Here is a 72,089-nt window from a genome sequence, read left to right as displayed (position 1 = left end):
AGAATGATCTCTGTTCGTTTCCAAGGAAAACCATTCAGTATCACAGGAATCCAAGTCTATGCCCTGACCAGTAACGCTGAAGAAGCTCAAGTTGAACGGTTCTATGAAGACCTACAAGACCTTTTGGAACTAACACCCAAAAAAGATGTCCTTTTCATTATAGGGGACTGGAATGCAAAAGTAGGAAGTCAAGAAACACCTGAAGTGACAGGCAAATTTGGCCTTGGGATAAGGAATGAAGCAGGGCAAAGGCTAATAGAGTTTTGCCAACAGATTGCACTGGTCATAAGCAAACATCCTCTTCAGTAACACAAGAGAAGACTCTACACATGGACATCCCCAAATGGTCAATACCGAAATCAGATTGACTATATTCTTTGCAGCCAAAGATGGAGAAGCTCTATATAGTCAGCAAAAACAAGACTGGGAGCTGACTGTGGCTCAGATCATGAACTCCTTATTGCCAAATCCGTACTTAAATTGAAGAAGGGAGGGAAAACCACTAGACTATTCAGGTATGACCTAAATCAAATCCCTTATGATTATACAGTGGAAGTGAGAAATAGATTTAAGGGACTAGATCTGACAGACAGAGTGCCTGATGAACTATGGATGGAGGTTTGTGACACTGTACAGGAGACAGGGATAAAGACCATCCCTCTGGAAAAGAAATGCAAAAAAGCAAAATGGCTGTCTGGGGAGGCCTTACAAAAGAAGAGAAGTGAAAAGCAAAGGAGAAAAGGAAAGATATAAGAATCTGAATGCAGAGTTCCAAAGAATAGCAAGAAGAGATAAGAAAGGCTTCCTTAGCGATCAGTGCAAAGAAATAGAGGAAAACAACAGAATAGGATAGACTAGAGATCTCTTCAAGAAAATTAGAGATACCAAGGGAACATTTCATGCAAAGATGGGCTTGATAAAGGACAGAAATGGTATGGACCTAACAGAAGCAGAAGATATTAAGGAGGTGGCAAGAATACACAGAAGAACTGTACAAAAAAGAGCTTCATGACCAAGATAATCATGATGGTGTGATCACTCACCTAGGGCCAGACATCCTGGAATGTGAAGTCAAGTGGGCCTTAGAAAGCATCACTACAAACAAAGCTAGTGGAGGTGATGGAATTCCAGTTGAGCTATTTCAAATCCTGAAAGATGATGCTGTGAAAGTGCTGCACTCAATATGGAAAACTCAGCAGTGGCCACAGGACTGGAAAAGGTCAGTTTTCATTACAATCCCTAAGAAAGGCAATGCCAAAGAATGCTCAAACTACTGCATAACTGCACTCTTCTCACATGCTAATAAAATCACGATATTAATCATATCTAAATATTAACACTTTACAGTTGTTAGGAAAGTTAAATAAAATATTCTGCATAAACCACTTAGTTCCTGACATATTCTGTAATTAGGTAACAACTGGGAAAAGACTCCTTCATTTCACATCTTTAGAATTTAGAATCATGTGGTCCAATTTCTTCTTTTAAGGATCAAGAAAAGTTAAGAGGTAAACTAACCTCCCCACAGCACACATCTACTTGAGAGCAAGAGAGTTCCCTAATTCTTTATCCATTCTTTCTATCATATACGTTCCTTTTGAATGCAAGCAATTTCACTGTTTTTTTTTCATTCTTTCCCTCAGATTACAAAATACTGCAAGAAAAAAAAAAAAAAAATCAAGCAAATATATGCCCAGAGCAGTGGCCTGCCTGTCAACAGCAATCCAATTAGGGATTAGCTAGGAAACACTGCTATGTACAGATGAGGAAACTAGGCTTTAGAGTAGTTACTAACTGCTCAAGGTCACACAAAATAAACAGTAAAGTTAGGATTTGAACCTGCTTTTGCTGCTGCTGCTAAGTCGCTTCAGTCGTGTCCGACTCTGTGCGACGCCACAGACGGCAGCCCACCAGGCTCCCCCGTCCCTGGGATCCTCCAGGCAAGAACACTGGAGTGGGTTGCCATTGAACCTAAGTCTGTCCAAATCTAAAGGTCATGCTACATGCTAAGTCAATTCAGTCGTGTCCGACCCTGTGTGACCCCACAGATGGCAGCCCACCAGGCTCCCCTGGCCCCGGGATTCTCCAGGCAAGAACACTGGAGTGGGCCGCCATTTCCTTCTCCAATGCATGAAAGTGAAAAGTGAAAGTGAAATCGCTCAGTCGTGTCCGACTCTTAGCGACCCCATGGACCGCAGCTTACCAGGCTCCACTGTCCATGGGATTTTCCAGGCAAGAGTACTGGAGTGGGGTGCCAAGGTCATAGTTTTTATGATACCTTGTTGCCCTTAAACATGGTCTCTACTTAGCTTTCTAAATAATTTTAATGCTACCACTAGGGGTTAATGTGGGCTATGGCTGGAACTGAATGTCAAGGATCCAACATTCACCAACATTTTCCTCAGTGATTTAGCTGAAGACAAACAAGACATCATTAATTTTGGCAATATAAAAACGGAGGAAGAATATAAATCTTAAGAAATACGGACTAAAACTTCAAAAAATATTAGGATGTTTTAAAGAAATGAAAGAAACAGATGATGAAGATGCTGATGCGCTGAAGTAATACAAGCATTTGTGCCCAAAAAAACTAAGGGCATTAAAATTTGTGAAACATGCCTTAATACCAATTCGTAACGACCAAATAATGGAACAAAAAAGTTAGTATTTTGGACACAAATTTACATTGGCTAATGAAATGACATCATTACAAAATACCTTAAAACAATCTTACTTAAACTGCTGAACCAAGAGAGTAAATAATTTGCTCAAACCATTATCATGCTGAATTAAATTCACCCATTCCAGTCCATTTTAGTTCACTGATGCTGCTGCTGCTGCTAAGTCGCTTCAGTCGTGTCCGACTCTGTGCGACCCCACAGATGGCAGCCCACCAGGCTCCCCCGTCCCTGGGGTTCTCCAGGCAAGAACACTGGAGTGGGTTGCCATTTCCTTCTCCAATGCAGGAAAGTGAAAAGTGAAAGTGAAGTTGCTCAGTCGTGTCCGACCCTCAGCGACCCCATGGACTGCAGCCTTCCAGGCTCCTCCGTCCATGGGATTTTCGAGGCAACAGTGCTGGAGTGGGGTGCCATTGCCTTCTCCTTAGTTCATTGATGCCTAATGTCAATGTTCACTCTTCACATCTCCTGTTTGACCACTTCTAATTTACCTTGAATGGGCAAATTTAATTCAGATGACCATTGTATCTACTACTGTGGGCAAGAATCCCTTAGAAGAAATGGAGTAGCCATCACATTCAACATAAGAGTCTGAAATGCAGTACTTGGGTGCAACCTCAAAAATGACAGAATGATCTGTTTGTTTCCAAGGCAAACCAGTCAGTATCACAGTAATCCAAGTCTATGCCCCATCCATTAATGCTGAAAGAGCTAAATTGAATGGTTCTGTGAAGACCTACAAGACCTTCCAGAAATAACACCAAAAAAAGATGTCCTTTTCATCACAGGAGACTGGAATGCAAAAGTAGGAAGTCAAGAGAGATGCCTGGAGTAACAGGCAAGTTTGGCCTCAGAAAACAAAATGAAGCAGGGCAAAGGCTAACAGAGTTTTCCCAAGAGAACACACTGGTCAAAGCAAACACCCTCTTCCAACAACACAAGAGACGAATCTACACATGGACATCACCAGGTGGTAAATACTGAAATCACATTGATTATATTCTTTGCAGCCAAAGATGGAGCAGCTCTATACAATCAGCAAAAACAAGATTGGGAGCTGACTGTGACTCAGATCATGAACTCCTTATTGTCAAATTCATACTGAAATTGAAGAAAGTAGGGAAAACCACTGGACCATTCAGGTATGACCTAAATCAAATCCCTAACGATTATACAGTGGAAGTGAGAAATAGATTTAAGGGACTAGATCTGATAGAGTGCCTGATGAACTATGGATGGAGGTTCGTGACATTGTACAGGAGGCAGGGTGCAAGACCATCCCTAAGAAAAAGAAATGCAAAATGGCAAAATGGTTGTCGGAGGAGGCCTTACAAACAGCTGTGAAAAGAAGAGAAGATAAAGACAAAGGAGAAAAGGAAATATAGAATTATTTGAATGCAGAGTTCTAAAGAATAGCAAGGAAAAATAAGCAAGCCTTTCTCAGTGATCAGTGCAAAGAAAAAAATGAAAACAACAAAATGGGAAAGAGTAGACATCTCTTCAAGAAAAACAGAGATACCATGGGAACATTTTATGCAAAGATGGGCTCAATAAAGGACAGAAATGCTATGGACCTAACAGAAGAGAAGATATTAGGAAGAAGTGGCAAGAATATACAGAAGAACTACACCAAAATTATCTTCAGGACCCAGCTAACCATGATGGTGTGATCACTCACCTAGAGCCAGACATCCTGGAATGGGAAGTCAAGTGGGCCTCATGAAGCATCACTACAAACAAAGCTAGTGGAGGTGATGGAATTCTAGCTGAGCTATTTCAAATCCTAAAAGATGATGCTGTGCAAGTGCTGCACTCAATATGCCAGCACATTTGGAAAACTCAGCAGTGGCCACAGGACTGGAAAAGGTCAGTTTTCATTTCAGTCCCAATGAAAGGCAATGCCAAGAATGTTCAAACTACCGCACAGTTGCACTCATCTCACATGCTAGCGAAGTAATGCTGAAAATTCTCTAAGCCAGGTTTCAACAGTATGTGAACCATGAACTTCCAGATGTTCAAGTTGGATTTAGAAAAGGCAGATGAACCAGAGATCAAATTGCCAACATCTGCAGGATCACAGAAAAAGCAAGAGAATTCCAGAAAAATATCTACTTCTGCTTTATTGAAAACACCAAAGCCTTTGAATACGTAGATTACAACAAACTGCGGAAAATGCTTCAAGAGATGGGAATACTAGACCACTTGACTTGCCTCCTGCAAAATCTGTATGCAGGTCAAGAAGCAACAGTTAGAACCGGACATGGAACAACAGACTGGTTCCAAATTGGGAAAGGAGTACATCAAGGCTGTATATTGTTACCTTACTTATTTAACTTCTGTGGAGAGTACAACATGTAAAATTCCCCAGCTGGATAAAGCACAAGCCAGAATCAAGACTGCCAGGAGAAATAGAAATAACCTCAGACATGCAGATAATACCACCTTTCTGGCAGAAAGTGAAGTGGAATTAAAGAGCCTCTTGATGAAAGTGAAAGTGGAAAGTGAAAAATCTGGCTTAAATCTCAACATTCAAGAAACTAAGATCATGGCATCCGGTCCCATCACTTCATGGCAAATAGATGGGGAAACAATGGGAAGAGTGACAGACTTTATTTTCTTGGGCTCCAAAATCACTGCAGATGGTGACTGCAGCCATGAAATTAAAAGATGCTTGCTCCTTGGAAGAAAAGCCATGACCAATCTAGACAGCATACTAAAAAGCAGAGACATTACTTTGCCAGCAAAGGTCCATCTAGTGAAAGCTATGGTTTTTCCAGTAGTCATGTATAGATATGAGACTTGGACTATAAAGAAAGCTGAGTGCCAAAGAATTTATGCGTTTGAACTGTGGTGTTGGAGAAGACTCTTAAGAGTCCCTTGGACTGCAAGGAGATCAGACCATCAATTCTCAAGGAAATCAGTCCTGAATATTCATTGGAAGCACTGATGTTGAAGCTGAAACTCCAATACTTTGGCCACCTGATGCCAAGAACTGACTCATTGGAAAAGACCCTGATGCTGGGAAAGATTGAAGGCAGGGGGAGAAGGGGATGACAGAGGATGATATGGTTGGATGGCATCATGGACTCAATGGACATGAGATTGAGCAAGCTCCAGGAATTGGTGATGGACAGGGAAGCCTGGCGTGCTGCAGTCCACGGGGTCGCAAAGAGTCAGACACGACTGAGCAACTGAACTGAACTGATAAGCATGCTAATTGAAGAAGTATGTTTTTTTCTTTTGGTCACCATATTTTTGCAGAAGTTGACAACAAAATTGCATCCTGAAGTCAGTTTCATGGATTATGAATCCTATTACTGCATTTTCCAGGGACATATGGATGAGTCTATTGTCAGTGAACACAGGTAAGAGCCTTCTTAGATGAAGGCCAACGTAGAGGAAAAAGCATTTTAGATGATGACAGGAAAATGTTTCCTGTCACTGATAACTTAAATATCATATTCACTTATAATTTCAGATCAGAGTCAAACAAACTTAAGCCACAGGCTCATGCTTATTTCTATTCTTTCATTCTCACTCTTTACATTCTACTCATATTCTACTTTCTCATGGTTCTGATTCTTTTTCTTATTTATGTTTGACCATTGTTTTATATTATATGTTAGAATTTATTTTATTTTTTAGAATTTACTTTAAATCTTTGTGGGATAAGGTGAAGTAGAATGAATGAATGAATGAATGAACAGATTAGTTTAATATTTTACTAGGCCTTCAAAAATTTTCTGAGAGAACTTTTAGCTAGAAAACACAAAACATGTTTTCAAAGTTCAGTAGTGTCTTATGGAAAAGAGAACATAGATCTCCGTTCCTATAAAGGACAGAAATAAGATCTGTGTATAGAAATTACTAGAAGGTGAATTTCAACTCACCGTGATGAAAATTTCTTAGTGGTTAAAGAATTCTTAAAAAGAAAAGGATGTCTCACAGAACATCAAGTTTTCTACTGCTGTTACCATATTTGAACAGAGGTTGGACAACTACTGTTAGGGATAATCCTTCAGTGACTAGGAGGCTAGACCAAAAGGAATCTAAAGCCTTGTGTATCTTTGAGACTGTAATAAAATACATATTATAGCAAGAAAAACAATATACAGGTTCTTACAGCAACATATTATCATTGATGACAGCAGTATTGGTAACTGTAATAACAACACTAATGGCCATAATAACACAGTATAAGACTTTACAGTTGCTTTTATCTGGGAACATCAAAATACATCATATATAAGTATTACTTCTCATCCCAACTTTACAGATAAGAAAATTAGGATGTTTCAAAGTGAAATAACAGAGGTAATGAAATTGCTTAAGCTGACAATAAGTCAGCAAAATTAAGGAGGTTACTGGTTAAACCACTCAATGTGGTTAACTGGCTAATAGAAAGATTGGAATATAAGGCTAGTAAAGTTTTGCCTAAGGAAGAGCTGGCTAAGATGCTGTGGATACTGAATTTGACCTTCTGATGTTTAACAAAAGGTCATGCTGCAGAGCTTTAAGGAGTTTAGTGAACACTCAGTTCCTGAATTACCTATTTTATAAGAGGCTAGAGAACCCTTAGGAACTTTTCTCTTTCCCCTCTCCTCCAAAGCTGCCTTATTCTTTCAGACCAGATACTGTAAATGACAAGGCACATTGCCACAAGCACTTCTAAGCTTAGTTTTATAGCTTTGAACACAGAGAAAAAAAAAAAGGATCTTTCCTGTAAGCTCTATTAATAATTTGAAAACTCCTGAGAAAGAATACTGATTAGCTCAAATCACCCATACTCTAATCACCAGAGCCAGAAAATGATGAAATGCTCAACATGGAGTTATGCCCATTCTGGGGTTAAGTGGTATGGATCTATTATTACTGGTAAAAGCAGGAAAGGACAAAGCAATATATGTCCACAGTACATATTTTCTTAATTGAAAAAAAATGTATATTAACCAGGTACTTCTAAATACAGTTTTGAAATAGCTTTGTAAAGACATGCACATATTAAAACATTAGGTCTTCTAAACTTCTTAGTTTGATCAAATAATTTTATATCATTTTTGGTACTATTCATCCTTGTTTCTTTTTTTCCTTCCTGACTGATTCTCTTTACTTCACAGACATTAGTTAAATTGGCCACAGTATGATTCTACTTTTGGTTCTGATTGTGAGAAGCTACTTAGGAAGGAAGGGTATTTGTGGAGCATATCTGAATACTGACCTCAGACCAGCTGACTTCCAGAAGACACTCTGAGTGATGACAACTTCCTTGCAGGTGTCTTCAATCTGTTCTCTCAGTAACTGCATATTTTAATTTTACAGAAAAAAAGAAGAAAAAGCCTTATTGTTAAGTTTTCATTCCGTGACATATTGTAGATCCAGATTCAGGTGTCAAATAACTCTTTATTGATGCGTACTCTGTGCCACTGTATTAGCCTGTACAGAAAGAATAATGATGGAGAGAGGCTTTTCATTGGATCTGCTTTCTAGATAGTGAGAAAGACAAACAAATAAACTAAATAATCACAGGTTGTGAAAAGTGGTATGAGATGAATAAACAGAACACTGTGATAGAGACAGGTAGGAAGTTCTAAGTCAAAGATGACTTCTAGGAAGACAGTTAAAACTAGAGTATAGAGGATGAAAAGGAGTCAGCCACTTGGAGACTCAGGGGAAGGCACTGTAGGTCAGGGTTTCTCAGCTTTGGCACTAATGACATTTTGAACCATGTAATTCTTTGTTGTGCGTGACTGTCTTGTCTGTTGTGTGGTGTTTAGAATTGGCCTCACCCCAACTGGATACCAGTAGCAGCACTCCCTTCCTACCCTGTGACAATCAGCAACGTATTGGCCTTTGCCAAATGTCCCTTGAGAGACAATATCACCCCCCATTAAGAACCAGGTTTCTAGGTATAGGGAATAAAGAGTGCAAAATCCTTGATAGCATGAGATGCTGTTAGGGAGGGAAGAATAGCTCCTTCAGGTGTCTATTTGGATTTTATTTTATGTAGATAGTAAGTCTTTGAACAATTTTAAGTAGGGGGGTAACATGTCAACATTTAAAATAGGCTACTTTGGCTGCTGTGTGCAAAATATATATTTAAAACCATGAGGATAAAACCTGGTCTTAGGGCCAGGCACTACGGAGCACCATCATCTAGAAAGTGTAAGAGAAAAGCAGGTTGAAAATGTTGAAAAGGAACAACCAAACAGGTTGGAGGAAAGCCATGTACGAGGATGGTGTTACAAAAATTGGTATGTGAGTCAGAGGAAGTGGTTGATTATGACTAGATTTTTTGCTTGGCCTCATCATCACTGAAGGTTTCTCTGGAATTGTACTGATTTAGCTCATATTCTTGCCTCACTACAATTTCCCCTACAAATCCGTATATAATTCCAAACTAAACATCCTGTTCAAGAACTTAAAAGGCTTCCTATTATAGCCCTTCATTGGCTTTAATTCCTGTTTCTAAAACTTTGCTCTTGAATAGTCGTATCTCCTCCACAGTGCCTTCAAATATGCCTACCCGTGAACCTTCCAAGTTGAAGCTCATATCTGATCTCCCATAGCAGCTTTCCCCAACAATTCTGGTCCACACAGATGTCTCTATTCTCTAAAAAATTAACAAAACTTCTAGTTCTTCAGCCCATCCACTAAACACATTTGTTATATATCTATGCCAGGCACTGTGCTATGCCCTAGAAATTCACAGTGAAAAAACATAGTCCCTGTTCTCTACAAGTTTACTAAGAAGATAACACTTTTGAACATTTCCTTCATGTAATTAGGAAAAAAGGAGTTAGTCTCACATCCAATCCTGAGATAGCCATTTAGCTACAACTTCTCTACACTGTATTTCACTTTATCCTAGCCAGCCCATTCATGGTTTGCCATGTCTTTAGCTGTTGTTTCTTAGGAAAGATACTGTTACCTCTACTACTTCTTAGTGAATAGGGTGAACAGAACCACAAGGTGGTACATCTCCCAAAGTCTGGATTATAATCATTCCAGAATAATAAAAGGCATGTAAGTGTGGTGGTGCTGATGATGTAAACTTTGGCTCGGTCTCATTCAAACAACATAAGGTGGTCTTTGGCATTCCAAATCTTTCCTTTCATGATCTCAAGTCAGTGAGAAGTGCAGAGATTTTTCCTCATTAATTTAGGTCTGCCCAATAAAATAACTACTGAATTAAACATATACACGTATACTTCGAGAACAAGCAGTAATTCTCAGAGGCAGTACAGTTAAAACTTATGTTGTGACATTTCTAACTACAAAGTTTTTTGGGAGCAACTCCTGTCCTAAAATACAGTGCACTGTCGATTTTCCTTTTTTTCATCTGTTTGCTTCAGACTGCCCATTTGACTCTAACTTGTGACCTAGTATACCATGTAAAACTCAGTACTTAAATATGCCAAGAAGTACAGAAAGTTTGAAGTTAGAGAATTAAAAAACCTGTACAGTCATGGTTTTGTCAAATTCTTGAGCATGGTAAACTGAAGGGCATTCTTCTACAATCTAGAAAGGAGGCAGGGAGATAGTATGAGTCTTTATTATCCATAGTTCAAATTATTTTTCAAGAGTGCTCTGTCAGTTACATTTGCAAAGAAATAACTATAGTACAACATAATTGTTATAAATAAACCCAAAAAGGGTGAAGGGCAAATCTGTCTCAGGAATTTATGAAAGTTTCCATGGATGAAATAAGTATTCAACTGAGACCTACAAGATCTTGAGAGAACCTAGTAGAAACACAGATGAGCAAGGAATTCTATATAGCTAGCATGGAGTAAATGGGCAAGAGTAGTAGATGAGACTAAGCCTGGGGCCAGGTCCTGAAGGAGATGGGGAGCTCCTGAAAAAAGCTTGGTAATATTGTTATCATATTTTCATGTTAGAAAAATTATAACAGACATGGATGTTGGACTGGAGTGGGAAATAATTAGAGCCTATTGCAGTGGTCCAAGGGAGATGAGTTAGGAGAGATGATGATTAACCGATAGATTAAGACACCGAGAGTGGAGATTAAAAGGGGTGCGGGGGTTGAGAGATCCTTAAGGAGATGAATTAAACAAATTTGATATCAGGACAGAGGAAGTGAAGGAAATGTAATATAGGGGTACACATGGATTCTTGATTTGGGCAACTGGGTGCTATTATCTAAAATACGGAATGAAAGCAGTGTAAGTTCCAGATGGGTGGGAAGAGATAGGCACTAGGAGTAGGGAACAGAAAAGATGTCCAAGTCAATTTGGGACATAGGTACCTATATGACTGCCTGCAATGCAGAAACCATAAGAAATGAGAGACAAGGGTTCGATTCCTGGGTCGGGAAGATCCCCTGGAGAAGGGAATGATAATCCACTCCAGTATTCTTGCCTGAAGAATCCCATGGACAGAGGGGCCTGGTGTGCTACAGTTCATAGGATTGCAAAGAGTTGGACACTACTGAAGTGACTCAGCACATGACACCCAAAGATGCTGTTGCTTAAAAGGGTCTAAGCTGAAGGTATCCATTTGGGAGTCCTTGGTGCCTAGGATGCTGCTGCTGCTGCTGCTGCTGCTGCTGCTGCTAAGTCGCGGCAGTCATGTCCGACTCCGTGCAACCCCATAGACAGCAGCCCACCGGGTTCCTCTTTCCTTCTCCAGGTGCCCAGGATATCTAGTAGCTAAGTCCATCGTGGGGAAAAGACTGTTCAAGGAGACAAAAGAAATAACAACACAAGAAAATGGAGAGTTTGGGAACACAGAGGGCACAGTTAAGAATAAAAATATTTAAAGTGTCTCAGAGAGGTAGTCAGCAAAACCAGGAGAAAGTAGCACTAGGGAAAGCAAGGGGGGAATTAATGGTGCTATTTTTTAAATGTAGTTCTTTTTCTCATTCTCCAAGTTTAAATTTCCTGAGGGCAAGAACCGTATTTTCTTCAGTGCCCAATTCAGTGAAGGGAACAATAAATGCTCAAGAAATTCTCCTTGATTCAGTCACAGGTACTACTCGCCTATACCAATCTAAAATGTTTCCTCCTTCTGTTTTTTCAAACAGACAGAGTTACCTACCCGTTTAAGAGTTTAGTTAAATCAATTTTTAGAATCTGTATGTTGAACCTGCAACAGCTTTGAAGTGAGTTCCAAAACCTTATTACTCATTGAGAGGGATCTTTTATACTAAAGATGACAGTGGGTTTTCCTTTTACTACTATTCCTAAGAAACAAGTTATTACAAAACTAAGTTTCGCCCATTTCCCAAACATTAGCTTGCAACTTAAAACCTGTTGGAAGCACAGTAAGGAGGCAGCCACATTTTTCTCACAATTGACCATTAACCGGGTCAATGTTTATTAAGTCTTTCATTTTATTAAATAGTCATGAAACAACCAGTTGGCGAATATACACTCAAGTCAATGTAAATCATTTAACTGCAGATTGTAAAGATTCACAGAAAGCTAAAGAGAACTGCGAATTCGCCTAGGTTTTCGAGGCGAGGAGCGATACAGGTCGTTTTCTCTGAGGTAATAACAACCTAAAGCCCAGTCTGTGGTGGATTCGTGTCCCAGAGCTTAGAAAATAATGAATAAATAAATGACCAAGAGTATCGGAATAACCACTTCCACCTGAAGAACTATTCCTTTCGTCCCTCTACACCACAAAAACCAACCTGCAGCCTCCTTTCTCGAACAACAGTTAACCCCAGCGCTCCGCTCCCGCCTTAAGAAAAATGGTCAACTCCCTGCTCTCGCGGGATCTCGCGGCTCAAAGTAAGTCAACTGGATCGCCAGCCCTATCGAACCCGCGCGGGAACACAGATCTGCAGGTCCGGAAAGCCGGGAAATCGCGCGTGGGGGCGGAGCCAGCTCCTGGAGCCTGAGGGCGGGGTCAGCTTCGAGGAGGCGGGGCGAGAGTGAGGCGGGGATTTGGGCGGGGCTCCCAGGACCTGTTGATCGCAGGTGTCACTGGCCTGACTGGCCTTTGGGTGGTGAGGCGTGCGCGCATGCTCCATTCGCTGGGTCGCGGTCTGGGCGGCGGAGACCAGTCGCCTCTGCTCCAGTTCCCGGTGAGCCTCGGTTTCGGTGGCAGCTGCTGGTGTGTCAGCCTGGTGTCAGCTTGACGCGGAGCTGGGCCAGCAGGAGATTGCCCTGTGGCGGTAGAAGGCCCATATTTCTCTACCTGGACCGCACGCCCTTCTCGCTAAAAGGGCAGAGCTCAAGGTAAGTCTCCGAAACTAGTCCCTGGCTGGAGATCCAAAGACCTGCGACCTCCGCGGGCCTGACTGGAAGACCCTCGTTCCAGTCCCAGACTCGGTGTCTCTCCTCGCTGCCCCCCGACCTCCTCCCCCACGCGCTTCGGGGCAGACTCTGGAGGTCACGCAGCCCTCCCGCCGCGTCCAGATCTGGCGGAGGTTCCTTTGGCCAGGCTGGAGGCGACCGCGTTGGGAGGAGGTCCTGTACTTACTGGGTTGTGGTTGTTCCTGCTGTGTTTGAGGGCTGGCCAGAGGCGGAACCCGGGATCCTGCTGGGTCACTTAGTGCTTTGGAATTATGACTATTACGCTTACCTGGTGCCTGCCCCTCACTATCCAAGCCATTGCCTCTCGAGCAGCCGCTTTTAAAAGAGGTTTTGTTGCTCTGTTTGGAGAAGAGATGATTCGTGAGACTCTTCGGACTGGTGATTTCTGAGTGGTAGTAGTAATACTTAGTGATTTAGTAGTAGTAATTTATGAAGTTAATGTTTAGCTTCTAAATGGCGATTTAGTGGACATTTCTGGTCTGGTGTGTGCCCAGTCCTGTCCGACTCTTGCGACCCTTTGGACTGTAGCCCGCCAGGCTCGTCCGTCCTTGAGATTTTCCAGGCAAGAATACTGGAGTGGGTTGCCATTTCTTTCTCCAACGGGACATTTACCAAACAACTTTAAATATCTTTGGAGAACAGGAAGTGCTTGCACAGGTGTGGCAGAGAGCGTTTCTGAAGCCTGCAATTTCAGCGTGCTCTGAGGTTTTGTTCCTCCACTACAAGGTTTTCTCCATCAGTGCGAAGCCTCATTAATGCTTGCAAATGTACTGCAAGGCTTTTATTTGTTAGATAAGAGCTTGCCAAACGTTTCCTTATCTGGAAGAAAATATGTATTTTTTGCAGTGAGTTTTCAAGGCTGTTCCTGAGGGATGTTTAAATTTAGGAGGTTCTTTGTGATTAGGATCTGATTCACTTTTAGTAATGTTCTTTTAAGAAAAGCGTTCGTAATTCTCAGTATTTAAAAGAAGGAGAAATTCCTAACAAAATTTGGATTGAAATGAACTTTTGGCTAAGTTAATATTAAATACTTCTTGGAAAATAAATAAATAAATAAATACTTCTTGTTAGTTTAATGTTCTATTCTTTTCAGTTGCATGGTGATGGTCTAGGCAAAAAGAAATGAAAACAAATGAAACATATTGCAAAAGTAATATATGATTTATCTGCCGTTGTCATAATTTCAAATAGACAAACACACTGTAGGAAGGAGTTAGTTATGCTCTGAAAAAACAAGGTTTTTGTTTTTATTTTAAATTTTATTCGTTTTTAAAATGAACTCACTGTACAGTTTGTTTAGGTTTACAATTACTAGTGATAAAACATGAAAGTGATTTATTCTACTCAGCTCACTAGTTATGTGTTTTTTTCCTACAGTGTGAAAAGTAACCAAGAACAGATCTTTTATTTTCCCTATTAACTAAAAAAATGTTTTTATAAATGTAGGTAGATTTGTATAGCTCTTGTAACTTGACACTAATAGTAACTTATTAATATTTTCTTTAGAAGATACAAAAAAGTGTTTTTTTTCGAAGAAAGCTGTTTTAATGGTGGAAGGGCACCATTTCTCGTCTAGTTTATTCTTTTCCTTAAAAAATCAAAAAACGACTTTAGTAAATACTGTGATTCAAGATCTTTTCCATTATTTAGTGTCAAGTGTATATTTTAAACTGTGCAGTACCAGGATATTTTGGGAATAATGATTTAGAAGTTTTATTTTAGCCAGACAAAGAGTTCAAAAATGAAAATTCTGTTTTAAGGTAATGTACACATTCAGTAGTCAAATCACAAAGTATTTTCCTGCTGAAACTGTTATTTTGCATTATAGTATGTGCACAGTAGGAACAAGAAGTTCTACCAGAGATAAAAACTTTCAAAGGTTATTTAAACTTTAAATAACTATATAATATCCTAATCTTGGCAAGTTACTTTTTTAAATACTAGGAATACTACATGTATAGAATATTTAGGCAAAAGTATTTCTTTTTTGCTTTTCCAGGTTAATCCATGTCCTCTATCAGCAGTTCTTTTATTAACTGAGGATTGATAATTCAAACTGTGGTCTATGATTAGAACTGAATTTTAATGTAACTGGTTTTCTTGGGACTCTCATACACTTTTTTCGTCCTTTTTTAATTGTAATCCCATGAATTATATTTTATGTTTTTACAAACATCATCCTGAGGGGTCTGTAGGCTGCCATCAGAGGTGTTCTGTGACATACCCCAATGTGCTACAAGCCGTTGGATATGGTTGAAGAACTTTTATTTCACATGAGCCACTTCAGAAAAGTTGCTAGTTATTGTTTATGGCTGCATGGTTGTCGTGTTTTTTATGAATTAAAATTGTCATTAAGGAAGTTTTGAATTTTTCTGAAAAGTTGTATATAGGTTGAATTCTTCTAAATTAAATCTCTGTTGCTTACATTATTTCAGAATTGCTTTCACTTTATTTCTGATGCATTGCCTTCTAACATTGTAACTCATTTCTCTTTCTCTAGCTCAGTTCGTAAATGAATGTTTAAAATAATACTGTGGTGAATCCACTTGTAAAGTGAAGCATTCCCAAACTTTTTTTTATAATTAGTTTTCATATTTTGAGTTTTCTTAAAGTAGGATAGCTCTACAAATGAAACTGCTTATTTTCTGCTAAGAATGACTTAATAGATTTTAAAATTTGGAAGTTAATAATTCATTGTACAGTTTATCTGATGCCACTAATCTGGATTAAGTCTTTAGTCAAGATTGATACGTCAGTTTAAAGAAATGGAGGAATAACAAAATGGGGTGTAAAATATCAATACAGCTTTTACTTTATCTTCAAATGTGTTTTTTATATTGTTAAATATCATTTTATATCAAAGATTGTGTTTTTGCTGTCATTATAGTTAGCTTGCACTTTTACTGAGTGCTTGCCATGTTTTGGGCATTTATTAGTTCTTTTAGACATGGTTTATGATTCTTGCAATAATTCTATGAACTTTTTAATATAGATTATAATTATAGATAATGGCATTCATTTGCTTTTAATGATTAAGTAGTTGAGTAATATGCTGTGTTGGTGGAAATTTTTCAGAGGTAGAATAATTGGAAATCATGAGGTCAGTATCAGAACATGAATTCCATCCTTGTCAAGAACCCATCAGGGCATTCTTTGTTAACCAGGTACTTGGTACTTTATCTTCTTCTAAACTTCTCACCCTGCATAATAAAATCTTGGCCCTCTAATGATGGCCCTCTCTGTTTTTAGGTGAGCAGTCTGTTTGAACCCTAGAAGATGTTTCCTCTTAGAAGGTGCCGCTGTATAGGCCTGAAATAATCTTGCCTCCTTGTCAGTATACTACTGACACTAACCTAGCTGCCAAGTGGTGGGAAATTGTCCTATACCCTTAATGCCTAGGCCCTCTTTGTTGATTTCGTAGGGTTTGTTGATTGAGGTTTCGCTTTATTTCCTGAGTTTCATTCAGTAAGTATTTAATGATTGCCTACGATGTACTTTGTATTGTTCTAGTTGCTTGGAATTCAGTTTATATTCTAAGAGGATTGGGAGGAGAAACAATGATAAACAGTGATAAAAAACAATAAGTCAGTTGTATGCTATCATAGTTGGTGAAGAATGCCAAGGAGAAAAGAAAAAGTAGAACAGGGCAAGGGGAATTGGGGATATGGAGTGGGCTGCAATTTTAAGTATAAGCCTCATATAGAAGGTGATTTTTGAGCAAAGCAAACATGAAGTGAGCCAGGGAGAAGTCATGTGGGTATCAAGAGGAAGTGTATTCCAGGCAGAGAAATAGAGTGTCAAGGCTTTAGAGCAGGAGTTTTCGTGGTTTGTTCAGGAATAATGAGGAGGCCCATAAAGTTGAAAACGGAGAATGTAAAGGGAAAGTAGTTAGGGATGGAGTTAGAGGTGAGAAGATGGGCCGGTGTTACATAAGAAGAAATGTATATTTGGTCTCTGCCTGTTTCCTGGCACACAGCTCTGAAAATTCTTAGAATCTGCAAGGTGATAAATGTGTGTTGAGATGGTGGTGGTTGAGATAAATGTGTGTTGGTGACTGGGTGCTAGCCGCAGAGTGAGAACTGATTGCCACGAAACCAACCATGTGATTAGAGGATTGAAATTTTCAGCCCTCCACCCTCTCTCCTCACCATACACATACACACAAACCTCCAGAGAGGGGAGACGTGGAGGTTGAGCTACTCACCAGTGGCCAAATATTTAATCAAGCCTGGCTACACAATGAAGCCTCCATTAAAAAATCCTAACTGAAGCGGTTTGAAGAGCTTTTGGGTTGGTGAACTTGTAGAGGTGTTGGGAGGATGGTGTTCTTGAGAGGGTGTGGAAGCTCCTTGCCCCTTCCCACATTCTTTGCCCTGTGCAGCTCTTCCATCAGACTGTTTGTGAGTTGTATCCTTTTATAATGAACTTGAAATCCACTCAGGTAAGCTGTTTTCCAGAGTCATGCCAGCAAATTAATTGAATCCTTGGCAGAGGTTAGAGGGAACCCCTAACTGATTGGTGCTTGATCAGAAATACAGGTGACTACTTGGGACTTGTGGTTGGTGTCTGAAATGGGGAGTCAGTCTGGTGGAACTGAGCCGTTGCCTTGTGGAATGTGATACTAACTCCAGTAGTGTCAAATCGAGTTAAATTGTAGTGTCTTTTGAGAACTAGAGAACTGCTTATTGTGTAAAACCACACACTTCTGGGCTCAGAAGTGGTGTGAGTTTAGAAAAAAGCGTTTTTACTTTTAGCAGGTAGTGAAGGCAATGGCACCCCACTCCAGCACTCTTGCCTCGAAAATGCCATGGACGGAGGAGCCTGGTAGGCTGCAGTCTCTGGGGTCGCTAAGAGTCGGACACAAATGAGCGACTTCACTTTGACTTTTCACTTTCATGCACTGGAGAAGGAAATGGCAACCCACTCCAGTATTCTTGCCTGGAGAATCCTAGGGGTGAGGGAGCCTGGTGGGCTGCCGTCTATGGGGTCGCACAGAGTCGGACATGACTGAAGCGACTTAGCAGCAGCAGCAGCAGCGTAAGCTTTGCAGGCCATTGTGAAGACTTTGATTTTTAATCTGAGTGTAATAAGGACCCATTAAAAAGTTTTGAGCAGAGGGATGGCTTTATCATTTAATTTTAGAAGTTTTATATCTAATCTTGAGCATAGACTGTAACAGTTAATGGTAGAAGCAAGGAGACAATTAGGACATTATTTAGCAATCCAGGAAAGATCTGATGATGGCAAAGTCTAGAATAGTAGAAGTGGAAATGGTAAGAATTGGGCACATTCTTTCTGAGATATTCAAGAAAGAGGCGTCAAAGAGGATACGAAGATTATTTCTTCTGAGTGACTAGAATGATGAAGTTACCATCAGCTAAGATGGGGAAGAAGATAGAGGTAAAGCAGGAGTTCAGTTTGGGGCTTTGTCAAGGCAAAGGAATGTTGGATGATCCCTGCCTTGGCATACTTTTCTTCTGAAGATCATGTCTTAAAGCAGATTGCCATAAGCCATTGTCTTTCATGTTCATACTCTGTATTCTGGATACATATGCACTCTTGTTTTTCTCTAATTAGTTACCATTGGAAACTAGTGATTAGTAACAGCCAGAATAAATAAAGCACAGTTCTTTATTGGACATAAAGAAGTTGAGCAAAAAGATACAAACATTGAAAGGTACTTAAAATTTGGTTTTTTGGGTGGTGGTAGTATAGTTTGTCCTTATTACTTTAATTTTATTTTGTGTTTAATAAATTTTCTAGTATCTTCTTCTCTAGTTCCTCCATTTGTAGAGTGACAGTGGTTTTCTGTATCAAACGTCATCTATTCTTCGATTATCTTTCTTACTGTAATCCTTCAACTTTATAAAAAGGAGCCCTATAATGAATGAGGTTTTTTTTGTTGTTGTTGTTGTTGTTGTTTTGCTTTAACTTACTTATCTACCTACATATAGGAAGATCCCTTGGAGGAGGGGATGGCAACCCACTCTAGTCAGTATTCTTGCCTGGAGAATCTGCATGGACAGAGGAGTCTGGTGGGCTGCAGTCCATAGGGTTGCAGAGTTGGACATGACTAAAGTGACTTAGCATGCACACTTACCTATGTATAGGTATATATAAGTATATATAAGTATAGGTATATTTATAGATAGCTTGCTAAAGTTTTAAATAGTTTTACTAGTAAGGTAGACGGCTGTAATATATCACTGAAAAGTCTTCAGTGTGTCCCTTAGTTAGCTATATTGCTTATTAGTGAAAAGATTTTAAAATGAAATTTCACTTAAGAGTTTGATGGTTAGGCCAGGGTACTATTAAGAATGTATTTCAGTAGCTTTATTAACAGTGATTCTCTCCTTCTATGGGATTGTATGTATTTCTAAATTTTCTGTTTGCAATATTTATGTGTATTTTAGATATCTATATAAAAAACAAATACTATTTTATAATCAAGAAAAAAACAGTATACTTAAAAGAACAAAGAAGTCTCTAAGGCTTTATCAGCTATTGTGTTAGTTTCCTAGGGCTGCTGTCACAAAGGACCACAAACCAGACAGCCTAAAGCAATAGAATTGTTCTCTCATGGTTCTGGAGGCTAGAAGTCCAAAATCGAGGTTTTAGCAGGATTGGTTCCTTTCTAGGGCTCTGTGCAGAATCCTTCCTTGCCACTGTCTAGCTTCTGGTGGTAGCTGTCAATTCTTGATGTTCTTTTCCTTGTAGCTGTATCATTCTAACCTCTGCCTGTCATCTTCACATGATATTCTGTTTGTCTCTTCTTCTAATGACTTCTGCTAGTCTTTTTGATTAGGCCCCATCCTAACGATCTCATCATAATCTAATCTCATCTGTAAAAACCCTAGTTCCAAATGAGATCATGTTCACAGGTACTAGAGGCTAGGACTTCAAAATACTTGAGGGGCGGAGCACAGTTCAACCATAACAGCTATGAAGTGAAATCGCTCAGTGTCTGACTCTTTGAGACCCCATGAACTGTAGCCTACCAGGAACTCCGTCCATGGGATTTTCTAGGCAAGAGTACTGGAGTGAGTTGCCATTTCCTTCTCCAGAGGATCTTCCCAACCCAGGGATCGAAACCAGGTCTCCCCACATTGTAGGCAGATGCTTTACTGTCTGAGCCACAAGGGAAGCCCTGTAACAGCTAGAATGAGTACAATTTCAGCTATTACTACCATTTACCAAGACTGATCTAGTAGCCTAATCAAATCATTGGTGGTTAGAATTTACAATTACATTAAAAAAAAATACAAACTTAGAAAAAGATTTAACTCTGGAGGTAAAAGACCTGTTGTTCTTTAGTCACTAAGTTGTATCTGACTCTGTGACCCCATGGATTGTAGTCTGGTACTTCAGTTCAGTTCAGTTCAGTCGCTCAGTTGTGTCCAACTCTTTGTGACCCCATGGACTGTACCACGCCAGGCCTCCTGGTCCATCACCAACTCCCGGAGTTTACCCAAAGCCATGTCCATTGAGTCAGTGATGCCATCCAGCCATCTCATCCTCTGTTGTCCCCTTCTCCTCCCCTAAATCCCTCCCAGCATCAGGATCTTTTCCAATGAGTCAGCTCTTCGCATCAGGTGGCAAAAGTATTGGCGTTTCAGCTTCAACATCAGTCCTTCCAATGAACACTCATGACTAATCTCCTTTAGAATGGACTGGTTGGATCTCCTTGCAGTCCAAGGGACTCTCAGGAGTCTTCTCCAACACCACAGTTCAAAAGCATCAATTCTTTGGCGCTCAGCTTTCTTTATAGTCCAACTCTCACATCCATACATGACCACTAGAAAAACCATAGCCTTGACTAGATGGACCTTTGTTGGCAAATTAATGTCTCTGCTTTTTAATATTCTGTCTAGGTTGGATATAACTTTTCTTCCAAGGAGCAAGCGTCTTTTAATTTTATGGCTGCAATCACCATCTACAGTGATTTTGAAGCCCCCCAAAATAAAGTCTGCCACTGTTTTCACCGTTTCTCCATATATTTGCCATGAAGTGATTGGACCAGATGCCATGATCTTCGTTTTCTGAATGTTGAGCTTAAGCCAACTTTTTCACTCTCCACTTTCATTTTCATCAAGAGGCTTTTTAGTTCTTCGCTTTCTGCCATAATGGTGGTGTCATTTGCATATCTGAGGTTATTGATATTTCTCCCAGCAATCTTGATCTCAGCTTGTGCTTCTTCCAGCCCAGCATTTCTCATGATGTACTCTGCATAGAAGTTAAATAAGCAGGGTGACAATATACAGCCTTGACGTACTCCTTTTCCTATTTGGAACCAGTCTGTTGCTCCATGTCCAGTTCTAACTGTTGCTTCCTGATCTGCATACAGGTTTCTCAAGAGGCCGGTCAGGTGGTCTGGTATTCCCATCTCTTGAAGAATTTTCCACAGTTTATTGTGATCCACACAGTCAAAGGCTTTGGTATAGTCAATAAAGCAGAAGTAGATTTTTTTTCTGGAACTCTCTTGCTTTTTCCATGATCCAACGGATATTGGCAATTTGATATCTGGTTTCTCTGCCTTTTCTAAAACAGCTTGAACATCTGGAAGTTCATGGTTCACATACTACTGAAGCCTGGCTTGGAGAAATTTGAGGATTACTTCACTAGCATGTGAGATGAGTGTAATTGTGCAGTAGTCTGAACATTCTTCGGCATTGCATTTCTTTGTGATTGGAATGAAAACTGACTTTTTCCAGTCCTGTGGCCACAGCTGAATTTTCCGACTTTGCTGGCATAATGAGTGCAATACTTTCACAGCATCATCTTTCAGGATTTTAAATAGCTCAACTGGAATTCTATCACCTACACTAGCTTTGTTCGTAGTGATGCTTTCTAAGGCCCACTTGACTTCACATTCCAGGATATCTGGCTCTAGGTGAGTGATCACACCATCATGATTATCTGGGTCATGAACATATTTTTTATATAGTTCTTCTGTGTATTCTTGCCACCTAGTCTTAATAACTTCTGCTTCTGTTAGGTCCATACCATTTCTGTCCTTTATTGAGCCCATCTTTGCATGAAATGTTCCCTTGGTATCTCTAATTTTCTTGAAGAGATCTTTAGTCTTTCCCATTCTCTTGTTTTCCTCTATTTCTTTGCCTTGATCGCTGAGGAAGGCTCTCATCTCTCCTTGCTATTTTTTGGAACTCTGCATTCAAATGAGTATATCTTTCCTTTTCTCCTTTGCTTTTTGGGTCTCTTCTTTTCACAGCTATTTGTAAGGCCTCCCCAGACAACCATTTTGCTTTTTTGCATTTCTTTTTCTTAAAGATGGTTTTGATCCCTTTCTCCTGTACAATGTCACGAACCCCCGTCCATAGTTCATCAGGCACTCTATCAGATCTAATCCTTAAAGCTATTTCTCAGTTCCACTGTATAATCATAAGGGATTTGATTTAGGCCATACCTGAATGGTCTAGTGGTTTTCCCCACTTTCTTCAATTTAAGTTGGATTTGGCAATAAGAAGTTTATGATCTCAGCCACAGTCAGTTCCCCATCTTGTTTTTGTTGACTGTATAGAGTTTCTCCATCTTTGGCTGCAACAAATATAATCAGTCCAAGTGCTGACCATCTGGAGATGTCCATGTGTAGATTCCTCTCTTGTGTTGTTGGAAGAGGGTGTTTGCTATGACCAGTGCGTTCTCTTGGCAGAACTCTATTAGCCTTTACCCTGCTTCGTTCTGTACTCCAAGGCCAAATTTGCCTGCTACTCCAGGTATTTCTCAACTCCCTACTTTTGCAATCCAGTCTCCTATAATGAAAAGGACATCAGTTTTGGGTGTTAGTTCTAAAAAGTCTTGTAGGTCTTCATAGAACTGTTCAACTTCAGCTTTTTCAGCATTACTGGACTGGGCATAGAGTTGGATTACCATGATACTGAATGGTCTGTCTTGAAAATGAACAGAGATCATTCTGTCATTTTTGAGACTGCATCCAAGTACTGCATTTCAGGCTCTTCTGTTGACTGTGATGGCTACTGCATTTCTTTTAAGGAATTCTTGCCCACAGTAGTAGATACAATAGTCATCTGAGTTAAATTCACCTTTCTAGTCCATTTTAGTTTGCTGATTCCTAAAATGTCGACGTTCACTCTTGCCATCTCCTGTTTGATTACCAGACAATAAGGCACTGATTAAAGAAACTGAAGAGAACACAAACAGATGGAAAGATATACTGTGTTCATGGATTGGAATAATTAATATTATTAAAATGACCCTACTACTCAAGATGATCTACAGATTCAGTGCAATCTGTATCAAAATACGGGTGGCATTTTTCACAGGACTAGGCCAGATAATCCTACAATTAGTATGGAAAAAAGACCCTGAATAGCTAAAACATTTTTGAGAGAGAAGAGTAAAACTCGGTATATCATGTCCCCTTACTTCAAGCTATATTACCAAAAGAATATAATATGGCAGAAAAACAGATACATAGATCAATGGAACAGAATAGAGAGCTCATAAGTGAACCCACAGTTGATCTATAACAAAGGAAGCAAGAATATACCGCGGGAAAGACAGTCTTCAGTAAATGGTCCTGGGAGAAGTGGATAGCTCTGTGCAAAGGAATCACTGGACTAATGTGTCACACCATGCACAAGTATAAATTCAAACTGGATTAAAGATTGAAATATAAGAGCTAAGACCATAAATTCTGGAGGAATACATAGGCAACACCATCTTTGACATTAGTCTTAGTAATATTTGGGGGGCTATATCTCCACAGGTAAAGCAAATAAAAGTAAAAACATACAAATGGGACTACGTCAAACCAAAAATCTTTTGCACAGCAAAGGAAACTGTCAACAAAAGGAAAAGGCTACCTGCTGAATGGGAGAAGGTATTTGTTAATAATATATCTGATTAAGGGTTAATGCCCAAAATATACAAGGAACTCATACAACACAATATCAGAAGAAAAACAAGCTGATTAAAAAATGGGCAGAGGATCTGAATAGATATTTTTTTCAAAGAAGATAGATTGCCAACAGGCATGTGAAAAGATGCTCAGCGTCACTAATCATCAAGGAAATGCAAATCAGAAACAATGAAATATCACCTCATACCTGTCAGAATGGCTGTCATTTTAAAAAACGACAGGGACTTCCTTGGTAGTCTAGTGACTAAGATTCTGCACTCCCACTGCAGGGGGCCTAGTTTTGATCCTTGTCAAGGAATGAGATCCCATGTGCTTCCAATAAAGATCCTGTATGTCTCAATGGAGAGCCACAACTAAGACCCAGCACAGCCAAAACAAAGACAACAGGTAACAAATGTTGGCCAGGATGTGGAGAAAAGGGAACGACTGTGCACTACTGGTGAAGATATAAATTGACCAGCCACTGTGGAAAGTAATGTGGAAACTTCTCAAGAAATTAAAAATAGGACTGCCAAAAGAGAGAGAGAGAGAGAGAGAGAGAGAGCTGTCAGATGATCCAGTAATTGCAGTCCTGAGTATTTATCGAAAGAAAGCAAAAACACTATTTTGAACAGATGTATGCACTCCTGTGTTTATTGCAGCATTATTTACAACAGTCAAGCTTCGGAAGCAACCCAGGTGGCCATCAATAGACGAATGGATGAGGAAGAGGTGCTGCGTGTATTTATATTCATACAGTGGAATATTATTGACCCATAAAAAATGAAATTTGCCAATTGTGACAACTTAGACGGACCTTAGAGAGTATTATGTTAACTGAAATAAATCACGTATAAAAAAACAAATACTGTTTGATTTCATTTATATCTGGAATCTAAAAAACAAAACAAACAATTACACATAGCAAAATAAAGACAGAATTATGAATAGAGAGAGCAAACAAGTGGTTGCCAGAGGACCGAGGTTGAAGGGAAGAAGGGAGTATGTGAGGGAGCTTAAGAGGTATAAGCTTCCATTCGCAAAATAAACCAGTCATGGGTATGAAATGTACAGTGTGGGAAATATAGTCAATAACTGTGTAATGTTTTTGTAAGGTGACATTTTGTAACTTTTTTTTTTCTTGAAATGTGTATAAGTGGCAAATTACTATGTTGTATAACAGGAGCTAACATAATGTTATAGGTCAGTTATACTTCAAAAACAAGCAAACATACAAATAAACTCATGGAAAAAGGGCAGATTGTGGTTACCAGAAGTGGGGGCTTGGGGAAGTGGGTAAACTGACGGAGGTTGTCAAAAGGTACAGGTTATGCCTCCTAGTTATAAGATAAATAAGAACTAGGAATGTAATGTACAATGTGATGATTATAATTAACACTGCTATTTGTTATATGAAAGTTCTTAGAGTCAATCCTAAGAATTCTCATCACAAGGAACATATTTTTTCCTGCTTCTTTAATTCTGTATCTATATTTGATGATGAATGTTTCACTGAACTTATTGTGATAATCACTTCATCATGTATTAAGTCAAATCTTTATGCCATACACCTTAAACTTATACGGTGCATGTGTCAGTTATGTCTCAATAAAACTGGAAGGAGAAAAATCTGAATACCCTTTAGCTGTCACTCTCCAACCCTGTCTTCACTTGTTCTCCATAGCCCTCACGTCTCCAGTGTAAGCCACTTCTTATCTACTGTCTGTCTCCAGAGGTGTTTCTTTTGGACATTTTGGATGAATGGGATCTTACAGTGTGTGGTCTTCTGTGACTTTCACTTATCAGCATGTTTTTGGTGTTTATGTTGTAGCATGTTTAAGTACTTCATTTCTTTTTATGGCTAAATAATATATTCTGTTGTGTGTGTACACACATATTCATATACACACATACACCATCTTTTATTTATTCTTTAGTCAAACATATGGGTTGTTTTTCCACCTTTCAGCTGCTGTAAATATTGCTGTTAGCTCTTTTCTGCACAACCTCCCCAAATTTATTGAAAGAGAAAATACAGAATTACATTTGAATCCCTAGAATAAATCTTACTAATTTTCCAGTGGCACATTGTTCTTTTGACACACTGGTAGATTGTCAGGGTAGAGTGAAGATAGAACATGCAGGGGCCTTGAAGGTGTCTCCACTTGTTGTGTTGCTAGGTGATATCTGATTCTTCGTGACCTCATGAACTGCAGCATGCCAGGCTTCCCTGTCCTTTACTATCTCCTGGAGCTTGCTCAAACTCATGTCTATTGAGTCAGTGATGCCATCCAACCATCTCATCCTCTGTTACCCCCTTCTCCTCTTGTTCTCAATCTTTCCCAGCATCAGGGTGTTTTTGAGTGAGTTGGCTCTTGGCCTCATGGGGCCAAAGTATTGGAGCTTCAGCTACAGCATCAATCCTTCCAATGAGCACCCAGGACTGATTTCCTTTCGGATTAACTGTTTTGATCTCTTCGCAGTCCAGGGGACTCTCAAGAGTCTTCTCCAACACCACAGTTCAAAAGCATCAGTTCTTTGGCACTCAGCCCTCTTTATGGTCCAACTCTCACATCCATGCATGACTACTGGGAAAACCATCAAAATCAAAATGACTCAAATGAAGTTGCTCAGTTGTGTCCGACTCTTTGCAACCCGTGGACTGTAGCCTACCAGGCTCCTCTGTCCATGGGATTCTCCAGGCAAGAGTACTGGAGTGAGTTGCCATTTCCTTCTCCAGGGGATCTTCCCAACCCAGGGATCGAACCCAGGTCTCCCACATTGGAGGCAGACACTTTAACCTCTGAGTCACCAGGGAAATCCATAGGTTTGACTATATGGACCTTTGTTGGCAAAGTGATGTCTCTGCTTTTTAATATGCTGTCTAGTTTGTCATAGCTTTCCTTCCAAGGAGTAAGTGTCTTTTAATTTTGTGACTGCAGTCACCATCCACAGTGATTTTGGAGCCCTAGAAAATAAAATCTGTCACTGTTTCCATATCTATTTGCTATGAAGTGGTGGGACCCGAAGCCGTGATCTTAACATTTTTGAATGTTGAATTTCAAGCCAGCTTTTTCACTCTTCTCTTTCACCCTCATCAAGAGACTCTTTAGTTCCTCTTTACTTCCTATCATTACAGTGGAATCATCTGCATATCTGAGGTTGTTAATATTTCTCCTGGCAGTCTTGATTCCAGCTTGTGAGTCATCCAGCCCAACATTTTGTATGATGTACTTACTCTAAATAAAGGTTAAATAAGCAGGGTGACAATATACAGCCTTGACATAGTCCTTTTCCCATTTTGAACCAGTCCGTTGTTCCATGTCCAATTCTAACTTGCTTCTTGTGACTGTGGCTCAGATCATGAGGTCCTTATTGCAAAATTCAGGCTTAAATTGAAGAAAATAGGGAAAACCACTAGACCTTTCAGGTATGACCTAAATGAAATCCATTATGATTATACTGTGAAGGTGACGAAGAGATTCCAGGGATTAGATCTGGTAGGCAGAGTGCCTGAAGAACTATGGATGGGATTCATAACATTGTACAAGAGGTGGTGACCAAAACCATCCCCAAGATAAAGAAATACAGGATGGCAAAGTGTTTCTTTGAGGTGGCTTTACAAATAGCTAAGAAAAGTCAAAGAAGAAAGATATACCCAGCTGAATGCAGAGTTCCAGGGAATAGCAAGGAGAGATGAGAAAGCCTTCCTACGTGAACAATGCAAAGAAATAGCAAAAAACAATAGAATGAGAAAGACTAGAGATCTCTTCAAGAAAAGCGATATCAAGGGAACATTTTATGAAAGATGGGCACAATAAAGGACAAGAGTGGTATGGACCTAACGGAAGCAGAATATATTAAGAAGAGGTGTCAAGAATACACAGAAGAACTGTACAAAAAAGGTCTTAATGACCCAGATAGTCATGATGGTGTGATCACTCACACTCATGTAGAGCCAGACTTCATGGACTGTGAAGTCAAGTGGGCCTTAGGAAACATTACTATGAACAAAGCTGGTGGAAGTGATGGAATTCCAACTGAGCTATTTCAAATGCCAAAAGATAATGCTGTGAAAGTGCTGCAATCAATATGCCAACAAGTTTGGAAAACTCAGCAGTGGCCACAGGACTGCTGCTGCTGCTGCTAAATCGCTTCAGTCGTGTCCGACTCTGTGCGACCCCATAGACAGCAGCCCACCAGGCTCCCCCGTCCCTGGGATTCTCCAGGCAAGAACACTGGAGTGGGTTGCCATTTCCTTCTCCAATGGGTGAAAGTGAAGTCACTCAGTCGTGACTCTTCGCGACCCCATGGACTGCAGCCTGCCAGGCTCCTCCATCCATGGGATTTTCCAGGCAAGAGTACTGGAGTAGGGTGCCATCACCTTCTCTGAGAAAAGGTCAATTTTCATTCCAATCCCAAAGAAAGGCAATGCCAAAGAATGTTCAGAATACTGGATGGAGGAGCCTGGTAGGCTGCAGTCCATGGGGTCACCAAGAGTCGGACACGACTGAATGACTTCACTTTCACTTTTCACTTTCATGCATTGGAGAAGGAAATGGCAACCCACTCCGGTGTTCTTGCCTGGAGAATCCCAGGGACGGGGAAGCCTGGTGGGCTGCTGTCTATGGGGTCGCACAGAGTCGGACACGACTGAAGTGACTTAGCAGCAGCAGCACTCATTTCACATGCTGGCAAGGTAGTGCTCAAAATCCTTCAAGCTAGGTTTCAACAGTACATGAATCAAGAACTTCCAGATGTACAAGCTGGATTTAGAAAAGGCAAAGGAACCAGAGATCAAATTGCCAACATTTGTTGGATCATAGAAAAACCAAGGGACTTCCTGAAAAAACATCTACTTCTTCTTCATGTTGCACTTGTTACCACTGGCTGTACTCTGATGCTCACCTGATGTTTTAATCTCATTTACACTCCAAATGGCACTGGGGTGGTAACAGAACTTTCCTGTTTCTTTGCATTGTGTGGGGTGGGATTCTCCGCCTACAATGTAAAGGATGGAACATTCACAACTAGACACATCTTCCCAGTCTGTAACCTTTGGCCCTCTGTGTCTCTGGATGCTGTTTCTCTCCCAGTCTATGAGCCAGTTACTGTACTTAATGTTTGTCCCTGTTTCTACTTAGACTATTTGTTGCTTTTTTATAATCTCCACAGAGTTGCATTGGAGGAAGAAAACCAGGAGGACATATTAGTTTGACATTTTGCCCAAGAACAGCAGCTAAATATTTTTTAAATTATCTGTTTGTGTCTGTGTCCATCACAGAACTGAACTCATTATGGTAGGGATTGTTTCACAGATCTTTTAACCATTCAGGGTAAGACCTGATGGCTAGTTATACGATTGTTGACAGGATATCATTTCAAAGGTTTCTTCCATTAAAAATACAAATTTACGATTGATACAGTGCTCCCTTACTATTGTAAAATCATGACTGCGTTTATTAAAAATTTCTGTGAAAGTTTTCAGAATCATTTAGATCACTTTAGAAGAAGTTACAATCCACAGAGTTGAAAAGAAGAAAACCGCTAACATAATGTAGTGTTTTATAACTCTTGAAACTTTTAACCTATCTTAAGCAGGGCTATTATTATTGTTGTTTCCATTTTATAGATGAAGCTATGAATGAGATGACAAAAATTTATCTAAGACCGAACATCTAAGACATGATCAATAATATGTGGGGCGGGAAGCAAGAGTCTCGACCTGAATTCTGTGAAGACTACTGCTTTTCTTCTTTATTCCTCAGTGCTTTGCCAGCATATTGGGCATTTGATCAGTGGTATTGAACTGACTGGTAACATTCTGTCCTCATGCTTTTGTGCTGTGAAGTGAAACTCAGGGACGTTCACCCAGAGTTTAAATGGAAAGAAGTCCTTGCACAGGAATTTTGAGGCCCACCATGATCTCTCTTTCCCAGGGATCCTCTATTTTTATCTACTCTCCTCTTTGTTCATATTTCTTCTGCCACGCTGGGCTTCTTAAAATCTTCTGGTATGCCCGGCATGCTAGGAAAGTCTTTCCAAGATAGCATCTTCACCTCCTTCAAATCTTTGTGTAAAGGTAACCTCAATTATACTTTCTGTGACTATCCTGTTTAAAAGTTCAAACCCTGTCCCATTATATACACTTCTCATCCCCTTTGCTTACATTGTTTTTATGTTAGCACTCAGTGCACAGTTCTTCTAGTACCTTCTACAGTTCATTACTCACTGAATTATGGTCTGTCTTTCCTCATCAAAATGTCAGTTCTAGTGCTTGGCACAGAACCTGTCTCAGTCTAATGTTTGTTGAATGAGTGAATGCAGAAGAAAATTCAGTTGATTAAACTTTGTTAGTAATACTTGATTGTTTTTAATTAAGAAGTTGAACATTTTGAAATCCTTTTAGCCAGGAGCATGTGTTCATGAACAGTGTGGAAATTTAATTCCCTAAGATTTATCAGTTTAATGTTTCTCCTGAGTTTTAATGCATGTCAATTTACATAAAATCTATTGACATTCTTAGAGAAATATGATTCTGTGTAGGGTAGGTGACAATACAGAGGTTCTGTAGATGAATTTGTTTTAATAAACAGAAATACATAGTAGTATTGACAGTAAAGTTAGTACTATTCAAAGGACTACCTGAAATCTAAGTTAATTCTATTAGTCTTTTTGAAACCATCATGCAACCATTGAAATCTTGAAGTAGATAGTGATTAATATCACCTTGATATTTTTTGAAAATTTAAATGATGAAAAACCATGTTTTCATTTTCTTAATTTGAAAAGAACTTTATTCTGATCCTTTTATGAGTGCACATATACTATTTTACTTATGTATTCAATATTGGTGTTCATAAAGTAAAACAGGAATTTTCTTGATTAGCCTTTTATTTAAACATTTCTTTTCTTTTCTTGTAGATATGCTTTGAGGTCACATTGGTATGAAATATGGAGTCACCTTTAATAACTTCACCTGGAAAAGAGTCTTCTTTCTTGTTAACAAACATAAGGAAAACAAATGACCAAAGGAATCATACCAAATGCTAACTCTGCATCTTTTTGTATCATCTGTTTTTGAAACCATCAAGACAAATGACTTGTGCTTTAAAGAATATGATTTCCTCATCAAGGTTATTTTTAACAGTTTTTAAAAAATCTTTTAATCTTTTTCATCTTAAATTGTACTCTTAGAAAATTTAGCACCAAGATTTTTAAATCTTTAAGGCCTTGTTTAAAATAGCTTGCTTGTTTAGTTTTCAGAAACTTAATGCTTTTGTATCCTATTTTTACTTGACAAAGTCCTCAAAACTACAGCATCAGGAAAGATATGGACTTGGAAACTTACATTATTGTAATAGACTGGAGCAGATTTAAGTGGACCATTCAAGACCCTGTCCATTTTATCATCAGAAGTATCACATAAGTACACACATCTTAGCTTTAATGCAAGCAAAGTTGCTTGAAAATGGCATGGGTAAAGTTCTTACGGAAACCTGGTGGCAATCTTGGAAAAGCTTATCAGCCTGGGAGTATGCTGTCCCTGGCCCCTACCAAAGGCTTGTTGAATGAACCAGGACAAAACAGCTGCTTTCTTAACAGTGCTGTACAGGTGAGATGGTCGTTTCTTGTCAAATTTTAAAAAGTGCCTTTCAAGAAATTCTTTAATGCCTCTTTAACTTGTAAATGAAGAATAAAGTAATTATTGACTGGAATGACTTTTTAATATCACTTTTAATAGTAGCAAATATTTTGACTGGGCATTTTGGTTTTTATAATAAATGGAATTTTTTTCAACAGAATGCTACATTATTAGGATATAAAAACATCTGTGGCTTAAATGTTCATTTAGTGAAGTAAGAATGCTTGTAAAATACATAAAATTTCTTTTTTTTAAAATTAGCTACTATATCCTGCCCCACCCTTGTTTTGGTTAAGAAATTCAGATGAATCCTCATGGTGGTGGTTTAGTCTGCTAATAGCATTAAAAAAAAAAAAAAACAAGCTGCTTGGATTAAAATGAGAATGAATGAGTTTTTAATCTTCATTTCTCAAACTCCCTTCACCTCCCACTGTGGCCTTAAATCACCTTTTTAGAATTGTAATTTGGACACCACTGTTTCAGTTAAATGTACAGTTACTTTCTTTTGCTTCAGTCTTTGTTGCAACAGTTCTTTTAATTAGCAAATATGTATTAATCCAGTTTTCTGCCTTAGATAAATATCCTTTCTTATATATGATAATTTTTATTCAACGTTGTCAGATTTCATAGGTGCCTTTATTCTTCTGACTATTGACTCTACAGTATGAAAGGTAAAGAAGAATCAGAATGTTGAAATGTTATTCTACTGACCCTAGAACGTACCTTAAAAGATTGTATTGAAAATAAATAGCTTCTCATATTTGTCTTTCTGTTGATTTATTTCCCTGTCCAGGGGCTTCCCTGGTGGCTCAGTCAGTAAAGAATCCGCCTGTGATGCAGGGGACTGCCTACAGTGCAGGACACATGGGTTCAGTCCCCGAGTGGGGAGGATCCCCTGGGGAAGGCAATGGCAACCCACTCCAGTGTTCTTGCCTGGCAGATCCCATCGACAGAGGAGCCTGGTGGGCCACAGTCCGTGGGGTCGCAAGACTTGGTCACGACTTAGCAACTAAACCACCATCAGCACCTGAAACTTGAGAGCAGAAAGTGACGTGCTGCTTGAATAACTCATTTGATAAATGAGTGCATCGCAAATGTGTCAGGTGCCCAGACATCTGACCCAGACTTGTGTTCTCAGTTGCTCAATACTTCTTAAACCTTGGAATAAATTGTGCAATATGTTTTGTAAGAAATTACTAAAAGTGGACATTATTAAAATATTTTAGACATGACTCAGAAAAATGAGTTTATATGCCATTTCCCCTTAGTTTTTATTCTTATGTTATTTTGAAGTGAGAAATATTATAAAAGGTTTATATTTATATGACTAAATACATATACATATCTGTATTAATCTTTTCAAAATGCGTTAATTTTGTTAGATACCATGTTAAAGTGCAACATGCAAATAATGCAAGAGAAAAATGCTTATATTATAAAATTATTGCTAAAAACTAGTTCAACAACTAGCTTAGACTCTAACTTTTTAAAACAGGTGGTACAATATAGTCAACATTTGCAGATGAACTAGAATAAAGGTTAACTGTAGTGAAGATAATTTTTGGTATGGTTTTGTGAAATCATTTTTAAACTTTTATATTAAGTGATATACAGAGAAGTCACATAAAATATTTTTTCTATAGTTTGGATCCAGTATGACTTAAACATTTTGCTAATCCTATAAAACATTCTGGTTACATTTGAAAGACTTAGTTTGTTAGCCTTCTAAGCAGATTATAGAGATACTCTCTTTTGGCTGAATATTTTAAGCTTTCATTTGATGAGGAAGTGGTACAATTAAGTAGATCTGACATACTGGTATGGTTTTAAGATCTCTAAGTTAAAAGCAAAGTTGAAATATTTAAAAGCTAATATTTATTGTGTTCTTACTGTGTGTTTGTACAATATAATCTAATCTTACAATGACCCTAAAAGGTAGATACTACTGTTATCCTCCTTATGGTGATAAGAATGCTGAGCTTGAGAAAATATTTTGCTCAAGTCAGTCCGAGAACTGTTAAAAGTAAAGCCAGAATTGGAATCCAAGAGATCTCCCTTCAGAGGCTGCATCATTAACCACAGTGCTGTGTACTTTCCACTGCTGGGCTGTCGTGGTCCGTCATCTCGACAAACGAATGAATTTCAGTGTCGTGCATTTTATGGTATGATAGAATATGGTGTGCAAGAAAGTTACTAAACATTTTCAAGTGCTTTGTAAAACACTGTGTTATTTGTGATACATAAATGCATCCTGTTAATTATGCTTTAAAAAAAAGCAACTATCAAAGAGAAATTCTGAAATTCTGGCTTTTAGTTATTGAGTAATTAAAAATATTGGAAACTTCTAAAATTACTTGCTTTTAGTTGGTGAGAAAATTTTCTTTTTAGTTGGAAGAAATGCAAGATGGTGAATAGATTTTATTACTTTTATTATTTGAAGAAATAACTGAAAGGTATAGAGAAACTTGAAGATCTTAATTGTTGTAATATTACAGTAACAAATAGCAGCTTGAATTCAGTGCTTGCCAATTGTGTACTAGACACTACTCTGGACACCTCACATATTGCAAACATATTTCATTCTCACAAGAAGTCTATGAGTTATCCTCATTGTATAGATTTCAGATTTTTCTAGAATGATTTTAAGTATTGGACTGATTTATTTAAACAACTGCAGTCCTTTTAAGTTCTGTGTTTGTTTTTTAGTAGTAAATGATGATTAGATAATTGCAGCAAATATATTTATTTTTTAACTGCTGCTTCATATTCTGCTGTATCCCCATTACTATACGTACCTTCCCTTTCTCATTCTTTATACAGTGACCACACAGGCCTCTGCCCCTTTGCCTTGTCACTACATACTGACCCTTATTTGGTACACCCTGACTTTTAACTGCAATCATACATCCTTCCTAAATTTCAGTTCATTCCAAGTATTATAATCACTTCCTCTTTCAAGTCTCGTCCAAGTCCTCCATTCAGTATCTGCGTGTTTCCTATTCATATAAATTCCTTAACAGAGGAGTTATTTTTCTCTTGTTCTATGCCTCTGATAGTTTTTACTTGTGAATCAACAGAAACGGTTTCTGAATCTATCTTTTATATATGAACTACATATACATAGCAGTTTTATACTTATTATTTTTAGTGGTTGTATATATCTGATTATGTACAAGAGATTGAAAGATGTTATTAGCCTCCTGCAGTTTAAAAAATATATTTAAATCTGTCTTTAATTCACAGTGAGAAAAATATTACTACACTTCATTCTCCACATCTCAACTGTTTTTTAGGTTTTATGGCAATTAGATATATTCCGAAGAAGCTTGCGGCTTCTGACTGGACATATTTGTCAGGGAGATGCCTGCATATTTTGTGCATTGAAGGTAACTTTTAATAGTTCTGAAAAAGTACTGTTGTTCCTCAAAAATTTTATTTGATAGTTTGCTTTGTTTGACATATTTGGTTAGTTTATTTGTAATTAAAGTTATTGCCAAGTGACTTAGAGTTTTGAAGATGAATTCTTAAAGTATGACTTATTCAGGTTTATATTTCCATTTTCCTGTAAGAACAGTTTAATAAACAGTGTAGCATTGTTAGAAACATATTTTTCATTATTTTGAAATAATCCTTTATTTTAACAAATGTTTTTTGAGTTACTACTGAATTCTGGGTACTGCTATAGTTACTAAGAATACAGCAGTGAATTGAACTAATAAAAAACCCTGTTATGTAGCTTATATTCTTGTGGGGGAGAAGAAAATAAGTAAACAAAATATAAAGTATGTTAGGTAATAATAATTGCAAAGGAGGAAATGTAAATCAGGGAAGAGAATGGTGAATGTTGAGTAGCAAGGAAAGCCTCACTGAGAAAGTGACATTTAAAGGGAAAAGGGATGGAGTGGTCTGGAGCATTCCAGGCAGGCAGGGACACAGCCAGTGCAAAGACCCTGAGGTGGATACTCAAGGACAGCTGACCCCTGGCAGAGGCTTCATGAGCAAGGAGGGCAGTGATGGGAGATGAGCTCAGAGGTCAGATGAGTTCCCATGACTTCAGACATGTCTGCAGATTCTTTTGGACTGTTGTATCAAAGGGTGGAGTTTGATTTCTTGAAATGCATTGCCCTTGATGATTCATTTCCATCAAATAGGATGTGGCAGAAAAGGGATTAGGTTAGATTAGAAACAATAATAAAGCTTTCACCTGGCTCTTTCTGTCGGGATACTCATTCTTGGACATGAGTCACAGTGCTGGTTACAGCTACAGCAAAGATTCTGGCCAACAGGCATCGCCAACCACCAGCATCAACTTCTAGACGACTGTCAGATGACCAACAATCCCAGCGTTCAGACTATTACAGATGACTGCAAGTGCAGCAGAGTTGAGCTGTCCTCACCCAAACTGCAGATCTGTGACCAAAATAAATGTTATTTTTAGTAACTAAGATTTGGGGTGGTTTTGTTAATGGAGCAATAAATAACTGGAACAAGAATCTGGATTGTGAAGGGTCCTTTGAGCCTTTGTGAGGACCTTGATTTTTTTTTCTCTTGAGTGATTTAGGAAGTTGTGGGTATTGTTTTGAGTAGAGGTGTGATATAACCTGTGCTAACTAAGTATAATATTTGGACTAGATCTCTCTGGCTTCTTGGATGAGAGTAAATAGAATAGGGATGAAAGTGGAAATGGGGAGCCCAGTATATATTAGCAACTCATTAATGTCATTGAAATCTTTGCCCAAGAGTTTAAGATTGGATTATTGTTTTCAGAAGTAAATATTTCAGCCCTTACATTCTTGAATATTCTTAGTACACACAGATATACATAATAGAGGAAAATGAAAGGTCATTTTCACACTTTGATTTACGTTCCTAAAAAGACTGTTTGAATAAGTCACCAAAGGAGGCAGCTGTATATTCCCTTTTTTGTATTGCAAAATAAGGTAGATAAAGAATGAGTTTAAATCAAATTACAGTTTTGCATTTTATTTCCTCAGCAGTAAATTTTTTAATTATTTTTAATTGAAGGATAATTGCTTTACAGTATTGTTGGTTTCTGCCATACATCAACATGAATCAGCCATAGGTGTACACATGTCCCCTCCTTCTTAAACCTCCGTCCGACTTCCCACCCCAGCCCACCGCTCTGGGTTGTCAGAGAGGCCTGATCTGAGTTCCAAGTCATACAGCAGATACCCACTAGCTGTGTATTTTACATATGGTTGGCGTATGTTTCCATGCTGCTCTCTCCATTCGTCACACTCTCTCCTCCACCCGCCCGCGCCCACTGACAGCAGTGGAGCCGCAGACATAAAGAACAGTCTTCTACAATAAATTTTCAATGTTTTATCCAACTGTAGCCTTACATATCACCTACCTCTTCCTCCTGCTTGCCTCCTCCACCTCAAAACGTGCTTGTGTGCATGCCTACGTGCACGTGTGCACACACACACACAGTGCCGTCCTCCTTGAAGTTTCTCAGAGCTACCTTTGATCTCTGGGTGTTTTCACTATTATTCCTTTTGTCTAGAATGATTTTCTTGCAGCTGTCCCCGAGGCTGACACCGTCACTCTCTTTATGCCTCTCCATCACATGTCTTTTCCGTCAGTGAGACGTTCCCTGACGACCCTAGGTAGTAGGCCGCCTCCCTCCCTCCCTTCTCCCCCCAGCGTCCCTGTCCCTGTTGTACCACCCTGTGTTTCTCTCTTGTTTTATATTTCTTTGTTTTTCCTCTGTTGTACTGACTACCTCTTGACATATCATTACGTACCCGCGCTCTCCTCATTACTACAACTAGAATATGCATCCACAAGGCAGGGTCTTTGTTTTCTGGTGTAGAACAATGCCACATATACCAGGAAATCAAAAAACAGATATTGAATGAACATCAGTCTTGTGTAGGATTAATACCTTAAACATTACCTGGAAAAGTTGACTACCAGTAAGAAATGACTTGTGAGATTATGTTTCATTTTTGAGCATCTGTAATTGTAGCTAAAAATTTTTTTTTAATACCTTAAACATTACCTGGAAAAGTTGACTACCTGAATAAGAAATGACTTGTGAAAATATGTTTCACTTTTTAGCATCTGTAATTGTTGCTAAAAAGTTTAGTTCTGGTTATCTGATACCATTTAGCCTCTTTCTTATTTTAGTAGTTTCTTACTTGTAAATTAAATTTTCTTATTTCGGTGCAACAGATTCTTGTTTTCTAGCCTACTATATGTTGATCTTAAAAGCAATTTTTCTTTGGAGATGATATACCCCTTGAACTAGTTAATGCAGAACATAATATGACCCATCCTTATTTGTTGGTTTACCACTGCAAACCTTATTTTTCTCCTCACTCCCCTCACCTAAGATGATTGTTGTAAAACTAGAACTTATTAAAAGTTTTCCATGCTTGAATGCAATAAATAGAAGACCAGATTAACACCTATGTCATATATTCTTGAATAATATTCCCACTGCTAGTGAAGTTCCTGCTGTTTTGATTATATGTTTATTTTTGTGTAACATAATTTTAATTCCTACAGTATACTTTAACATTTAAAGCAGAATATCTCAAAACTCTTTCTAAACAGCATAGACTACATTCAGCTAGGGAACAATTTAAAATGGGCCACATCTCAATCAAAATCTCTGAGAACGGGACTTGAGAACTTTATAAGTTGAATTGTTATGCACTAACCCTTGATTAAGAGGCTGGGGCAACCATTTCTACATAATTTTTTGCATGGAGTTTTAGAACAAAAGACTGTATTAGCTTCTGAGTATAGAGTTTAGAATTTCAAATTTATTGTAATGAAATTACTCAAGTGTTTTTTAGTTGTTGGTGTTAAACTTACTGGTTCATATATTTGCTGATTCCCAGACAATATTTGCACAGTTTCAACACAGTCGAGAGAAAGCCCTCCCCTCGGATAACATAAGGCACGCCCTTGCAGAGAGCTTCAGAGATGAGCAGCGGTTTCAGCTGGGCCTGATGGACGACGCCGCAGAGTGCTTTGTGAGTGTGTCTGATGACCCCTAGGTCAGGGTAGTGGTTTGCATCCCTTAAGTGATGTGCCTTCTGAGACAAATGAATCATATATTTATAGAACTGCCTAGGAGATCCTTGTCTTCCCTACCTTTCGAAGTTCTCAAAGCTCCACGTGTGTTTTGTGTATGTTTGCTTTTGCTTCCTTGCGCTGCTCTAATTTTTGAGAGCTAGGATACTAAAATACTTTAATATTTATTTATTTATGCAAAAAGGCTTATTGCGTATAAATCATATCACTTAGGTCATTGTTCTGTTCCCGCAGGGATTACACACACAACAGGCTCTCCCAGTAGCATTTCTCATTTCATGCAGTGATTCTCTCTGGAAAAGAGGATCTTGACGTGCAGCTGTCAGGGGCAGCAGTTGTCTTACCCAGCTTACTCCAGGTTGAGAATCACTGACTGAGGTTGATGTTTTGAGACTCTGTTACCACCATACTGATAAATAGAGCGTTCCTTTGCCGAAGGACATACATTGTGTACTTTCTGAAATATGCATGTTGATAATTAATTGTTTCAGTAACATAGATATCACCTGTATTTAAGATGTGCGTGTGCTCAATCGGTCAGTCATGTCTGACTCTGCGATACTGTGGACTGTAGCTCGCCAGGCTCCTTTCACCAGGAGATTCTCCAGGCAAGAATACTGGAGTGGGTTGCCATTTGCTCCAGGGAATCTTCCCGATCCAGGGATCGAATCCACGTCTCCTGCATCTCCCTCACTGGCAGACAGATTCTTTACCATTGAGTCACCGGGGATCCCTGACTGCTAGTGTCCTTTTTACCTCTATCCTTCAAGTTTGTTTTTAACAGCCATCATATTAATATAATTTTTTCAGATAAATGCTTACACAACAAATATTTCTGTGATTCAAATCTGACTCTCTTCTGACATTAAAGGCTTTTTACATTTATACTCCAGCTTATCTCTTTGTTTTCTTTCTGAATTTTCCCTTAGTGAGATAGTTTCATTCTGTTCCTCAAACATGTCTTTTAAATTCCTGTTTTATAGACTTTGCTCAAGTTCTTGAAATATTCAAAACTTTCCTAATCTGTTATTTGTTACAGTCCAGCCTGTCAGGCCTGCTAAATAATGTATCATCAAAGCACCCCAGTACATTCTCCAAATTTCCAAATAATTTATTATTCTCTGGAATTCATTTGGCATTTATGTTTTTAAATGAACATCTTGAATGTTTTCTCAGACAGGCGGAAAGCCATGTTGACTAAAGTGGGACAAAAACAGCATACACAGTCATGAAATATGCTTTTCATACTTCTCATGGTTATAATTGTCCATTGTTTAAAATATAGATAGATATATTTTGCACAATACTGAACTTTATAGTTTTACTTTCACTTAAATGAAATATACTAATCCATGATATGATAATTCACAGGATATCTAGAAATGAAGACTTAATTAAATGAATTGTTATAAATGTCCTGAGGCAAAAGAAGGGACAGTAACTAATTAAAAGAATCCATTGGTTAAGCTTTGGTGAAAAGAATAATTTGTTAAAGAAATTAATGATCTGTTTTACAAATCCAACCTTTTATTAGAAGTTTGTTGAAGAGTAGGTTCCTTGCATTAGAGTGTTAGTTCAGGTATTGTAAGCTTTTATCATTGATGTTTTAATTTCAGTTGTATAGACTATCCAAATGATCCAAGCAGAGTGTTTCTTTTTAATTAATTGCTTTTTCTCAACGGGAAAACATTGAGAACATAGGAAGTCTGGTTTTCTGATATTAAATTCTAGATGTCAGCCACCATGAATTGATTTTTTAAAAATCTTTATTAAACTTACGTTACATTATAATGTTTCTTTTATGAATTTTTTTTTTAAGCTGACACTACAGAAGGAGAATAATTGAGCAGTATTGGAAGGCTTGGATAAAGAGGAAAGTTGAAAAGCTAACAACATATATGGCACTCAATTTAACATTTTGGAAAATCTTTAGATTTTTAAATTTGTAAAGCTTAAAAGAGTTGTATTTTGAAGTGTCCTATGCAAGATTTGCAACTCATTTGTCTTTTAATTTTTCAATTAGGAAAATATACTGGAGAGGATTCATTTTCACATAGTGCCAAGCAGAGACGCAGACATGTGTACCTCTAAATCTTGTATCACTCACCAAAAGTTTGCTATGACTCTGTATGAGCAGGTGAGATGGCTTAACTGTTTTAGTAGAGGATATGTTTATGTTTTATCATTGATAAATTAGACACGTGTTTTTCTCTGCAGTGTGTGTGTCGTAGCTGTGGAGCATCATCAGATCCTCTACCCTTTACAGAATTTGTACGGTACATTTCTACAACAGCCCTGTGGTAAGAGCTTATTAAAGCATATTTACCAAAGATGTTAGTAGTAATGTGTGTGATCACACTGAGCCTCTACTTTATGAAACCGTAGCATATATGAATATCTACTCTGTGAGATGCACAAATGTGCTACCATCACGGGTGCTAAGTGATGTCTATCTCAGTTTTGGTTGTTTCTGATTTGCCAAATATAGATGTCACTCAGTAATGACAAATGTACAAAATATTAGTCAAAATGCTTATTTATTTATATTTATAGCAAGGTTTTGGAACTATGGAAGAGAGCTAAGTTGAATGGTAAACGGAACTGTACATGATTTCTTCATTTCTGCTAAGGTGTTGCCTTTGCAGTGACCGTGTTCCTGCGTGGTGATGGAAGCTAGGGTAAGCAGGCAAGAAAGACAAAAATGAAAGCGATCCTCTGTTAGCCTTATTGGATCTAAAGCTTCACCATTCACCTGAGATAAACGTTTGTAGGCTTGTCTGTCCCCTCGCTCTCTTCCTGGTCTTGAAATAGCTTAGGGACCCAAAGGTGATACCTAGGCTTTACGTAATAAGAACTGCTTCAACACTGCAACCAGTATTTGAGAGTATAAATATTTGATATATGAAAGCATTGAATAAGATCATAAATGTTTGCAGATACTTTAATACAAAAGACAAAACATGAAACAGTCACTATCAATCAGAATACATCAGTATAACAGTTAGCTGCTGCTGCTGCTGCTAAGGCGCTTCAGTCGTGTCCGACTCTGTGCGACCCCATAGACGGCAGCCCACCAGGCTCCGCTGTCCCTGGGATTCTCCAGGCAAGAACACTGCAGTGGGTTGCCATTTCCTTCTCCAAAGTTAGCTGCTAAATGCTACCAATGTTCTTATCATTGCACAAAATGAGTGTTAGGTGCTCATTAATTTCATCATGTTATTAAACTTCTTGATTTTTTGGATATAGCACCTCATTTCTTAAAGATCCTCCAATGTAGTAGGTTGGTAATTTGCATATATGCAGAATTGGGAAACATTGGTTTTAAGGAACAGTCTTTAAAGTTTAGTCAGTTGTAGTCAGTTTCATTCATCTGATATGAAAAGTAGAATGGTGTTTGAATAAGGATAGACCGCAAATTAAAAACTGTAAAACTTGAAGTCTACTTTGAAAGCGTAAAATGACAGTGCTCTGAGACAGTATCTTAGGTAAAAAGAATTAGCGCTCCATCCATTTTTTCCGGGTCCACAACATGAATTGCAAAAGCCCAAATTTTGAATTCTAATTATCTTTCTTTTTATTGGTTATAAGTATCGAATACAATTGTTCAATTGCAAGAGCCCAGACTTTGAATTCTAATTATTTTTCTTTATTGGTAATAAATATTGAATGCAGTTGTTCAGTGCTACTATGTTCCAGACTTTACATAAATTGTTGCTTTTAATCTTATAAACTTTTGTTGTTCAAGAAATAGCCTTAATAAGATTAATCTGGTAAATGGATGAATTAATATTGAAAGCCAGGTCTAGGTTCATTTCAAATTCAAAATGTGTCTGGTTAAAGCACCACTCTGATGCTGTCAATTTTGTAAAAAAAAAAAACGTTACATGCAACTTGAATGAGCCTGCCAGATTTAGTGATTTCTAGTCTGCTTGTGAAGTGCTTTAGGGGAACTGGTACATTTAGTTGTTATTGAGTATTGCCTATTATTGTAACTATTGAACTGTAAAATAAATCCAGCTCTAAGAAGGTTAAATTACTATAAAATAAAACAAGAGCACCTAGAACAGGAAGTAGTAGGAGTATTGAGCTTACATTATATATCTTTTTGGAAATGCTAAGTAGTTGTCTCAGTTCAGTTCAGTTCAGTTGCTCAGTCCTACTCTTTGCGACCTCATGGATTGCAACACGCCAGGCCTTCCTGTCCATTGCTAACTGCTGGAGTTTACTGAAACTCATGTCCATTGAGTTGGTGATGCCATGATGCCATCTAGCCATCTTACCCTCTGTCGTCCCCTTCTCCTCCTGCCTTCAATCTTTCCCAGCATCAGGGTCTTTTCAAATGAGTCAGTTCTTCGCATTAGGTGGCCAAAGTATTGGAATTTCTTGGAAGGAGCATCAGTCCTTCCAGTGAATATTCAGGACTGATTTCCTTTAGGATGGAGTGGTTGGATCTCCTTGCAGTCCAAAGGGACTCTCAAGAGTCCTCTCCAGCACCACGGTTCAAAGCATCAATTCTTCGGTGCTCAGCTTTCTTTATAGTCCAACTCTTACATCTGTACATAACCACTAGAAAAACCGTAGCCTTGACTAGACGGACCTTTGTTGGCAAAGAAAGTAATGTTTCTGCTTTTTAATATGCTGCCCAGGTTGGTCATAGCTTTTCTTCCGAGGAGCAAGCATCTTTTAATTTCATGGCTGAAGTCACCATCTGCAGTGATTTTGGAGCCCAGGAAAATAAAAGTCTCTCACTGTTTCTATTGTTTCTCCATCTATTTCCCATGAAGTGATGGGACCAGATGCCATGATCTTAGTTTTCTGCATGTTGAATTTTAAGTCAACTTTTTCACTCTCCTCTTTCACTTTCATCAAGAAGCTCTTTAGTTCTTCTTCGCCTTCTGCCATAAGGGTGGTGTCATTTGCATATCTGAGGTTATTGATATTTCTCCCTGCAATCTTGATTCCAGCTTGTGTTTCTTCCAGCCCAGCATTTCTCATGATGTACTCTGCATATAAGTTAAATAAGTAGTTGTCTAATGATACTTAATACCTTGATATGTGAAAATTAGACTCTAGGAAGAGGTTGGATAGAAACTGACACAGATAACCCTCCCTAGATTCTTTAGGAAATGGTTAGCATTCATAATAGGAACAAAAATCACAAACCTAGCTTAAGTAGCTTTGGTTGTGATTGCTTCATGAATCATCAAAGGGCCTTCTCTTAGCTGAAAATAATTTTGTGTCTGGAAACTAAGCTAGAGAGGGAGACTCTCCTAAAGTTTGTTGTTCTTGTTAGGCAAAAGTTTAAACTCCAGTCTGTATTTATTAAGTAATAATGTAAAAGAAACAGTTAACTTATAATTACCTTGAGATGGAGCATCTTCTATCATTCATATAGTTCCAAACAATGCTGTGTGATTTCACATTATTTTATCCTGTTTTGACCTAATTTCTTTCATCATATTCTGCCAAATTTCATTATGTTTCATGTCATGGAAATTTACTTTATGGTTAACTTTTGAAACAAAATTGTGTTTTAAGGTAGAAAAAGTGATCATACCTATATTAATAGCATAATATTTTTAATGCACATTGATTAGACCTTTTTTAAGTTTATAGGCCAGATTTGGGACCATTTGTTTCTTTCGTAGCAATGAAGTTGAAAGAATGATGGAAAGGCATGAGCGATTTAAGCCTGATATGTTTGCAGAATTGCTGCAAGCAGCAAATACAACTGATGACTACAGGAAATGTCCTGTAAGTATAATTCAGAGAATGTTAGTGTGCTTACGTGTTTGTAAATTTGAAAATAGAAATTGCCATGCAAATAATAATTAAATCTGGAATTAATTCTAAGAATTAACTTTTTAAGTGTTCTTTAGGTAATTCTTTATACCATTGAGCTCTTTATTTCAACATTATTTCTTTAAAAACATGTTACTTTGTGAAGGATTTAAGGTGGCATACATTGATTAATTTTAAGCTCTGAAGCCTGTCATTTGACTAAATTGAAAATTTAGTTTTTGTTTTTCTTTAAATGAACATTACAAATGGTATTATTCTTTTCTCATGTGATATTGTTAGTGAATTGAATTGTTAGTTGAATAAGAATTCAACCTTAAGGTCTTTATTTCTGCTTTTCTTAAGGTTGAATTCTTATTTTAACAGATTTACAAAAATACCAAAGAAAAGTTCTTTGATTTAAAATAAATTTGTTTGATCAGCAATTAAGACAGATAGTTTGTTAGAAATCTTTTAATGTGCTGAATAAATTTCTGATACATGCTTTTGCATAATACAAGCTCTGTAAGGCATTACGTTTGGTATATTTGTTTTGATAATTTCAAAAGTTGTCTTTTTTGTTTTTCTTTAGAGTAACTGTGGCCAAAAAATAAAAATTCGGCGTGTTTTAATGAACTGTCCAGAGATTGTTACAATCGGTTTAGTCTGGGACTCTGAGCATTCTGACTTGACTGAAGATATTGTTCGGAATCTGGCAACCCAGCTTTATCTTCCTGGGGTATAATAATTATTTTCATTCTCTTCCTTTTTGTTTCTAAATTCCTTTGAAACATTACACTGTATGTTTTTCAGAGCTAAATTTTCGTTCTAAAGGAAATAATTTGCAGATGTAACTCTGATAAAGTTGATCAAACCGGGCTAACTGGAATGCCTTTCTTGCTTTCTACTATAAACTAATCCATCACGTACTCTATCCTTTTCATCACTCTAGAATAATGATAATATGATACTGTATGCATCTGTGTATATGCTTGTTTGGGTGTATATGATAATGGTTATAAATTATAAATATCAAGCTAGAAAATTTTAAGGTTTAAAGTTTATCTGTAGCTCTTATTTTTTAATGTGCATCAGTTCAATTCAGTCACTCAGTCGTGTCCGACTCTTTGTGACCCCATGAACTGCAGCACGCCAGGCCTCCTTGTCCATCACCATCTCCTGGAGTCCACCCAAACCCATGTCCATTGAGTCGGTGATGCCATCCAACCATCTCATCCTCTGTCATCCCCTTCTCTTCCTGCCCTCGATCTTTCCCAGCATCAGAGTCTTTTCCAGTGAGTCAGCTCTTCGCATCAGGTGGCCAAAGTATTGGAGTTTAAGCTTCAGCATCAGTCCTACCAATGAACACCCAGGACTAATTTCCTTTAGGATGGACTGGATCTCCTTGTAGTCCAAGGGATTCTCAAGAGTCTTCTCCAACACCACAGTTCAAAAGCATCAATTCTTCGGCACTCCGCTTTCTTTATAGCCCCACTCTCACATCCATACATGGCCACTAGAAAAACCATAGCCTTGACTAGATGGACCTTTGTTAACAAAGTAATGTCTCTGCTTCTGAATATGCTATCTAGGTTGGTCATAACTTTCCTTCCAAGGAGTTAGTGTCTTTTAATTTCATGGCTGCAATCACCATCTGCAGTGATTTTGGAGCCCAGAAAAATAAAGTCAGCCACTGTTTCCACTGTTTCCCCATCTATTTCCCATGAAGTGATGGGACCGGATGCCCTGATCTTAGTTTTCTGAATGTTGAGCTTTAAGCCAACTTTTTCACTCTCTTTCACTTTCATCAAGAGACTCTTTAGTTCCTCTTCACTTTCTGCCATAAGTGTGCATATTACTATCTTATTTTAAATTGATTTATATTACAGTTAAACTTTTAGATAGTTATCTTTTAGGTAGTATGGTTAATGTATGTTAAAATAATGCTATTCAACCATGAACTATCAGGAAATATGTGATTTATCTCATTTTGTTTTATGTATGTAAAGTGTCCTGTATTCAAGATGCTGTGCTACTGAACTAAGTTGTAGTAATTACATTTTGTTAGACATCATGTCTCTTATAGACTAATCGAAAATAATAATTCTGTTAACAATGCAGTGTGGTGTCTTTAGTACTAATATCAGTTTGGGACAGTATGCATGAGAAATGATTGTCGTAGAGAATCAAATGCATGACTCATCAAATGATTGTTGCTCATCTTTGAAAAGAACTATTAAATATACATTATTTTTAAACAGCTTTTTTATAGAGTTACTGATGAAAATGCCAGAAATAGTGAGCTTCACCTTGTTGGCATGATTTGCTACACCAGCCGACATTACTGTGCCTTTGCTTTTCATACCAAGAGTTCAAAATGGGTATTTTTTGATGATGCAAATGTGAAAGAGGTAAGTGACACTTGACTAACTGGAATAATTACTGTGGTTTTTACTTTTGAGGGGTAAATGATATAATAATGATAAAATTATATGAAATAATTATATACAAATACTTATATAAATTAGTAATAAGTGGACTTAATTATAAGAGCATCATTAAAGACCTTCAGTATTAAAAATTAGAAAACCAAATAGACGAAGCGAATACTTTACTTGTTGGACGTCAGGCAGTCGAACAGAAAAAAGGAACCAACATGGTGAACCCTGCCTGCTGGCTAGAGGTCGTTTTTGGATTGCAGTGCAGAGACGGCAAACCCAAACAGAGCCTCGTAGTCTCATTGAGCTGAGGAAATTGGAGTTCACAGGGGCCAAGACGGCTAAAATTTCCTGGACAGAGTACCAGAAAGAAAGCTGTACAGAGGGAAAGTTCTGGGGATCAGCAGAGGGCTCCCCTTTCAGTCTTTGGCTGAATAGTGATCAACTGTGTGTAGGGCAAATGTACTCAAGGTGGGAGAAATGACCACTGGAAAACAAGGCCAGACAATTCCCAGAACTTGTACAGGGCTAGGATAGTTGGCATCTGAGTAGCAAGAGTGGATCCATAGAACATCAAGTAGACACCTCAGAAAAGTATCACCTTAATAGTGGGGCTAAATTATTCCTAGACTGCAGATTGCTCTGGACCGGACATAAAAAGCTTAAAATGAAGCTGTCAGAGAATGAAGGTGATCCCATGCAATTTAACATAACACGTAACTACATGCTAACAATTTAAAAGGAAAGAAAAAAAACCCTCAATACTAAAAAATGTAAAATTCAGTAAAATTTCAGTATGCCTTTTCAAAATAGTATTCAGTAAAAGAATTGCAAATATTCAAAGAAGTAGGAAGCTATGACCCATCCCTTGAAGGAATAACAGCAGATCTGCTCTGCCATTTCATTCCTTCAAGTCACATGATATGGGGTGAGCAGGCAGGGTAGGGAAATGGAGCTTACCTTCCTTTCTCTCAGAACCTTGAGCATCAGCATCTCAAAAGTAAAGGTTCAGATTAATATCCAGATGATCTTGGAGGCAGTTCCAGGTCAGGTCTGATATTAAATTACTTTAGAAAGAAAAGGCTAAACATGACAGAACTAGAAATACCGGATAAGACTTTTAAAACTGCTGTTTAGCTATAGAGAGATTTATTAGATAACAGTCAGTAAACATGGACCATAAAAATAACTGGTAAATTGGACTTCGTCAAAACTTCTGCTCTTCAATAAGATGCTGTTAGAATGAAAAGACAAGCATAGACTGGGAAAAAACATTTAAGTATATGTCTGGTAAAGCCTATATCCAGAATATATAAAGAACTCTTACAACTCAGTAATAAAAAGACAAATCAGTTAAAGAGTGAGCAAAAGATTTGGACAGTTCAAAAAGATATTTTATATGAATGGCCCTTGAAATGATATTCAGTACATCACTAGGCATAAAAGAAGTACAAATTCAATTCACAGTGAGATTGCATTACTCACCTGTTAGAATGCCTAAAATTAAAAAGATTGTTCACACCAAGAGCTGATCAGGATGTGGAACAGCTGGATCTCTCACGAGGCTGATGGTAATGCAGAATTGGATAATCACTTTAGAAAACAGTTATAAATGCAAATGTATACTTAGCATGCTGCTGCTGCTGCTAAGTCACGTCAGTCGTGTCTGACTCTGTGCGACCCCATAGACAGCAGCCCAACAGGCTCCTCTGTCCCTGGGATTCTCCAGGCAAGAATACTGGAATGGGTTGCCATTTTCTTCTCTAATACATGAAAGTGAAAAGTGAAAGTGAAGTCGCTCAGTCGTGTCTGACTCTTAGCGACCCCATGGACTGTAGCCTACGAGGCTACTCCATCCATGGGATTCTCCAGGCAAGAATACTGGAGTGGGTTGCCATTGCCTTCTCCAATACTTAGCATACAACCTAGCAATTCCACTCCTGTAAAAGCATGTATCCATATATTATTTATAATTCAGTGTTCTTAGTAGTTTTATTTAGAGTAAGCAAAACTAGAAACAAATAGGTAAAGATAACTCATCAGGTAAATAGATAAAGATAACTCATCAGGTAAATAGATAAAGAAGTTGTGGTATAACCATACACTGGAACATAATAATCAGCAATAAAAGGAATGAGCTGTTGATACAGACAACTATTGAGTGTGGAGAAATCTCAAAAGCATTGTGCTAAATGAGAGATGTACAAGCTGGATTTAGAAAAGACAGAGGAACCCGAGATGAAATTGCCAACATCTGTTGGATCATAGAAAAAAGCAAGGGAATTCCCCCCAAAAAAATCTACTTCTGCTTCACTGACTATGCTAAAGCCTTTGACTGTATGGATCACAACAAAGTGTGGAAAATTCTTAAAGAGATGGAAATTCCAGACCACCTTACCTGCCTCCTGAGAAACCTGTGTGCAGGACAAGAAACAACAGTTAGAACCAGATATGGAGCAATGGACTGGTTCAAAATTGGGAAAGGATTACATAAGGCTGTCAATTGTCACCTTGCTTATTTAACATATATGCAGAGTACATCATATGAAATGCCAGGCTGGATGACTCAAGAGAAATACCAACAACCTCAGATATGCAGGTGATAACCACTCTAATGGTAGAAAGCAAAGAGGAACTCAAGAGCCTCTTGCTGAGAGTGATAGAGGAGAGTGAAAAAGCTGGCTTAAAACTCAACATTGAAAAAACCAAGATCATGGCATCCGATCTCATCACTCCATGGCAAATAGAAGGGGAAAAAGTGGAAACAGTGACAGACTTTATTTATTTATTCTTTAATACTTTGATATGGCAGTTTATTAAGAAGTTCCATTTGAGTCAGTTTGTAGCAGCATTTTGGCACTCCTGTTTTGCATCCTTATAGCTTAAATTGTCAAAATTTGAAGAAAGAACTGGGTATATGGTCACTCTGAGATTTAGGTTTGTTTTGTTTTCAAATTAGTCTAGTTTTTCAAGTATCTCAGAATCCCAAGTAAGGAGAGTAAACAGCTAAATGTGTATAATATGAACAAGCTCCTCAGGAATTTTTTAAAGGTCTTTTTCTTCTGTAAGCTAATATTCTAGAATGCTTTCTTTTTTGTCTCATTGGTTTTGTTTTTAAATGAACATTAGAGAGGTGTAATTTACAAACATTAAAAATGCACCCATTGTAAGTTTATAGTTCGGAAGTAACAGCTGTAAACATGCCTGCGTAACCTCCACATTCACTGTATGGAACATTTTCATGACTCCAGAAAATCCTCTCGTGTCCCCTTGCTGTCACTTTTCCACCCTAGGCCCCAGGAAATCACTGATCTCACTGTAGATTAGTCTTGCTCATTTTACAAGTTTTCTATGTGTGGTATCTTATAATACGTATTCTCTGTGTTTGGCTTCCTTTGCTAAGCACATATATATCTTTTAACATATAGTCATATATTAAAATATGTATTGTGTTGTGTGTATCAGTGCCTTATTTTTGTTGTTGTGTTCCTTTTTATGACCGCAAAACAGTTTATCCATTCACTTGTTGAGTTATGAACAGTCTTTGTGTGAACATACTGTTTTCCATTAATCTTAGATAATACCCAGAAGTGGGATTTCTGGATTGTATGGTATGTGTTAGTCTTTACAAGGGACTGGCAAATTGATCTCCAAAGTGATTGTACAGTTTACATTCCTGCCAGCCATGTACTGGAGTTCCGGTTGCTCCACATTCTCAGGAGCACTCCATGTTGGTGGTCATCTTAACGTTAGCCCTTATAGTGAATGTATCACGTTATCTCAGTGTGGTTTTAATTTGCATTTCCTCTATGATTAATAATGTTTTGAGTATTTTTTCATATTCTTATTGGCCATTTTTTATGTCTTTTTGGTTAAGTGTTCAGATGTGTTGTACATTTTTCAAATTGGATCATCTTATTAATGAGTTGTAGTCATTCTTTATTCTGGTCACCAGTTCTTTATTAGATATATGTGGTTTTTTTCCCTTTTTTTCATTTTCTTCATGGTGTCTTTCAAAGAGCAGAAGTTATTAATTCATTTTGATGAAGCCAGTTTTATAATTTTTTTTCTTCTCTGACTTGCCTGATGTCCTATCTAAGAAATCTTTACCTCCCCTAAGGTTGTTAAGATTTTATCTTTTGTTTTCTTCTATAGGGCTTCCCTGGAGGCTCAGACAGTAAAGAATCTGCCTGCAGTTCAGGAGACTGGGTTCAATCCCTGGGTCAGGAAGATCCCCTGGAGAAGGAAATGGCAACCCACTCCAGTATTCTTGCTTAGGAAATCCTATGGATAGAGGAGCCTGGCGGGCTATAGCCCATGGGGTTGCAAAGAGTCAGACACCACTGAGCAACACTTTCATAACACTTTCTTCTTTATAGTTTTTTCATGACTCATTGTGAGTTCATTTTTATGCTTTTTAGTGAAATGATGTCAAAGTTCATTTTTTCATATGGCCATCCACTTGTTCCAGCACCATTTCTTTAATAGACCATTATATTTCCCCATTAAATTGCTAGAAGTCTGTCAAAAGTCAGTCAACTGTATATATGCAAAGCCTTTCAAAATTTGATATATAGAAAGTATATAATCTTGCTCATCAATTTTTTAAATGATAATGTTTAAAAGATTTTTATGTTGACTAGTTTCTAAATAAAATTAATTATATAATATGATGAGTAGTTGAACTGCTAGTATCTGGGTATCTTTAAAATTTTTTTAATATAAAAAATAATTCAGTCTCTGCCTTTTCATGTAATACATTGATTGCAAAGATCTGTTTCTATTCATTGTGATTTTTTTAAGGTTGGAAGTAGATGGAAAGATGTGGTCTCCAAGTGTATCCGATGCCATTTCCAGCCATTGCTTTTGTTTTATGCGAACCCAGATGGCACAGCAGTTTCCACTGAAGATGCACTCAGGCAGGTCATCAGCTGGTCACATCATAAATCTATTGCAGAAAATATAGGTAATTCTTCTTTAAAAGTTCTTTTTAGTGTTTTTCATTGTAAGAATCACACTGCTGCTGCTGCTGCTGCTAAGTTGCTTCAGTTGTGTCTGACTCTGTGTGACAGCAGCCTACTAGGCTCCCCCGTCCCTGGGTTTCTCCAGTCAAGAACACTGGAGTGGGTTGCCATTTCCTTCTCCAATGCATGAAAGTGAAAAGTGAAAGTGAAGTTGCTCAGTCGTGTCTGACTCTTAGCAACCCCTAGGAATATTAATATACTGAATATGAAATGAATGTTGAGGATAATCTCAAAATATATTTTCAGTGGAATCGAGGAAAATTCTAATACTTTGAGTTAGTCTTTTTAAAGAACCTTTCCTCATCTGTGGCCTCAGAGGCACCTTCAGCAGCCACCCACTACCCTGCTCACACAAGCCCAGGAAGGGTTACTTGGCTGGTAGCTCTTACTAGTGATGAGTACTGAGATTTCAAGTCAGTTAGTACAACGAGAAAAGTCCAAAGGAGCTAGGCCACTTTTGAATGTATTAACAGCACATGTAGAAATTGTTAAAAGATGTCAGTCCTCTCAGTTTTTAAATAATTTTCTCGTTAGTATTAGAAGTATCTGAAAAGATGATTCAAATATCTCTTCTTCTGGTAGAGAGGATGAAGGGAATGAAACATTTTTTTGGTCTTTTTAAGGATGTGAAAAGCCCTCGATTTCTAAGTCAGAAAATTCAAAAGAAAATGGATTTGGTGATCAGACAAAACAGAGGGAAAATCAGAAATTTCAAGCAGATAGCATTTCATCATTTAATCGGAGCCACATTCAAACAAGTAGTGGTAGAGGACCAGGTATGTGGGGGTTTTTTTTTTTTTTGGCTGTTCTGTGTGACATGTGGGATCTTTGTTCCCCAACCAGGGATTGAACCATTGGACCGCCAGAGAATTCCTGACCAGATATGTGTTTAAATTTTCATTTTTATGTTGTCCTTGAGTAGTTAAGCTTCCCCCCTTTTCACTTACTGTATGTAATTCTTTTTAAAGACCAGAAAGAGAATCCTTAACTATCTTTTCTTGGCCATGAAGAGAAAATAGCAAATAGAAACAAAATTTTGTCTTCTGACTTAAGCATTTGTCTGAGACCTATAGTTTTATTTGAACACTTTGATTCAACTAGTGGTTGAGTTTTTCCATGTACTCAAGACTGTACGTAATAGGCTGGAGGCAATCTGGACTGTCACCAAAGAAAGCTATGATATGGATATGGCCTTTCCTTCAAGGAGTTAATTATTAAGTTGGAGAGGAAAAACATTTAGTTAATAATTTGGCTCGTATGCCAAAATTAAATTTAGCATTGGTGAATGCAACAGGAGTTTGAAGTTACTGTTGTTGTAGTTTATTTTTAACCTCTTGTTTATTCAACTCTCTCTTGTCATTATCAACCTACAACTTTAATTTTCACAAATGAAGATCTGTGGTTAGGATCCAACAGGAGATATCAAAGTATGGTGTATAATTATGGTTTAGAAATATATATAACTAATTGAGTGACTTTTGAGGATGATTTTATAAAGGGCTTTTAAAATGTATTAATGAAATAACGTCTAACCATAAAGTAACCCATTTAAGCAAGAAAAGATTCAGAATTAACAATTATCATGAACAAAAAACTATAATAAATGCTCTTTAAAGTTCTTAATGAAACTATACCTTTTTCCATTTTATATATTCATCTGTATTTTGTTAATATATTGCATCTTAAATTTTTAATGTAGTGCAGTTTGTACTTTTATTGAATAGCATGAAAAATGATCTGTGTTATTATAATTTTTTTTTTTTTAGTTAAGTCAAGTCACAGTGATCAAAGGGAAAAAATAAAAGACATTTCCAGAGAATGTGCTCTAAAAGCCATTGAACAGAAAAACTTACTTTCCTCACAAAGGAAAGATTTGGAGAGGGGACAGAGAAAAGATTTGGGTAGACATAGAGGTAAGTTAAGAACTTGTAGCATTCATTGGAGAAAGGCAGCTACAATCTTACTTTAAAGCTAGCTTTTATAATTTAATACAATTTAATATAATTTCTTTATATATTATATATATTTATTTATATGTTATATATCTTAGTATGATTTCTATAATGTGCCTGTTACATCTATAAATGTAAAGTTTTCCTAGTTCTTATTCAATTATAGCATGGAAAATTTGTGTTTTTTTATAGTTTCACCTTTTAACCATAAATTCAATTCACCTGTATGGTACATTCAAATAATAAGGAAGGTTATACAATTAAATAAAAGGAATTTTTTTTCCTGCAACCCAACCCTTGACTTTTGCTCTGTTCCGCTATTAACAATTTCCATGATCATGTCTTACTTTTATGGTTTTATGCCCTTATTTATGGACATATCATGATTTAATTGATACTTCTAGGCTTTAAAACTTGATTTAATATTCTTGCTGCATTGAAATCCTTTCACAGTTACTTTGTGTACTTTTTGCATGTAGCCACAGCATAAAATTTTTTCAGAATGATTACTGGGTTAGAGTATGTTTATTTTCAGTTTTGATCGGTATGGCTCCATTGCCCTCCTAAAACACTTGACAGTCTGCACTCCCACCAATGGGGATTAGATATCTGTTTCCAGCAGTAATTGGTTTAGTAAACTTTTAATCTTACCAATATAATAGATGGGAAAATATGTTTATTTTTATGCTTTTTATTATGAATGAGATAGAATACATTTTTTTTAACTTTTCTAATTACCTTGTGATCTGCTTTGCAGATAATTTTTTAAAATCATTACATAACCATTTATATTATAAATGTATCACATCAAGCATAAATAGAGATTTCAAAAGCAATTTTTAATCTCAAAGCACTATGTGATTTAAATAACTATCATTATTACTGCTTAACTTTTCTTCTTTTCATCAAAGAAGGTGTTTGGCTTGTGATTTAACAAGTGGCTTTGAAGAGCTTTTGTATCATTATTTCCTTATGTATTTTTAAAGATTTGGTTGATGAAGACCCTCCACATTTCAAGACTGGATCACCTCCTACCCTAAATGGCTTTAGACAGTATGGGAATCCACATCTATATCATAGTCAAGGGAAAGGACCATGTAAGCATGACCGAACTGCCCATCAGAGTCGAACTTCTGCACAAACCTTAAGTTCAAGTAAATCCCAGATTCTTGCTTCAGGAGAGAAAATAACTGGCAAAACTAAGAGTGACAGCGGTACTGGGTATGATACAGACAGTAGCCAAGAGTCTCGCGATAAAGGAAGCAGCTCCAATGGCAGCAATAAAAGCCGAAACCGAGGCTGGAAACCTATGAGAGAAACATTAAATGTTGATAGTATTTTTAGTGAAGGTGAACAAAGGCAGCAGAGTCCAAGGCATAAATCAAACATCAGTAACAAGTCTAAATGTAGCAAAGATCAGAGTTTTAACGATTGGCCGAAAGAGAATCCAAAGCAAAAGTGTTTAATGACCATATATGAAGATGAAATGAAGCAAGAAACGGGAAGCAGGACTTCCCTTGAATTTAATGGAAAAGTAGCAGAGAAAAATAAAGCCCTCAGAGAAACTAAAGTTCATGGTGACAACTGGCAGATGCAAAGGACAGAGTCTGGATATGAAAGCAGTGATCATATCAGTAATGGCTCTGCTAATTTGGACTCGCCTATTATTGATGGAAATGGTACAGTGGTGGATATCAGTGGTGATAAAGAAACCACATCTTTCAGGTAATACACAAATTATATAAATGATTTTCCCCCATCCATTGTGTCTTTAATTACTTGAAGGAACTTTCAAACACTGGGGTCAGTTAAATGAAAAGCAAAGAGCTTGAGCTCAGAGTAACCTGGGATATCACAGGTTATTTGATATTTTGAGTTTCTCTTTTTAATAGTTATTTCCTGATTCCTAAAATAACAACTGTTTATTTTGAAGAAATTTAGAAAGTAAAATGCATTGTCATTTTGCCACTAAAAACTATTGATATATACTACAAGTTTTAAACCATAGATTTAAATTGGTATATCTGTCATTAAGCTCATTGCTTAATTCTTCAATCTATTTAATGCTCATTATCCCATCTCTAACATCTGTAACTCAGAGCTGGGGTTATTCTCTTCTGTCGTAACCCAGTTCCATGAAGGAGATATTTTTCCTTTAGCAAATATTAAAGAATACAGCCAGTAATTAAGTTTTCATTCAATTAATTCTTAATTCTGAAAACATTTATTATATTACTGTTAGCAGTCTACTTCCACATCTCTGTAACCTCTAAAATATGTCCGCAGCTTAGGTCAGTTAACCCACTATGTCTTCCCTTAATCAGTCTAAAACATGTTAATTTGATATTAGCTGGTATTTTATCACATTGATTATTGAAAAGCCAGATTTGCAAAAATGACTGCCCATGTTTTACTAAAATAATCATTATAATGAAGACTTAGGGAAGTTCTTTATTTGGCAGGGTAATTTCATAATACTTCCTAAGGTATTAGAGAGATCAGGACTTTGTAACCAGATAGGCTTCAGTTCAGTCCAGTTCAGTCGCTCAGTCGTGTCCTACTCTTTGCGACCCCATGAATCGCAGCACGCCAGGCCTCCCTGCCCATCACCAACTCCCGGAGTTCACCCAAACTCACGTGCGTCAAGTCGGTAATGCCATCCAGCCATCTCATCCTCTGTCATCCTCTTCTCCTCCTGCCCCCAATCCCTCCCAGCATCAGAGTCTTTTCCAGTGAGTCAACTCTTCACATGAGGTGGCCAAAGTACTGGAGTGTTTCAGCCTCAGCATCAGTCCTTCCAAAGAACACCCAGGACTGATCTCCTTTAGGATGGACTGGTTGGATCTCCTTGCAGTCCAAGGGACTCTCAAGAGTCTTTTCCAACACCACAGTTCAAAAGCATCAATTCTTCAGCACTCAGATTTCTTCACTGTCCAACTCTCACATTGATACATGACCACTGGAAAAATCATAGCCTTGATTAGACGGACCTTTGTTGGCAAAGTAATGTCTCTGCTTTTGAATATGCTATCTAGGTTGGTCATAACTTTCCTTCCAAGGAGTAAGCGTCTTTTTAATTTCATGGCTGCAATCACCATCTGCAGTGATTTTGGAGCCCAAAAAAAGTCTGACGCTGTTTCCACCGTTTCCCCATCTATTTCCCATGAAGTGATGGGACCAGATGCGATGATCTTAGTTTTCTGAATGTTGAGCTTTAAGCCAACTTTTTCACTCTCCTCTTTCACTTTCATCAAGAGGCTTTTTAGCTCCTCTTCACTTTCTGCCATAAGGGTGGTGTCATCTGCATATCTGAGGTGATTGATATTTCTCCCGGCAATCTTGATTCCAGCTTGTGCTTCTTTGATTTAAGTTACTGAGCAAATTAATTTGACTTTCACAGCCTTAATCTGTGACATGAGGATAATAACTGTTGTAAAATGAGAATATTAACTACTTTTAAGTATTATTGTGAGATGTAATTAATCCCCTAGAGCAGCACATGGTGTATAATAATTGTTTAACAAATGTTTCCTTTCTTTTTCTTAGGGTAAAGTAAATAATAATCCATGATAGCTGATATGTTTGGTGTGTGTTTTATTTTATTTTCTAGTGATCAGATTAAGACAAGCAACCGAAACACAGAACGTGTGAACTATACCTCCCAACAGAGCAAAAATCACTTCGAAGGTAAAATTTTTATTTAAATATATTGTAATAGTAGCAGTAAAAAGTAAATCATGATATTAAGACTAAAGTAGGTGAAAACAGTCCTTCTACTGATGAGTTGATGAGTAATGAGGATGGAAGTTGGGAGAGTTTATGCTTGAAGTCTTAAAGGATGCAAATAGCTACTTCAGGAAGTAGGAATAAAGGCAAGTGTGTCAGCCAGGCTAGGCTAGATTCTGGGCTGTGCAGTGGTAGCAACCTGAAAATCTCAATGTCTTAACACAAGATTGTTTCTTGCTCACAACACATGTCCAGTGGAGGTCAGCATGACGTCTCTTCCTGTGATGTCTCAGGGCCTGAGACACATGGTACCCGCATCTCCACCAGTGTTTCTCTAATTGTTGCAGTATTGCAGGAGAGGGTGGTGAAGGGGACGTAATGTGGAGACTCAGTCACGTGTGAGCGCTTAAAACTGTCAACCCAGAAGCAATCCAGGCGCTTCCGCTCACATCTCACTGGCCGAGCAAGTCTTCACAGTCAGGCTAATATCACAGAGGGTGGAAAAGGATGGTTTACCAGTGCGTTCAGTCTGTATGAACAGTCCTGATGTCTGCCACATGCATTAAGGATAGACAGAAAACCTGATAAACAGCCTGTTGGAAAAGTTCAGTTTGGAAGCAATAAATGTGTAATGGTGTGACATTATTATAGGTGATTTGTTAGCAACATACAGCAGCTCAGAAGCAAAGAAAATTAGATGTTTGAATGTGTATAGAATTTGGGATTGTTACTGAGAGGTTATACCTGAAGAATTTGGGAAATGGGGTTCAAGGAAAATGATGAGCAAGGGGACTATAGAGGTTGCAGTCAAGGACATTGTCTTCAGATTTTAGAATTCAGAGGATTAGAAGGGATATAATTTTTAACAATGAAAAACAGCCATGATGAACACATTTTAAAGTTTGTTTTTAGTCTTTATCTTTCTTAAGGCTTTTATGGAGATTATTTTTCAGTTTGCAGATGTTAAATTTGATTAAATGTTTTAAGTATTTTGTTTTCTTCAGATGGTATAATATCAGTAGGAAGCACTTATATTAAGGAAATAACCTTCCTTTCCCATATAAAATGTCTCGCCTGTTTTAAAAATCTGATAAAAGTCTGGTAACAAAGTATTACAGGAAACAGTAAGGGGGTTGCCAAAAAATCAACAGCCAAAGTCAGTAAAAACTGAACAATAATTGCAAGTTCAGTGCTCTCTACAAAATGATGCTTGCTTCCTGACATTAATAAAAACACAGGGTCATAGAAATGTTGATGGTTCGGAGTGCATTGCTATAAGAACTCTGTAGTGGATTTCCCCGTTGAATGTGAAAGAGTATATATGTAGTCCACTTAAAAATATTGCATAACAAAATTTGTCATTCTAATCATGTTTAAGTAAAGATTGCGTGATGATAACTACATTCCCATTGTTTTGCCACCATCACTAGCATCTATCTCCATAATTCTTTCACCTTCTCAAATTGAACTCTATCCCATTAAACAACTCCCCATTTCCTCCTCCCTCCAGCCCCTGGCAACTGCTGTTCTACTTTCTGGCTCTTCAAATTTGACTACTGTAGATACCTCATATAAGTGGAATTATACAGTATTTGTCTTTTTACAGCTGGCTTATTTCGTTCGTTAATGGGCTTCCCTCATAGCTCAGTTGGTAAAGAATCTGCCTACAATGCAGGAGACCCTGGTTCAGTTCTTGGGTTGGGAAGATCCCCTGGAGAAGAGATAGGCTACCCACTCCAGTATTCTTGGGCTTCCCTTGTAGCTCAGCTGGTAAAGAATCCGCCTGCAATGCAGGAGACCTGGGTTCGATCCCTGGGTTGGGAAGATCCCTTGGAGAAGGGGACAGCTACCCACTCCAGTATTCTGGCCTGGAGAATTCCAGGGACTATACAGTCCATGGGATTGCAAAGAGTCAGACACAACTGAGCAACTTTCACTACTTTGTTTAGCGCAGTGCCTTCAGAGTTCCTCCGTGTATCAGAATTCCACTCCTTTTTTAGGCTGAATAACGTTACATTATATGATGTAACACATTTTGTTTGTCCACATTTGGGTTGGTTCTGCCTTTTGGGTATTGTATGAAATGCTCCTATTTTTATGGATGCCTGAAATCCCTGCTTTTAGTTCTTTTCAATATATACCCAGAAGCGCAATTGCTGGATCCTTTGGCGATTTTATGTTTAATTTTTTGAGGAACCACTACACTATTTTCCATAGCAGCTGCAGCATTTTACTTTTCCACCAGCAGTGCACAAAGCTTCCAGTTTCTCCACCTCCTCACCAGTACTTGTTATTTTCTTTTTTTTTTTATAATTGCCATCTTAGTGGGTATGAGGTGGTATCTTTTTGTGGTTTTATGTAACCTACCTTTTATTTAACTACATTAATTGCATTACATTACAAATATTATTTCTTATTTAATAAACTTCAAAACTTGTAAGAGTTCTTTAAACTAGTTTTTGCTTGTGTGCATGCATGCTAAGTCACTTCAGTCATGTCTGATTCTTTGTGATCCTATGGACTGTAGCCCACCAGGCCCCACTGTCCATGGGATTCTCCAGGCTAGAATACTCACCAGGCCCTCCTCCAGGGGATCTTCCAGACCCAGGGATTAAACCCACATTTCTTAAGACTCCTGTACTGGCAGGCCTTTTTTTCGTTTTTTAACCACTAGCACCCTCTGGGAAGCCCAGTCTTTGCTTAGGGAACCGTTATTAAAGTGCATACCTATGGTATCCATATGTGTGTTCCCCTCCCCTAGTTTATGATTGACAACATGGTAAAGTGGGTATAGCAGTTTATTTCCTAAGCTAAAAGGTTGCCCTGTGTCAATTTTTTTTTTCCCCAGTAAAGCACAATTTAATTTTTTGTGGCATGGTATCATTTTCTTGGATTTCTATTTCTTATTTATAAAATGGGACACACATACATTATTGACCTGAAGAATCACTTTATCCATGGATAAAAGACTTTCACAAAGTTAAAGAACCTTAGAAAAAAATTTTTAATTTCTATATTCTGTTTGACATTTAAGTCAGCTTTTAATATTAGTCTGTATAAGTTTATGTACTAGTAGAGAACTTAAAATCTAAAGTAATGCCATTGTAGTTATTTCACTGATAATTTTTCACTGATAGAGATACTATGCTGCTGCTGCTTATGGGTTATGACTTAAATTGCATTTAAAACAGAAGAAATGACATGTTCAAAAGTACATGGACAGCACATGTACTTTTGATACCACATATTAGATAAACACAGGTAACTTGTTATATACAAGGCTGGAATGCATCCATGGAAATTCTGAGATGATGGATAGAGGCTAGAAAGAAGCCAAATCATGATGAAACTTTTATGCTGTTTTTAAATCCTAAGAAGTGGAAAGGCACCAAAGGACAAGGAGAGTAGTGTACTCCAATTTGCATTTTAGAAAAGACTTTTTAGTGGCTGTGTAGCAATGGTCACCCACTCCAGTACTCTTGCCTGGAAAATCCCATGGACGGAGGAACCTGGTAGGCTACAGTCCATGGGGTCGCAAAGAGTCAGACACGACTGAGCCACTTCACTTTCACTTTTCACTTTCATGCCTTGGAGAAGGAAATGGCAACCCACTCCAGTGTTCTTGCCTGGAGAATCCCAGGGATGGCGGAGCCTGGTGGGCTGCCGTCTATGGGGTCGCACAGAGTTGGACACAACTGAAGTGACTTAGCAGCAGCAGAGGGTGAATTTAGAGCAGTGGGAGAACAATTAGATACAGAATTTAATAGCTTAGGGGAGAAAAGATGAGTGTATAAATTAAGGCTGTATCTATGTCGAGAAAGAAGATTTCAGAGATTATAAGAATATGTGGACAGTGGAGTCAGGTTCTATGACAGATGTACACAGTGCGGGAAAAGTAGAAAGTGAGGAGTAGCCGTATTTGGGTCTTACGTATGTGGATTCAGCATTTACCAATTGGAGGAATATAGGAAGAAGAGACAGATTTAGGGGGTGAGAGCCACTCGGTCACTCAGTTGTGTCTGACTCTTTGTGACTGCATGGACTGTAGCTCACCAGGCTTCTCTATCCATGGGATTTTCAGGCAGGAATACTGGAGTGGGTTGCCATTTCCCAACCCAGGGGTCGGACTTGTGTCTCTTACGTCTCCTCCATTGGCAGGCGAATTCTTTACCACGGGGCCACCTGGGAAGCCCTCATATCTTGGCATCGAGTGGGGATGTCAGATTTAGTTTTAGATTTGTTCGGTTTGTCATTTTAGGTAAATAGATTAATTAGACAGTTACAAATGTCTGTAATGCAGGAAACATTATGTATCGGTAGCCATCAACATATATGAGAACTGAATGCCAGAGACGTGAGCACCATCACTCGGAAAAACATGAGATGTTAGGGCATAAGGTAGATGAAGGAACATGGGGTTTGTTGACTAGAAGAGATGAGCCAAGGCAGAGCGAAGGAGCAACTGTGGAAAAGAATGAGTAGTAACTGGAAAGTACGAGAAAATACAGCAGAGGAGAGTATCACACGGAGACTAGGAAGATGGGGAGGCTCAAGAAGAAAATGGCCCCGGGTAAAGCAGAAGAAGGGTTAGAAACTGCTAGTTTGACTCAGCAGCTAATAAGGCATTAGTGACCTAGTGAAAGCAGTGTTAGAGGCACACTGGAATAGACCCAGGAATGTGATAGGACTGAAGTGTTTAGAAGTAAGGGGCCATGATTTTGTAACTTACTCTCAAATGGTTCAGAAAAAAAAAAAAGGTAAAATGATAATAATAGGTGAATCTGGCTAAAGGATACACAGGTAGGTATTCTTTGTAGTGGTTTTAGTCTTTCAGCTTTTCTGAACTTTTTGAAGTCATCTTCCAACTAAAAGTTTTTCAGAAAAGATTACAGTAAATAAAAGAGCAGTAAATAAATGCAAGCATCTGTCAGAATCTTTGCTGTGAATAGTAAAGAAGTGAAGTGAAGTGAAAGTCTCTCAGTCGTGTCCAGCTCTTTGCAACCCCGTGGACTATACAGTCCATGGAATTCTCCAGGGCAGAATACTGGAGTGGATGTGTTCCCTGCTCCAGGAGATCTTCCCAACCCAGGGATCAAACCCAGGTCTCCAGCATTGCAGGCAGATTCTTTACCAGCTGAGCCACCAGGGAAACTAAAGGAGAAAAAGGAAACCAAGCGCTTAGTTTTGCATTTATGTTACAGAAGGTAAGGGACTGATGTTGTACAGAGGAGAAAGGTGTGAAAAGAGTGGGACAGAACAGTAATTAATGGAATACGATCTCTGGAAGTAGAGTGAAAGTGAAACAGAGAAGGCTTTGAATTAAAGGAGTGGTAAATGGGAGAGATAAAGGTGAGTGTGGGTACCATTCAGTATGTATTATGTTAGATGAACCCTTTGAAGGTGTTCACACCTAATGGACTCTTTTCTCTGTGGAGTAAGGTTATCTACTGAAATAAATGTATGCTAAGATATTGACAGATTGTAAGTAACTAATCACAAAGGAATTATTAGGCCTTTCAAAAACTTTTGCCATTACTTTGCAGTCTAGAATACTTAACCTCAGTTAATCATAGAAGTCAGGGTTGGTGCAAGCTGAGAGTCTTGATCTTGCAAAGGACAAGTAAGAGTGAAAGGAGTTAATCAGCGGTCAAAAAAATCTGTTAATCTCCTTAATTCTTATAAAAAAATCTGTACCTCCATTATGCTAAGTGAAATACACTATCCTTAGTTATTAAATCCTAAAATTAGTGAGTGAAAAATACTTTAATCAAAAAGTATATTTGTGTAGATAAATTTGATTTTTTTCTCTTAAACGATTTTTTTTACAAACTTCAGAGTATATTAATTTAAAACAAATACGTTAGAAAGTATATCTAAAGAATATACTTTAGAGGTACTTTTAACAGTTGGTTTTGTCTCTATGCATACTAAGTTTATTTTCTCTAGGAGCTTCACCGACCATTGAGAAGTAGTTGCTGTGGCCCAGCATCATCAAATATTTACATATTTTTAAAAACCATAAACTTTCAGTGTTGAAATTTAATTTGTAGCAAAATAGCATTATTTGCTCTTTCTTTAAAGTAAAATACCAGTGAGAAAAGAAGACTCGTTGCTTTTTATTTCGTATCATCCCCAAGTTTGGTATCTGATAGTAGATTATTACATACTAAAGTATCTGTTCCTTTTGTCATGTAGTAAATTTAGCCAGAAATATTTATACAGTTAAAGTTTTGTGATTTTTTTTCCTAAAGTATTTAAATGTTAACTTTTTATTGTAAATCAGATCATTGATTAGGTTATTGCTCTTGGATTTCTAGGCTTTGTAGTTGCAGTATTATTTTTTTAGTCTGAAATCTTCATACACAACAAGAGTGAGGATTATAGTGTCTAGAATAGCAGTTTGGTTTTCTTGTTATGTAAGTCTGTTTTAAACCTAGGTTACCTTTTCAAATTAAGTAAATATATTTTGATTTCTTGACTGTTGGGCTTTAGGTTTGTTTGTATACAGTACCAAAATTAGCATTATTAATTAAAGCTCCTTGTGTTGATGTTGAAGTAGCTGCTTTGCCAAGTGTTAAAATCCAGCTCTTAGATTTGCAAAGAACCTGGAGCCGAAATTCTCAGTAAAGACACATGGATATCTGTGTCAGCAGAAGAGAAAAATAACACATCTATTTTTAAGTTAGTTGGAATTCTGAAGTCAGACCACTTGGTTGAATGCCTGCCAGTGATATTAAAATTTCAAGCATATTTATAAAACCTCTGCTGCCTCCTGCTGCCCATTGTGTGGATAATTTGAGAATTAAGTATTTAATTCTTTTTGTATTTGTGAATATTAAACTTTGAGTTACAGATAAGTAAAACATTCTGTAGTTAAAACCACAGTGGATGGGAAATTATAACTTCAACTTAGAAATTTCTCAGACTTTAAAGAATGAAAAATAGTTAACATTCTTTCTGATACTACTTTTTTTTTAGTCATAAAGTAGCTGTCAAAGAGAGAGGCTTAGATTGCTAAATTATGCAATCTTCCAAATGTTGTTACATTTCTGTATATCTTTTTAAAGAACACATTTTAAAATATTACCACAGATATTAGCAGAAAGTCTTAATTATTGGAAAACTACAAAACTCATGGTGGTAAATACAGGTTTTCCAAAACTCTTGCTTTCATCCAAAACCTTATCATTGGCAATAAATACTGCCAGTTGTTTTCCTGAAATGACGGGTTCACTTCTTTCAAGAAAATGTATGTCAGATAGTCAATTCTGAATAACTGAAGTTGGTCAATTGTCTTTTGAAGTAAAAATGGTTTTCAACTGTAAAGATTAAGTGAAATAACTACTTACCAACTTCTTAAAACTTGAGCAAGCAGTCAATAAATGGTAGCTAGTTCATGGTGGAATGACATTTTACGTGTTATCATAATACCCTCTCACTCATTTTAATTCAGTTGATGTTCCTAGTATTCCTGTGAAGCAGGTAAAATAGATAGTAGGATCTCATTAAAGGAAGAAACCTAGACTGTAAGGTGGTATAAGGTTTTAAAGTTGGTTTTAATATAAAGTAACCATCCAATAAACAGTGAGTCCAAACTTCAACTTAAGTTGTGTGCCTGTGCTAAGTCACTTCAGTCATGTCCGACTCTTTCCCACCCCATGGACAGTAGCCCGCCAGGCTCCTCTGTCCATGGGATTCTCCAGGCAAGAATACTGGAGTGGGTTGCCATGCCCTCCTCCAGGGGGTCTTTCCCACTCAGGGATTGAATCCTAGTTCTCTTACGTCTTCTGCATTGATTGGCAGGCAACTCAAGGCATCTATTTTCAAATGTAGGATCTTCCCACCCATTCATCAGTAAAGAGTAAACGGGAAATACAGTTCCACATGACCCATCAAGAATAACACTTTTGGGGCATTGCTGACATTTTCATGTGTAATAAATGGAGGAAAGGACCATTAATTTTGTATAAAGGGTTCAGAAAAGGTATTATTTGAGCAAAGGCTTGAAGAACTAGTTTTTTTCTGTTAATTTGGAAGAGAATTACCTGTTTATAGAAAGCCTTATGTAAATTATGGAGAAGTATTGATTCCTGGGTCAGGAAGATCTGCTGGAGAAGGGATAGGCTACCCACTCCAGTGTTCTTGGGCTTCCCTTGTGGCTCAGCTGGTAAAGAATCCTCCTGCAATGCCGGAGACCTGGGTTCGATCCCTGGGTTGGGAAGATCCCCTGGAGAAGGGAAAGGCTACCCACTCCAGTATTCTGCCCTGGAGAAGCCTATGGACTCTATAGTCCATGGGGTTGCAAAGAGTCGGACACGACTGAGCGGCTTTCACTTCAGTTATAGATGGAGTAAATTCTGAAAGATCACTTACATAATTTTTTCTCATTTTCCTCCTCAGGCTTTAAAAGAGAACTCAAGAACTTAGACGTAGTCTCTAAAGCTCATGAGTTCCACCCAGAATCACACCTACAAATAAAAAATCCTTTGATAAAAAGGTAATCATAGCTGTTTGGAAATACTAGAATCTTCTAAATGCATGTATAATAGGAATTCTTTATCAGAAAGGCATTCTTAGCTAACTGACAGGCATACATACTTACCTGAAAGCCGTGGGTCTAGAGTGCTATGATGCATATTTTATTGGGGATCATTAAAAGGATGTAGACCTTAATGATGGGGGAGCGTACAAAGTTCCTTGTACAATATATGATTGTTTGTTTTAATCCTCACGGCATTCTTTTGAGGTAGATGGTATTTTACAAAAGAAAAAATTGGGGGTTTAGGTTAAGTAATTTGCCCCAAGCCAGTGGAGCCAAGATTTCAGTAGAGTTCTAATCTACTTGGCAGAGCCTCAACTCTTCATCTTTGTACTGTACTTGAATTTCATGCAAGTCACAGGAGAAAATAATTTGATCACATGAAGATAAATAATTTGTAATATGATACTATTTCTGTTCATCTTAGATATTATTAAGTAGTCTGATTATTTTTAATTAGTATCCTATCCTTATGGCATTATAAATAAAAGTACTTTTATTGCTATAAACATTGTAATGTTGGTTGGGAAGTGTTTTAGAGTATTGAATTATTTGCTAATAAAGTTTCCTTAAGTCTATTCTATTATTTATAACAATAAATGTAATTTCAGTGTTTGTAAGTTGAAACTTTTTGAGGGGGGGGTCATACTACACAGTTTGTGGGATCTTAGTTCCCCAACCAGGGATTGAACCCTGGGCCCAGGCATGAAAGCACTGAGTCCTAATCACTGGCCCACCAGGGATTTCCTGGAAATTTGCTTTTTTTAAAAAATTACACTTCTAATTATTACAAATCTGATATTGGTAATGATGTTTCTGGTAAACATTTATGTATTCTAAGATAAAGGTTTTGGATTCAGAGTGTAAATTATTAATGGTTGTAATTGTTAATGGTTTCCTTTTCTGTTATGTTATACCAATAACATAAACACTATATTGGGAAGTTAAACAATGGGACAAGTGCTTTTCTTTTCCCTCCAGTTTTGCATATTTGTGTATGGTGTTTGAGCTTTGTTTTTATTTTTCAGGTCACATATACATGAAACCAATGGAAAGACATTCCCTTCATTCAATCCAGAAATACTCAAGGACCACACAGTCAGAGAGCATACCCACCAGTCAGATGAACAGAAACTTGAAAAATCAAGTGAACCCAAGTTTTCTGAGTGGCTTAATAAAGAAAAGTCTGAGAGAACAGGTTTGCTTTTTCACATTGATGATAACTCTGGTTCTGGAAAGAGAGGGAACAGTAATGAAGCAGTCTCACCATCTTCATCACAGTCTTCACACATGAGAACTGTGGGGTCAAAGCCAGAAACCGCTCCCCTCATCCAGCAGCAAAATATGATGGAACGATGTTACTATGAGAACTCTCTACCCAGGGAACCTCTGGTTCAGTCAGCCTGTAGATATGACAGTTGTCAGATGCCAAAACTTGTTTGCCAGAATGCACCACCCCCTCTGCCACCAAAGAAATATGCTATGACCAGTGTGCCACAGTCAGAGAAAAATGATTCTACTCCTGATGTCAAAGTAGCAGAGACGTTTAAGACTAACTCTTCTAGTCTTCTGAAGCACAGTCCAAGTACAGCCTCAGAGCCAGGCATAGACATGAGTCCGTATGTGAACAATGAAAGATTTAAGGATACATTTCAAGCAAAAGAGTATGTCGGCAACACATCAAACACCCCATCCAGCTCTTCAACTAAAGATTTTCAGGCAGACTCAGGTGTAGCTGTTGGTGCTTTCTGCCAGCCAGAAACAGACTCTAGTTCTACATGTCCAAATGAGACAGTTTCATTAACTACCTATTTTTCGGTTGATAACTGCATGACTGATACATATAGATTGAAATACCATCAGAGGCCCAAGCTTTGCTTTCCAGAGAGCAGTGGCTTTTGTAATGATAGTTCACTGTCTCAGAATGAAAGAGAGCTAGGACCTGTGTTACATAGTAGTTTTGGTTCAAACTGCCCTTCCGAGCAAAAACATAAACCTGGTATTCACTGTAATAGATAAATGATGACTCCGGTGGGCTTTTACTTCTCAGAGACCATTTAAGAATCAACTGATCAAACCTAGTGCTATATGAAATTAAAACCATGGCATTATTAGTCATTAATCACTTTTTTTATACAGATCTTTTATCTTATGAAAATCAACTTATTGGGTATTTTGGAAATTCCCTCTGAATAGCCTTGGCATGCCTCAAAAAATAGAAAATCAGGCTGTGTCCAGAAAATCATTTCTCACACGCTGCAGTTGAGTAAAAATGTAATTTGACCCTTTATTTTTTGACTGGTAGACCCATAAGTATTAAACTAAGCAGTACTCATATGTAGACTGGTTAACTGTGCTCACTGAAAGATAGCAGATGGCAGGTCGTTTGCGTAGTCCAAGTAGTATTTGCTTTGTGAGGAAGCACTTTCTAATGGGTAGCCAAAAGAAGGCTTCACCCATTTGCTTTTGACTTCTGTGATAGTCTACTACATATGATTCCTTAAGTGTCTTAAAAAAAAAAATCAACCCATGAAATTGATAGCATTTCAGGAAAAAAGCCTTAATGGTAAAGCAATTTTTAATTAAATGCTCAAGGTCGGAAGAGACTTAATTTTGCTCCTAGAATTTTTACCTTCAGAATATCCTTTGTTGTATGTATTTATAAACATTACTTCAGTCGTGTAAGCTAAAAATAATTAAAATACTTCACTTTAGTATATTTATTTGTTACTTTTTTCTAGTTTTATATGAAATATGAAAGGTTTTTATTTCGGTTTGGTTTACTTTGGGCTGCTAGTGACCAGTGTTAGGGATTAACCTAAAGCCTTTTTTTAAGACTATCACTGTGACTGCCTAAATTTTCCATAGTACCTATTTGTAGATTGTCAGCCCATTTTAATGATATTCAGTCTTGAATTTGAAAATCATTCTGGGTTTCCAGATTAAATATTTGCTATTCATATAGGTTTAATTTTAATGAAATACATTGAGCATCCTCCCCTTTTTTCTGCTTAAACAATTTTCCCCACCTACTTTCACTGAGGCTTTCTTTAAAATAGTTTTCCATTTTATCATTATAAGTGGAAATAAGTACTTTAATTGCCTTATTTCATAGTTGTTAATTTTGTACTAAACTGGTAAACTAATTGTGGTTTAGAATAGTTTTATATTGCCCATGCTAGAGAAGTGAGAATTTGCATAAATTTTATATATAAAACATAATAATTCTGTAAATTAGTAAATTCAATATTTTGACCAGTTCCATAAATTGTTAAAGTATTCTAAAATGTTAATGATTAAAACTGAATAATTCTAGATAAGTAGAAAATAATTGCTTGTACAAGTCTAAGCTCACCCAGTTATCAGATCTTGATCAAATTTTGTCTTCCACCTAGAGAAGTTTCTAACTGTAACAGTAGGTGATTATTATTTTATATTCTCTTAATGTAGAAATACTTGAATATCAACTAAGTACAATTTTATCTTTTAAGAAAGCTTTTTTTAACATAGCTTTTAGTATGGAAGTTTTGTAAATATTGTAAAGTTTGTAAAATTGTACTTGAAATGTCATCAGTGTATTTACTGCTTTTATAATATTGTAAAATACTAGAAAAATGAGCTTGAAGTATTTTTAATAATTTTCAAAAACTTTGTGTAGTTTGTTTTTATGTCCAGTTGAAAATGTATTATTTTAAACATTTAAACTGATTTCTGATACTTAACAACAATCTCATAGGTTTCTATGAAGTTTAACTCACAATGGAGTTGCAGACATCACCCAGAAATGTCCGATTCTGGGGCTTTTTAAAGTACTGCTCTCCAGTTAAAACCTCCTGCATTATACTGTAGTACTAACAAACTAGAAACCGACCGTTTGTTTTTGTTGACACAACACTCCAAATATAGACAGAATATGTATTTACTAATTATTCATGTGAAATTTTTATTTCTAGGGTGACTATTTATTTTTATACGTTTTCTTGTGGTTATAAGATTATGATAACTTTCAAAATAACACAACCAACAGCTGTTATGTTCAAAATACTTCAGAGTATTTTCATGTGAAGTCAGTTTCTTCTGGTTCAAAATTTGGAGGGGGGTAAACTGATTTTTAATATGGGTGGACTTTTCTTTGCATTCATGACTGTTGATTCCTCTCTCATCCCTGTGAATTATGTATTTTATGGGAAACATAGGTCAATTTAAAGTTCAGGGGTGAACTTGGAATATCACTGATCAGAAAAATTTATCACAGGAGACTCTTAAGAGTTCAACTCTAGCGAGGTCTAAAGGAGAGTTCCCACAGGAGCTGATAAACTTTCTTTAAACAGTCAGAGAGTCAATATAATAACCTAGGCCTTGTGCACCCTAAGACCTCTGTAACAGCCACTCAATTCTGCCAGGGTAGTGTGAAAACAGCCAGAATGTAACATTTACCTAACAATATGCTAATGACTAGGCTTGTCTCTGCTCCAGTAAAACTTTAGCAGCATTGAAGCATGGATTTCACATTATTTCCACTTAATGAAATAGTTTTTCTGTTTTTTTCTCAATCATTTTAAGATGTAAAAATCATTCTTAGCTCACAGGCAGAGGCAAATGGGCCAGATTTCGGTATTTTGGTGACCCTTTCCCTACAGCATAACATCTACCTACATTAAATGCCCTCACTAAATAATTTTGTAGCCTGAGTGTATCCCCATGCCATTTAGGGACTAAGGTATATGGAGCACTTTACATCCTAAAAATTTCATGTTAACAGACTTCTAAAGACTTCACCACAGTTACTCATTAGCCAATAGATTTCAAATGGTTAAAACAATCAATTCCACTTAATGAAACTGTGAAATTTACAAAGGAATTGATCAAACTAAAATCACTTTGATTTTATTCTTTTGATGTCTTTACTGTAGCAAGTTTGCCGAATTGTTCCTGGTGTCTCATTTACCCAGTTCAAAAGCTTACAAGTACACTATATTATCTGAGATGGCACAGTGGTAGGCGTGATTTCATCTGTAGGACATTGAAATATTCAAGAGTTGTGGTAGTAGGCTGATTTTAGGCTCAGAAAGGTGGTATAGATTATAAATCTGTGTGTGACCTAGTACACAAGTAATTAGTTAAAATGAAAGCAAATCACACCTAATTTATCTGTGTAATAAACATTTACTGGACAAAATTTATTAGCAGGCAGTACAGAAACTATTCATACAGTCTGTTTGGTAACCTCAATGAAATCCCAGTTCTGTGTTTGTCTAGATGCTTCAAGCCTAAAATGTTCTCTTCAGGCAGATTTACCAGGTTCTCTGATGGCATAACTGTTAACCTCATAGTCGGCATTAGGTTAAAGTCCTCCAAAATCAATCCCAGATTTCACACTAACCTAAACCCATTCTAAAAAAGTAGAGAATGGTGAGTTTACCAGACCTACACCGTTTCTAAGGGAACTGAAAAACATTTAGGCAATTCCAATATATAAAGTATCACCAATTTCAAGGAGAGCCCATTTCTAATATCTGTTATACATACAATAGGAATAGCTTCTGAAGGGCTTATAGTAGCTGCTTTGGGAGTGTGACCTTTTTGATTAAATACTAACTGATCACTCTTAGAAATAAAATTATTAACATATTTAGATAAAGAATGTAAACTCCATGAAGGCAAGGATTTTTGTTTTGTTCAGTGGTATACCTGGCCCATAGTAATTGCTCAAATATTTGCTCAATGAGTAAATATGGTGACTTTGCTGAAGTATTAAAAGTTATAGACATTATAATAAACATGTTTTGGCCACAAGCATTCTTAATGCAAACCTAATAAAAATTAGGTTTGAAACACATAGTTGTGTTTCACTGAGTTCAAGAGCTTAAAAGTGAGGGGAAGCATCCAGGTAAAGATGACATGCCTTCTAGCCTTCCACCACTGGATACTATATACTTTATCTAAAATTGTACCAACCTAGCAACCATAACAGAGGGCCACTTAAAAATTAAACTGGCATTTGCAGCAAATACATTGTGGGCCTGGACTTTCTTGTATAGCTTTTACTCCTTTTTTTCCCAAGTTCTTCCCTTGCTTT

At 37.6% G+C, this 72,089-nt stretch overlaps 1 protein-coding gene across 1 annotated transcript; it reads left to right on the top strand.

Moving 5' to 3' along the window:
• Positions 1-31,184: 31,184 nt before the first annotated feature.
• USP53 (ubiquitin specific peptidase 53) lies at positions 31,185-68,029 on the top strand. Its single transcript, XM_052642031.1, has 15 exons — positions 31,185-31,455; positions 34,779-34,871; positions 38,358-38,492; positions 40,577-40,690; positions 40,771-40,853; positions 44,202-44,307; positions 44,924-45,070; positions 46,593-46,742; positions 51,573-51,735; positions 52,417-52,569; positions 53,560-53,706; positions 54,732-55,470; positions 57,356-57,432; positions 65,872-65,968; positions 67,039-68,029. Exons 1-15 carry the CDS (start codon positions 31,312-31,314, stop codon positions 68,027-68,029), a joined length of 3,339 nt encoding a protein of 1,112 aa, XP_052497991.1. The 5' UTR covers positions 31,185-31,311.
• Positions 68,030-72,089: the final 4,060 nt, after the last annotated feature.

This window comes from Budorcas taxicolor, chromosome 6, assembly GCF_023091745.1.
Source record: "Budorcas taxicolor isolate Tak-1 chromosome 6, Takin1.1, whole genome shotgun sequence".
NCBI lineage: Eukaryota > Metazoa > Chordata > Mammalia > Artiodactyla > Bovidae > Budorcas > Budorcas taxicolor.
The sequence above is the reverse complement of the archived record's forward strand: the minus strand, read 5'-3'. Positions and strand labels throughout refer to the sequence as shown.

Coding starts and splice junctions, on each gene's coding strand:
- USP53 (XM_052642031.1), top strand. CDS start 31,312: ATGGCATGGGTAAAGTTCTTACGGAAACCTGGTGGCAATCTTGGAAAA. Junction 40,691..40,770: donor CTATGACTCTGTATGAGCAG/GTGAGATGGCTT, acceptor TTTTCTCTGCAG/TGTGTGTGTCGTAGCTGTGG. Junction 52,570..53,559: donor AAGTAGTGGTAGAGGACCAG/GTATGTGGGGGT, acceptor TTTTTTTTTTAG/TTAAGTCAAGTCACAGTGAT.